Source organism: Prunus avium, chromosome 6 (genome assembly GCF_965620075.1).
Source record: "Prunus avium chromosome 6, drPruAviu1.hap1.1, whole genome shotgun sequence".
Taxonomy (NCBI): Eukaryota; Viridiplantae; Streptophyta; class Magnoliopsida; order Rosales; family Rosaceae; genus Prunus; species Prunus avium.
In genome coordinates, this window is record NC_142289.1 from 27,538,625 (window position 1) to 27,610,713 (window position 72,089).

General features: G+C 36.0%; 4 protein-coding genes, 1 long non-coding RNA gene and 1 pseudogene across 6 annotated transcripts; 5 read left to right on the forward strand and 1 right to left on the reverse strand.

Annotated features, from left to right (window-relative positions):
* Window positions 1–10,238: 10,238 nt before the first annotated feature.
* LOC110771942 (beta-glucosidase 12-like) lies at window positions 10,239–13,550 on the forward strand. The gene is made up of 13 exons (XM_088254160.1): window positions 10,239–10,516; window positions 10,626–10,695; window positions 10,796–10,854; window positions 10,977–11,052; window positions 11,350–11,427; window positions 11,559–11,646; window positions 11,738–11,993; window positions 12,110–12,225; window positions 12,330–12,547; window positions 12,630–12,661; window positions 12,769–12,871; window positions 12,985–13,093; window positions 13,204–13,550. The coding sequence occupies exons 1-13, from the start codon at window positions 10,343–10,345 to the stop codon at window positions 13,373–13,375; spliced, it is 1,551 nt and encodes a 516-aa protein (XP_088110286.1). The 5' UTR covers window positions 10,239–10,342; the 3' UTR covers window positions 13,376–13,550.
* A 9,179-nt stretch (window positions 13,551–22,729) lies between these two features.
* On the forward strand, window positions 22,730–26,026 carry LOC110771941 (beta-glucosidase 12-like). Its single transcript, XM_021976300.2, has 13 exons — window positions 22,730–22,944; window positions 23,089–23,158; window positions 23,300–23,358; window positions 23,528–23,603; window positions 23,875–23,952; window positions 24,056–24,143; window positions 24,236–24,491; window positions 24,607–24,722; window positions 24,828–25,042; window positions 25,125–25,156; window positions 25,267–25,369; window positions 25,476–25,584; window positions 25,708–26,026. The coding sequence occupies exons 1-13, from the start codon at window positions 22,771–22,773 to the stop codon at window positions 25,877–25,879; spliced, it is 1,548 nt and encodes a 515-aa protein (XP_021831992.1). The 5' UTR covers window positions 22,730–22,770; the 3' UTR covers window positions 25,880–26,026.
* Window positions 26,027–32,232: 6,206 nt separating this feature from the next.
* Window positions 32,233–32,769, forward strand: LOC148293966 (uncharacterized). Its single transcript, XM_088254668.1, has one exon. It carries the CDS (start codon window positions 32,233–32,235, stop codon window positions 32,767–32,769), a length of 537 nt encoding a protein of 178 aa, XP_088110794.1.
* An 8,059-nt stretch (window positions 32,770–40,828) lies between these two features.
* LOC110771939 (beta-glucosidase 12-like) lies at window positions 40,829–43,195 on the forward strand (annotated as a pseudogene).
* A 20,410-nt stretch (window positions 43,196–63,605) lies between these two features.
* Window positions 63,606–68,062, forward strand: LOC110771943 (beta-glucosidase 12-like). The gene is made up of 15 exons (XM_088255011.1): window positions 63,606–63,718; window positions 64,516–64,558; window positions 64,884–65,108; window positions 65,251–65,320; window positions 65,462–65,520; window positions 65,696–65,771; window positions 66,044–66,121; window positions 66,225–66,312; window positions 66,409–66,664; window positions 66,780–66,895; window positions 66,994–67,211; window positions 67,294–67,325; window positions 67,436–67,538; window positions 67,646–67,754; window positions 67,878–68,062. The coding sequence occupies exons 2-15, from the start codon at window positions 64,544–64,546 to the stop codon at window positions 68,047–68,049; spliced, it is 1,617 nt and encodes a 538-aa protein (XP_088111137.1). The 5' UTR covers window positions 63,606–63,718; window positions 64,516–64,543; the 3' UTR covers window positions 68,050–68,062.
* An 852-nt stretch (window positions 68,063–68,914) lies between these two features.
* LOC110771940 (uncharacterized) lies at window positions 68,915–71,305 on the reverse strand. 2 transcript variants are annotated; one of them, XR_002528958.2, is made up of 3 exons: window positions 70,982–71,305; window positions 70,539–70,810; window positions 68,915–70,325 (listed from the first exon to the last, which is right to left on the reverse strand). It is a non-coding gene; the product is annotated as an uncharacterized LOC110771940 (long non-coding RNA). The 2 variants fall into 2 exon arrangements; XR_002528959.2 differs by having other exon boundaries at window positions 71,020–71,304.
* Between the last annotated feature and the right edge of the window lie 784 nt (window positions 71,306–72,089).

Genomic DNA, 72,089 nt, shown 5'->3' on the forward strand with positions numbered 1-72,089 from the left:
GATAGTTTGGATCATTGAAAAAAAATTTATACAGGACCCTAAAGGGTGTCCCTCAAATAATTTATTTGAGGGATCCCTCAATAGAAGGGAATTGTATATATATATAAGCGAATAAATGTCTAATTAGACTTAATTTAATTTTGAAAGACAAAAACCCAAAATTCAGTAATAAAAAAATAAATTAAAAGAATTAAAATAACTTGCATGTCGCTGGATCCACAAGGTTTCATCACAAGTCAATTTTTACTATTCATATGAATACGTTTTTTTTGTTTTTTTTTTTGTTTAATAGTTTAAACACTTCCCGAAAATATGCCTCTTCCTTGCGCGAAATAGACACCGCAAAAACAACGACTTTTCTCACACGATTAGAGATAACATGTACTAAAGAATTTACAAATTAACATATAGTTTATATGAGTTAGCATCATAGGACAAACATTTCCACTCAAGATTTTACCAATTTTTAAATTTGTATACTTTCGTAGGTGTGTATCCTTTTCTCTCGAGCGGTGGCAATATGTATTGTCTTATTGGGTTTAATTCCAAGTTGGTAAAGTGTCCAGTTTCTTTTGTCCCCTTATATAAAGTTGAAAGGGGATTTTGGACAAATGGGTCTGATCAAATGGGTAAGTAGCCGCTAAGTCTGATCAAATGGGTCTGGATGGAAACCTTATATTCTGGGAAAAAAAATCGCATTAAAACTCGCTGAAAGAAAAGGTAAGCAAGATATTTATCTTATTTGAAACGATCTTGAGGTAAACAAAATGTCATTACTTCGACGATGAATATGAGGATAAATTAAATTACATTCGCTCTAAAGAGGATTGTTTTAGTTCGTTTGAGGAGCCTCTTCATGTTATCCCGAAGGCTTATTATCACAAAACATCCCTGACGTTTGCGAAATTATCACATTGCATCCCTAATGTTTTTTTGTATCATTAATGGTCCCTAACGTTAATACAGGTACTCTTAAATAGTCCCTCTGTCAAAAAAACCGTTAAATCCAAGGGTATAATCGTCAAATCAATCCAAAACTATAATTTTTTTTTCCTTCCCTTCTCTCTTTTTTTCTTTCTTCTTTCTTCTTTCTCTCCGCCTGGCCCCACTCACTCTTCTTCTTTCTTTCTTTTTTCCTTCCCTTCTCTCTCTCTCTCTCTCTCTCTCTCTCTCTCTGTCTCCTCTAGCCACCCAAACCACCAAAGCCACCACCGTGGGATCTTATATCCCTGCCCCTCTCTCTACTCTGTCTGCAACTCTCTCCCTGCCCCCTCCCACAGCCCACCAACCCATCCACTCTAGCCACCCAAACCACCACCTCGACCTCCATAACCACCACTGTGGGATCTTATACCCCTGCCCCTCTATGTACTTTCTCTGCAACTCTCTCCCTGCCCCATTCCACAGCCCACCAACCCAGCACTCTAGCCACCCAAATCACCACCCCGAGAGAAGGAAAGAGGAAGAAAAAAGAGAAAAAAGAAAAAAGAAAAAAAGAGAAAGAAGGAAAGAAGAAAAATGAGGAACAAAGAAGGAAAGAAGAAAAAAAAAAAGGGAGAGAAAGAAGAAACAGAGAAGGAAAAGAAGAAGAAAAGAGGAGGAAAGAGAGGAGAAAAAAAAAAGAAAAGAGAAACAGAGAGAGAGAGAGAAGGGAAGAAAAAAAAAATTATAATTTTGGATTGATTTGACGATTATACCCCTAGATTTAACGGTTTTTTTGACAGAAGGACTATTTAAGAGTACCTGTATTAACGTTAGGGACCATTAATGATACAAAAAAACGTTAGGGATGCAATGTGATAATTTCACAAACGTCAGGGATATTTTGTGATAATAAGCCTATCCAGAAAGCCCTGTTTTGTGATCCTGGTCCTGTAATTTTCCAGTTCACTAATAAAGTTTTCATCGTACTATACGTCGAGGTTTACTTAAAAGAAAAAAAAACCCTCTACTTTATTGCGTAGTAATGGAAACAACAAACGTTACTTTTTGTTTTTGTTTTTTTTGTTTTGGAGAGAAGGCGATAGTATTTTATTGGAAAATCAGCAATCGGGCTATGTCATCGGAGATTTGGCGAGTTTCTCTTCACCAATAAGCTCGGTCGTTGGTCCTTATATTTGGATTGGGAACGATCTTGAGGTCCTTATATTTTTCACGTGACAATTGCTGGTTCAATGTACAGAATTCTCAAAAAGAGAATGTACAGCAAATTATCTCTTGAAAACGTCAAAAGAGTAGCAAAACAAAAACGGCCATGAATGAAATACTACGCCTTTATGTAAAGATGAGTTTTCCACGTACGCTAGCTATATAGACTCGTTCAAGCACTGGCACCTGAAAATTATCATCAATCCTTCACGCTAGCTCTTCTTTCCTCCAAATTTCAAGAACTTACTTTTTGAATTCATTTTTTTTTTCTTGTTGTTATCTCCTGGAATTTTATATTGTTAGTTGCATAGTTTATTTGAACTGCTTATTGAAGAAGATAGTTCGGACAAAAAAAATAATATAAAAGGTTAGGTTAGGTTAGGTGTGCACGTCTCTACGCAGGCTTTTACCTACAAATTAACCATTCTAATTAAATACTCGTTCAACAAAGGTTAGGTTAGATGTGCTTCAAATTACGAGCTACGTAGATGACACATAAAAAGGGTCAACTACATATTAGTACTCAAATTTTAGGAGTCGTTAAGTGATGACTTTGCAGCCTCGACGTGGCTATTTTTTGCATTCGTGTTCGACTCATGCTGGGCTCTTTGGGTTTTTTTATTTATAAAAATGTCGTGGATAATTCTTTTTTTTTTTTGGTCAAAAAGTGGATAATTCTATTTTCCCCGCCCACTCTTGCAACATGTGTTGAAATATGGTGTACTCTGAACCATAGTATTAAATATCGATAATATCCCCGATATTATCCCGATAATATCTGATTTTTGGGGGTTCGATATTTTAACAACTAACTATAGTGTTATCGTCAATATATCGATATTATCCCGATATTATCGGGAAGATATTTTCAACATTTTTATGAATGATTTGGGCAATATATCGAGATATTATCGATAATATCCCGATAATATCCTGATAATATCCCGATAATATCCCGATACGAAACCCAATCATTCATAAAAATGTTGAAAATATCTTCCCGATAATATCGGGATAATATCGATATATTGACGATAACACTATAGTTAGTTGTTAAAATATCGAACCCCCAAAAATCAGATATTATCGGGATAATATCGGGGATATTATCGATATTTAATACTATGGTTCAGAGTACACCATATTTCAACACATGTTGCAAGAGTGGGCGGGGAAAATAGAATTATCCACTTTTTGACCAAAAAAAAAAAAGAATTATCCACGACATTTTTATAAATAAAAAAACCCAAAGAGCCCAGCATGAGTCGAACACGAATGCAAAAAATAGCCACGTCGAGGCTGCAAAGTCATCACTTAACGACTCCTAAAATTTGGTTTTGTTTTGAATTCTTTTTGCAAGAAACAAATTTTCACATGAGATGAGTAGTAACTATGGTTATACTCATAACCAACCATTTCCCTACCCTTCATATCCCATTCCTGTTGGGATGGAATCAAGCAACTCATGGAAAGAATCCGAGACTCAATCTTCAAATGATTTTGCTTATGGACAACGTCAACCAATCTCAGATCCATATGGGTGGCATGTTAAAAATTACATGCAAAATTATTTTGGGGATTTATCATTTGATGACTACTCTTCAAAATATACTTACTCTACACATAGAGATGATGAAGATAGTGAAAATTTTGAACCTCATAGGAACTGTATGTGGTACTAAGTCACTCATGTATCTTACCATGTAATGTATAAAGTGTAAAATATTGTAGTAATTCATTATATATAAATGATTATGGTGTGTTTAATCTTCTTTCATTAATTACTACATATTTTCTACACTTACGGTGTTTGCTAGCTCGCCATATAATCAACTTAAATCAGTTAAATCCATCATGCAATGCATTTCCTTCCAATTTTTTGTGATAAACTAATAGATAATTGACTAAATAAACATCTTGCAAAGTTTCAATAAAAATTTTCAAGTTTTTCTTATAATTTCCGTGGTTTTTATTCAATTTTTTCCGATACCGATAATATCCTGATATTTCCTGCGATATTTTCGTGTTCTTTGACTTCCGATATTTTCGATACCTCCGATATTTAAGACCTTGCTCTGAACACTAATGCCGAATGTTAAACAAATTCCTAATCATGACCAAACGTTATTCTCAGACCCCGATTTCTTTTCACACAGTCTTCGAAGCAAAACAATTTCGAACTGCCATTAAAACCAATGGAATTGGTTAAGGACTTTTACTCTTAGATATTAAAGATTTATGTGATAGAAATTCAAATACTGAAATTATTAATTGTCATAAATTTAAATGATGGAGATATAAATTTCATCATTTTAGAATTCTATGCAAGTATGTGTTTTGTATTTTAGAATCATATTTTTTAAATGTAATTTATTTTATCCAGTGGTATTTTGTTGTTCGTATTAAGTAATGACTTAACTATGAATATAAATTATTATTTCTTGAAATAGAGTGATATTGTGAAGAGGATCCACATGAATCCATAACTCAAATATAAGAAGGCTACACTATATATATCCGTAATTAATTTACTCAATTGCACTTTGAAGATAATAGAGGTGGCGATTGTAGTAGTCAATTTTATGGGTATCATTAAGGGCATCCACAAGTGATAATTTGGGATCTTTGAACCCATATCCACATCTTGATCGGTTCATAATTGTATATCATTTTGTACCCTTCTAGCTTATGATTTGGTTATGTTATTGAGTTAAACTTGTGCTTTTAATTCATTTTCTATTTTGATAAGTCCATAATTTCATACACTTGCATGCCTTCTTTACTTAGTGATTTTGCTTAGTTTCTCTTTATTTTGAGTCACTTACCTATGTTTGTGTGTTTTGTACGTTAAGATAGCAAGAGATAACATTTGATGCAATCCATGCATGTTAAGGGCTGATTGGCATATGAGGAACATGAGCTTAAAGACAAACACATTTTGGCTACAACCCCTTTCCAGCCCAATTTCGTAGGTCAACTTCTTGGCCTTGGATCAGCATGCTATGGGGCTCGAATGAGGTGAAGATCTTCATAAAACTTGTTCCAATGGGTGTCTACTACAACATATCCAAATTTCAGCCCAATTGGACATTTGTGGAGTGCTCAGCCCGTCCAACACCCAACCTTACTCAGCAAGATTTGCAGCTGCCAGCATTTAGTCATGTGCCTCCTTTTAGCCATGTGCCTCACCCCAGCTGCAACTGACTTTGTACCCAACATAATGAGTGAAGTTGGGAGGCTTTCCAGCTATGAATTTCTGAATGAGCAAGTTGGTACATGCTGGAGTTATTATAGAGAAAGCATGTGCATGCATGGGAAGCAAAGAGAAAGGAGAGAGAGAAGAATGAGGAATGATGAGAGGCATTTTGCTTCAGCCTTTGAACATGAGAATTGAATTGGCAGATCACTTTGGAGCTGGAAATCAGGTTTTAATTGAAAGAGGAAGCATGTGCATGCATGTGAATCAAAAAGGAAAGAAAAGATGAAATGAAGTCAATTCCAGTCTCTGTTCGGCTGCCAACTTGCAAGGCCTAAAACACACACTTCTACTGCTCCTATGGGAATACTTTCTTCATAGAAGTTGTTCCAATGGGTGTCTAGTATAACATATCCAAATTTGAGCCCCATTGGATACGTTTTGAAACCTCTGGCCTTCCTACACCAAGCCTGGTTCAGAAAACTCGTTTTTCAGCAACCAAAAGGCAACCACATGGGTTGGCAGCAAAGGCAGCCACATCTGATCACCTTTGAACCCATGTGAAGATGCTTGAGGTGCAGCAGCAAAAGATGAAGGATGGTGTGGGAATCCATCATGATGTTCCTCCCTCTTAGCCCTATAAATAGAGAAGCCTTCAAGCTTCAAAACACACCCCAAGGGGGGGAGCTCTCAAACACTTCTCTAGAGCTCCCTTCCCTTCTCTCCCTCAAATTCTCTTAGTTTCCTTTCAAGTTGTCAATTGTTGTAACAAAATGAGTTTACTAAATTTTCCTTCAAGTTTTCTTAGTTCTACTTTACTTTTATTTGTAATGTACATTCTTTCTTAAGTATTCAAGTTTAATTAGTTTCCAAGTTTCAATTATGGTTTTTGTTCTTATTCATTATGCTTATAAGTTAATATGTTAGTTTGAATGATTGATCACCATTTAGGCTTGCATGTTAGCTATCTTGGTTTGAATTAAGAGTAGACACCATGCTTTAATTCGAATTGAACTATGAATAGGAAGAGTATGTATGGACATTCGACAACAGGGATTAGATACATGCTTGGTTGTTTAAATTGTTCTTCTATGCTTAATGGGTTCCTAATGCTTAATTTTAGGTTAGACAACAAATGATCAAATTAGGGAATTAGGAACACAAGGTTTTGACCAAACACCATGGCTTAATCATACTTTAGCTAGAATCAATCCGTTAATCTAATTGAACTTGGGAACTTATCTACTTGAGTTATTTTCTTTTCTTTCTTTCTTGTTTTATTTATTTTCTTTCTTGTTATTCTGTTTTGTGTAGGAAAACTGAATTGGATTATTCAATCACCAATCCCTGTGGAATCGACCTCGCACTTACATATCTTATACTACCGAACGGCTCGTGCACTTGCGAGTATCACAAGTTGAAGATGCAGCTGAATCCATTTTGGTGCAGCTGAATCGACGCAACACACCTACAATAAAATCCATTGTTTTGCATCCAAAAAAAAAAAAAATTTAGACTTTGTAGCAGTAATGTGTGTTTTACAACAAATATATGTGAAACATTGATGATGCAATTATTCAATACTATAAATAATTACCATTCTCAATAACGTAAGTGAGTGGATCAATATACTTTTCCTTTGTGTAGAGTAAAAGATCTTGAATTCCTCTTGGATAAATATTTAGCCAGTCCGAAGCACCCTATACCCCATTTCAAGGTATTGATATTGTTAGGATTTAAATTTGTATTTCGAAAACAATTGATCATCCAAATTATAAGGGGTTAATCTAGTGATTTGATGTGTACCTTTGGAACAATGGGGACCCCATTACGCTCAGCTACCACAACACATATGAATATCGAAATCCAATTAGTTTATATGAAACTTAAATTTCTTGAATTAAGTTCTCAATTTGTACTCACATGAAAGATTAATGCCAACATCTGTTATGTAGCTTGCGTATACAGAGTTATTTTGAGGTGAATTGCTAGCATAGTAATTTAGTCCAAGAAAGTCAAATGAACCAATTAGGCCATCTCCAGCCATATGGCTAAATGTAGTCCAGGGTTAATTTTTTAAAGAATAGTGCAGGGCTAAATTTTTTCATCTCCAGTCATGCAGGGCTATATTTTAGGGTCCTTCATATTTTATTATTTTGAGAAAAACTATGGTACAACACTCATACATTCCACAACTATATATTGTTTAATTTAATTAAACTATATGTGATAGAATTTGTAAGAAGTGTGGAATGAAATGAGTGGGAGAGGTATTTATAGACAAATTTTAGGTTTTAATTTTTTTTTTTTTAAAAAAATAAAGCCAACAAAGGCAATTAAAAAAAAAAAATTGGAAGGGTTTCAAGGGTCTGAGACATCCAATAGTCATGACCCAAAATTTTTTATAATTTTTTTAAACAACACCAAACATTTAAAAATGTGAAGACATTTATAAAAAAAAAAAATGGGTTTCAATGTTTGAGCTCAAACGGTTATGAACAAGATTTTTTTATAATTTTTTTTAAACAACACTTGAAAATATTTGAAAAGCTGACCACATTTATTATTTTAAAAGAAAAAAGCAGATGTGCGTTAATGTGGTTGTTGAAAAGCAGATGTATGGGTCCCACTTCAAATTTGGCATATTTCTAAAGCTGGGCTACATGTGGCCCGATTGGAGGGCTAAAGGGCCAAATGTGGCCCTCCAAATTTAGCCAAAATTTTGTTTAGCCCATGACTGGAGATGGATTTTGCATTATTTTAGGGCTATATCCCAAATATAGCCCATGGCTGGAAATGGCCTTAGAGACCTAGATTGTTCTTTAGTGAATTTTCGTAATTTTCTTCAAACAAATGATCGCATGCTTTGCGGATAGTCGCCATCGGTCAATGGCTCTGCAAACCTTAAAAAACATGAAAATTTCAAGCATTAACTTGGTATTTTCTGACGTATTGCTTTCCAATAACTGGTAAATATTAAATTCATAAGTAATTTCTTAATATACTTACCATCCAAACATGAAATCCAAAGCTCGTGTCGCATCATTTTTATTTTGTGTTTCTTCCGAACGGGGCACGAACCAGTGTGGCACCAATGTTAACCTTATAACTCCTCTTTGAGATGCTTGCACAATAATATTAAGTTTAGTTGATTTAGAGCCACAAAAAGGTAAAATATTCCCCATGTGTAAAAAGGGAAAGTTACATATTTGAATGAATAGTCAAACATGGAACAGTAGCTGCTAATTCTGGTGGAGTCTCCTAATTAATCACGTGCGTCAAATTTTGAAAAGAATTTGACGGACCATTTTGTTTTGTTGACACTGTAGATTGTTCAAATGTTTGTGCATAATATGTGATTTCTTTTTTGTTTAACGAACTAGAATTTTCAGTTTAAACTACAAGGGTTGGGGATTTCTCATATATGCATTAAGGTGCCATACATTCGAATTTAAAACCACTGGTCTGCAAGCCAGAATCCTTTTTCATTGGGCTACACCCGTTGACTTAATTTTACTTGATGTCTACATCAGAATGCCATCTGCAATTGGTTGGGTTTTCAAAAATTTAAACACTCTTCATTGGGCTGCTTCTTTTGGTTGATTTATTGTTTCACTTCCGGGGTAACTATGCCCAAAAGAGGATATATCATACAAGAAATTAGTGACTTATTGGATAATTATTCAAAACGATTTGCCTTCATGTACAGTATTCTATAAAAGGACTGTACAGCTATTACGAGAAGAAAAAGTCTAGCAAAAGAAACATCTTCAAGGAAAGCTTATTGGATAATGACTCCGCTGTGAATATATAATTTATTTCTTGAAACAGAGTGACATTTTGAAGAGCAAAGAAGAACGTGGAGAATTAATGATAATTTTCATACGCTACTGCTTGAACAAGTCTCTCAAGATCAAATCACATGAGATAAATATGTAGTAATGACTTTTTGTTTACGCTTTTCTTTCTGTGCATTTTAATGTTATTTTTCTTCCCATCATAGGCTCCTTCGCGGGGTTTTTCTTTGGGAAATTCACTATTATACCCAATATAGGATCCCACATTTTAAAAAAAAACCTATATGAAATAGACTTTAGAAACACACCCAAAGCTCCTTTACAACATAACAAAGAGGCTTTTAACTTCTTGTAAATTACAAAATTGTCATCGATTTTTTAAAATAAGCCCAAAAGACTCAATAGGGTATCAAAGTAATTTAATAATCAAAATTAAATTCAATAGGGCCGGCTGCCATTTTTCGAGGGTTTTTTGGGTTTGTTTATAGAAATTAAATGGTATAAAGTTTATCTATATCATTAGTGCTAAGAATGGGTATATGACTAAATATCTCTTTTTCTTTTTCCTATCATTTTGACCTTTTAAATGAGATTATTGCTGGACATGAAGGACAATTTCATGTAATTATTTGGGTTGAAAATTTTGATTCTTGACAATGGTCAAACTTTTGAATATACTTTTCTAACTAGATTTATTTATTTATAAATATGCCACTAATTCCTTATTACGATATATCCTTTTTGTAGGTACAATTACGCTGAAGGAAGTGAAAGAATAAATCAACCCAAAGGAAGTGCCTGAACCTCAAGTACATACGGAGAGTTTTAATTTGAACAATTGTGTGTCAAATTTGTTTCCACAGTTTGACCCATTGGTTATAAGAGACTAAATCAGACTTAGCGGCTCTACTCACACATGCACCATTATGCATATTACGTGTTTGAATATAGCAGTTCAGTTTTGGGATTGGGGGGGGGGGGGGGGAGGAGAGACAAAAACTCATTCAAATATGACAGTTTTCATTTCCCTTTGCACCATGACATTCTACGTAGTTGCCCCCTCAAACCCATTCAATGCCCATCTGTGTTTTGTTCTCATTTGCAGCACGTACTTCCTCCTCTATATAAAGGCCGTGAAGCATGCCAGCCAGAGCCAACTTATACTTATCAAGATTATTACCAACAAAAAAAACCTCAAGTTATGGCAATGCAATTACGATCTTTTCTCTTAGGCGTGCTGCTACTAATTGGCTTTGCATTGACAAATAGCAAAGCAGATATTAGAGCTCCACCCACGCATTTTGACACTGCTTCTCTCAATAGGAGCAGTTTTCCAGAAGGGTTCATATTTGGCGTAGGTTCTGGATCTTACCAAGTAAGTCCTTCCTTCTTCTAGGCTTTAATTTAATTTGTGTTCTGATTGGTTAGCATCGATCCATGCAAGAAATTGACATCTTCTTCATTGTTTCTCTGGTGTATTTCAGTATGAAGGTGCTGCAAACGAAGGTGGTAGAGGACCAAGCATTTGGGATACCTTCACCCACAAATATCCAGGTCTGTCCAATCAAATCATGAATTAGTTAAAATAACAAAATGGTATTACTTTTACTCTTATGCTCTAATATTTAATTAAATTTTCAATGATTAATTGCAGAAAAGATTAACGATAGCAGTAATGGAGATATCGCTGTTGATCAATATCACCGCTATAAGGTTCATGACCCAATATGCACATATTAAATTTTGAAGCATGAAGAAAACTCAGGATATTGAAGATAAGCTCCCTATAATGTTTAGCTCTTTCTCACAAAATGTTTTATTGTTATGCACTGTAGGAAGATGTGGGGATTATGAAGAATATGGGGTGGGATGCTTATAGATTCTCTATCTCATGGTCAAGATTATTACCAAGTAAGTTCATCCACACCCTCACATTTGGTTGTGACCAATCGTCAATATTTATGCCTTCATGTTGATTTTAGCTTAAGTAATGTGTCCAAGTTGTCCACCGAATAATATAACAAAGATTTTTGTTTCAATTAAAATAATTAATTGAAATAACTGAAGCAAAATAATTTTTTCTTCAAAGATAAATTAAATAGAAGTCGAAGTTCAAGTTTTGACATATAGTCCAACTTTTTTAAAGTTCAGTTTCAATTGTATCGGTGCACTTATTTCTTTATTTTCTGGTTTTGTATTAATTATTAGATGGAAAGTTAAGTGGAGGAGTGAATGAGGAAGGAATCAAATATTACAACAATGTCATCAATGAGCTCTTACGCAATGGTGAGTCATCCCACCTCACATGATCAATAATTTATACAATAACAGTTTCATGCACTCATAAATAAATAAATAAATAAATAATTCGTTTTATCAAACTTATAACTCGCTTTTATTGATCATGCTATTTATAGGTCTAACGCCATTTGTGACACTCTTCCATTGGGATCTTCCCCAAACTTTAGAAGACGAATATGGTGGTTTCTTAAGCCCTCATATTGTGTAAGTGAAGAAATTAATCCTCTGAATCGTATTAATAATTTAATTAATAAATACAATTATGACATTTACATTCTGAAATGTGTATATACAGCAATCATTTTCAAGATTACGCAGAACTTTGTTATAAGGAATTTGGTGATCGAGTAAAGCATTGGAGCACACTGAATGAGCCATATACCTTTAGTAACTTTGGTTATGCAATCGGGTCTCATGCGCCGGGACGATGCTCCACTTGGCAGCAGCTAAACTGCACCGGGGGAGATTCATCTACTGAACCATATTTGGTAACACACCACCTGCTCCTTGCTCATGCAGCTGCCGTAAAATTGTACAAAAATAAATATCAGGTACAATTGATTAGTTTTTTTGTTTGTCATAATATTGGATTCTAAATTGCAACAAAAGAGCAACTACTTTATTTTTTTGTGACTCTAAAACAAACAAACTATATGTTCTTGTGCAGGCATCTCAAAATGGAGTGATAGGGATAACACTGGTGTCGCATTGGTTTGAGCCCCTATCAGAAGAAGAACAAAATAAAAATGCTGCATTACGAGCTTTGGATTTTATGTTCGGATGGCAAGTGTATTTTGAATTTACTTATGAATAATATTTACTACTTACTAGCGAGCAATATATAATATAATGTCAAGTTAATGCTTGAAATTTTTACATTCTTATAGGTTTGTTGAGCCATTGACAAGTGGTGACTATCCTCAAAGCATGAGATCTCTTGTTGGAAGCCGATTACCAAAATTCACGAAAGAACAATCCAAGTTGCTAATTGGTTCATTTGATTTTCTTGGACTAAATTACTATGCTGGTTACTATGCAAGCGATGCACCTCAAAATAACTCTGTATATGCAAGCTACACAACAGATGCTGGCATTAATCTTTCATGTGAGTAAAAATTCATAATTTAATTCATGCAATTTAAGTTTATAGACTAATTAGATTTTGATATTCATATGTGTTGTGGCAGCTGAGCGTAACGGGGTCTCCATCGGTTCAAAGGTACACATCAAATTACTAGATTATGCCTTTATGATTTTGACCATTAATCGTTTTGCACTTACAAATGTGACTCCTAAAAATCTAAATATCTTCAAATTTGGGTGCAGGGTGCTTCGGAATGGCTAAATGTTTATCCACAGGGAATTCAAGATCTTTTACTCTACACAAAGAAAAAGTATCACAATCCAGTCATTTACATTACTGAAAATGGTAATTATTTCTAGCCTTAAGTAATTGCATGATGAATGTGTTCACATATTTTTGGTGTAAAACACACACAAGTAGTACAAAGTCTCTAAATTTTAAAATGTATTATATTGTAGGTGTGGATGAGTTCAATGATCCGAAATTATCACTTGTCGAAGCCCTTAATGATACCCATAGAATTGACTACTACAATCGCCACCTTCATTATGTTCAAAGTTCTATTGAGTAAGTGTATTGACAAATTCGTTTAGAATATATATATATATATATGGTAGTTTTAGATTTTGAGTTATTGATTCATATTATTGACATAAATATATTTAATTTCTTTTTAGCAATGGTGTCAAAGTGAAGGGATTCTTTCCGTGGACGTTGCTAGACAACTTTGAATGGAGTTCGGGATACAGTGTTCGATTTGGTATTACCTATGTAGATTACAACGATAGGCTTAAAAGGTACCCAAAACTCTCGGCGCACTGGTTCAAAAGTTTCCTTGAGAAGTACTGAAAACTTCAGATCATATTCGTCATTCAATATTTGTATTTAATTCAATAATGTGAATAATTTATGTATGTACAATAATTCTAGAGATTCCAAATTTATGTACGTACAAAATTTAAATTCCAAATTTGTGTACATACGATAATTTCAATTTTAGTCCTTGTATAAGATTAAATTTCAATTAAACCCTCGTGTAAAATTAAACATTGATTTTTAGTCCTTTGATGATTGTCAACATGCTCATAATTATGAAACTAATTTGTTTGTAGTTCTTTGACTGATTGTTCCTAATTTTCATCAATTTGTTTAACTTCCATTGTACTTTGACCATTATACCACAGTGACAAATTTTTCTTTTGAAATTTAGTGGCCCATTGTTTAGAGGGTACAGTACGACTCATGATATATGGCTTGAGTCACGAGCGCATATGCGCAAATTGATAACTAATCGGACTTGAGGCTCAACCTTAATGACCCAAACTGTCTATTCGTTAGAATCTCATAAAACATAATCCTAACAAAAAAATAATCAATCACATTGGAAATTATCTAATTATTTAGTCATGGTCAAATTGTAAGCTTTACATAGAGAAGTTTCTATTCTCTGTGTTTTTTTCTTTACAAGATAAGCTTGCTTAGATGGGTTAATGATCATCATAAAGGTTGCCCTTTTTTTTGGTCAGTTTGATAATATCATTAAACCAAGGCAAGGAACACGCCATGTACAAAAGCACAAGTCTAAAAGACAAAGCAAAAGCCTAGACCAACAAAACTGAAATAAACTAGAGTGACGATGCGAAAGCAGGCAGAAGGCCACAATACTTCAGAGTATTGATCTTATAATTGACAAAGACGAAAAAATCTTAAGTGATTTGAGTCCACACAAATGGTTTTGTACACAATGGTAAGATGTGAAATTGAGATGGAATATAAGAAGAGGAAAATAGACAACAAAATGAGAAGAAGAATTTTCAGAAATCTTTTGCAGACAATAGAGAATTTGTGCTTTAAACAAAGAGAAACAAAGAAGCCGAACACATGGATTACTACAGAGGCTCACAACAATCTATCTTGCTTTAACATTTAAAATTTTCACAGTAACAAAATAAATTTATTCTACATATGCATGTCAAAATTAAGAATAGCCCTGATTCCATATAAAATTCTAGGAAATTAAAAAAAATATTAAAAAAATGATTTCGAAAGGTAAGTTTCAAATTTGGAGGAAAGAAAATGAAGAAGTGATATTAATTTTCAAATGTGCTTGCATACGTAGAAAAAGTCAAACAAAGTAGGGAAAATATTCAGTTATGCTCAGATATTTATTCTTCTCCAATATGGAGGTATTTATAAAGAAGTACAATCCTAAATAAAATAGAAAATAAATCCAAATTACAATAGAAAATAAATATAAATTACAATATGAAATAAATCTCAATTATAATAGGACTAGATAAATGGGTAAGTCACCAAAATCCTAACATAGTAAGGAACCAAAAACCTAACTAAGTAAGGGCTCGCCAACACTCCCCCCTCGAGTTGGGGTAAAGATATTTTGCATGCCCAAATGTGACAAGCGAGTCATAGAGCACTGTACTCGACATTGACCAATCGAACAACTATAGAGAAAGCCTTGTCATAAACCATGAGTTAAACAACTGGCAAACCCTAACAAATTGGGCACATAGAAGCACACATAAAAGTAGAACACAGAAACCCCTATGAGCACGTCAGTAGGTAAGGCAGAACACAGAAACCCTGTGAGCAAGGCAGTAGGTAAGGTAGAACACAGAAACCTTGTAAGCAGGGCAATAAGTAAGGCAGTAAGTAAGGCAGAACACATAAACCCTGTGAGCACGACAGTAGATAAGGCAGAACACAGAAACCTTGTGAGCACGGGAGTAGGTAAGGTAGAACACAGAAATCTTGTGAGCATAGCAGTAGGTAAGTATGAAACATATTCAACAAACTAGGTTCCATAGCGCACATCATCCAACTTTTCACGGTAGCATCATCAATTTTCCACTTTCCAAATTATGGATATTTTTAATCTGGGCATCAGAGTCACGAGTTAGGTAACCCAAATTTCCATGTGAAGTAGCATAAAGTTCGATCATCGAAGCCCAAATCACATAGTTGGATCCATTCAATTTGAATTCCAAGAGTAGGTTGGTGGACGATTCAGTATGAACCATCAAAATAGGGGTAGGAGAAGTAGTAGGTGAAGGGAATATTGTGGAATCGTGTTGTGTAGAGATTTCTAAAAACTATACAACCAAACTTTGAGAGTATAAATCACCTAGCAAGCCATATCTAATATGAAATCAAAGTAAGAGCGGAAGCATTAAATAAACTAGGGATTCATGCAAGTCTCATTTGGTCCCAATCTTTATAAGTCTATGAAAGTGTGCACCAAAGACTCTCTAAATCCTATTTGAGAGAAAGATAAGATGTTCATACCCTTGGAGCGAATTTTGAAACCAAGAATGGTATTCAAGTAGAGGGAGTGGTCCCTTTGTTGTTGGCTCTCCCTTTGATGTTGATTCTCCACCTTGTAGCTCTCCAAATAGATACAAAGATATGCACCTCCATAAAGCTCTTCACCAAGGATTGAATGGGATGAGAGAATGAGTAGACAACAAGTGAAGAGTGGTGCTAGCACCCTCACTTGATGTGATAGATTGAAGGGGTTAGGGAGAGAGAGCTTGATGTTTTCTCTCTTCCAATTTCACCAACGTGAAAACCCTAGGATGATAGGATTCCATAGCTACACACTTATAGGATCAAAAATGTCACAAGGGTGACAAAAATGCCCCTAAACCCTAGTGTAGCCACACCCCCCTTTTGTGTGTCAGCTTTTGCTATCTTGGTCCAACACATTAATCCTATAATGTGTCACATATGTGCCTAAGTCCATATGGTCAAATCCCTTTTGAATTTCCAAGTCATAAGGGACCTTTAATTAAAGTTTCATAACTTTAATTGAATAATTAAATTAATCTAATCAATTTAATTACTCTAGTGACTTGACTAATTCAGTCACTCACTTGTCTAACGAGTGTTGGTCCCGGTCATCCTTAGTTGACCGTGTCAAGTGTTAGGTCAACTGTTTGACCTTTATCATTTGACTTTTGACTTTGACCTTTGCACCGTGTCAAGTGTTAAGTCACTCACATTGACTTTGACCAAGTCACAAAATCATTCATTCTCTTCTTAATTTCCCAATCGATTTCTTTTCGGTGTGCGATCTTATATATTCTAATTAGTGAGGCAGTGGGTATGAATGATTCACTTTGAATCAAGTGTGAATTGTATCCCTCCATACAATTCTCCCTATTGGTGAAGGCTAATTATAATTAGTCCTTACAGGGCTTCCATAAGCCATGAGTGACACCAAGCAGTATGTCATGGCTACCCGAGCTAAAAAGAATTCATTTAGAGAACCTAGTCAGTTTGTGAGTACAATGCAATTTGATCATTCTCTAATTTAATACTCTACGTCATATTCTCGGGATATGGTAAACTTGTGTCAAAATCCCAAATATGACATCTCTAGATTATATGATTCAATTTGATGAAATTGCAAACGTTCTTCTTTCAATTTCCATCCAATACTTTGGCCAAAGATTCACGAATCATATCTTTAGAGTATTCTCTCTTCTTACTAAGAGCAAAGATTCCTTGTTGTACATTCACCTGTCTTTGCGTACACGCTGAGAATCCTGAGGAATACCTTTAAGTCACATCATTTTGATACGACTATATAGTGCTCTCAAAGTGAAACAACATATACATAAGACAACTGTGATGTCTCAGGTCTAAGGATTAATTTGCATTATTACAACTTAGAATTATTTGTTTGACACTTGTGAGTAAGACTTGCATACAAGAATTCTAGAGTTGATCGCGTTTAGTGAACTCCATCTTCTATAGAGAATCTACACATCTGTCTCAGTGTCTCTACACGAATGACTTGAGACTAGTCATCCTCCCAATTGAGCAGACATAATGTGTACTAGTCTTTGCGGGTCACCATTGTCCAATTATATGTATGGAAAGGTCTCGTGCATCTAACTTCTTTAGACCACTTTCCATTTATATCTTAATCCATGGACTTGTTACTTTGTGTACGTCATGTATCTAAAGCAACGTTCTTGCCCATTTGATTATTATATTATATTTCCTTAGAATTATCCATTTTATATTGGCTTCTAGGGCATATATCTAACAGTAGGTGAAGCAGAACCATAAGGAAGTGAAGAAATAAAGGCATCAACATTCGGCATGGTGATGAATGGCAGGATGGCGCCAAAGGCAGCTGTAATAAGGTAGACGACGGCGGCGGAAAATAGGTAGTGTTTAGGGTTAGGGTTTTTTTATATTGAAGAGACGAATCAAAACACAATAACAACATCGGCAATGACAAAGGAATGACAAAAGAGAATCCCTCCTAATTTAGTGGAAACTTCTCTTCATTCCCCCTTTCCCTACTGAAGAGAAGGGGTTGTCAGAGCCAAGAAATAGCCAATATCTTCATGAAAAATAGAAACATATCATTTTCACTCCCCTCCCCCCCTTGAAGAGGAGAGGAGGAAAGCACTTAATTTGCAAGGAGAATGCAAGCACAGGTCACTTAATTTCCATTAAATTCACACTTAATTTTGATGGTTGTTCCTATGTTGCTCCTTCTTCGCAATAATCCCAAAGCTTTGTATACTCGAAAGCCACATTACCCTAGCTAATCTTTTGGCTCTATGTGCTTTCATGTGTGAAGCCGCCCCTACGCACTCCTTTAAAGCAGCATCCTTGATGTGGAGGAATTGAAGGATTAGATTGGACTCTGTCCATGAATGTTTAGTGAGCTAATGTACAGTTGCTAGGTTGTTATCCCATACTCATACACGTGTATGGTTAGGATTGTAGATCTTAACAATCAATGTTTTATCATCAGATGACTTGCTCGAGGCATATATGTTCCAAGGGCAATGCTTGGTTCTACAAAGTGCCTTTAGCTTGAACCTTGCATTTCTTTTATACCACATTTTGTGTCCATACTTCAGTGAGTAAGTTCTGAGTGCCTCTCTAAACACATGGAAATCTACAAACATCATTCTTAGTTTAAAAATTAGATTATTGCTGTCAGTTTCAAGATTGTATTCTTGGAACCTTCTTCCATTATCTTCACCATCTGATGCACCCCTTAAAGTAACAATGTCGAAATCCACCAACTAACTGGAATCCACCATATAATTGAGTAAAACTCATAGGTATTCGATTGATAATAAACTGAATTTTCAGGATGCCCCGAACCCATTCCTTTTTATACAAGAGAAAACCCTGGACTTGCATGTAAAGTTAATTAGAAAATAAAAAGAAAATAACAAAAGTTTCCCAAAATATTCCTAAGTAAAATCATATTAGGAAAATAATATCATGATAGATAACTTATTCTAAAAATATAAAATAAAGCATTAAAGTAAATATAAATCTTGACTTAATCCATAATTGCTTCAAACTTTCTCAATCAATCAGAAAATCCCAAAGATACGTCTTCCTTCTTTTCCTAGGGCCATAATTGATGCTCAAACATGATTTTTCATATTTGAACCCCAATTTTCTGATTTTGAATTATGTTCCTTTTCTAAATTTCCTTTGTAGGAACAAGCCTATAATTTTTCCTACATCAAGCCCCTTCACTTGTAAAGAACTCGACCTCCAGTACTTGATGTGTATATATGCTCTTCAATTTGTGGCATCTGAACTTGCTCATACTTGGATGGAATAATCATATAATTAATTCCATAAACAAGATTAGAATATGTGAGTTGAGAATCAAACTCCTTGTATGAATTATTTTCCTCTCCAACTTCATATTTATCCATACCTTTAATTTCAAAGGAATCCAATTGTTGTTCTTCATCTTTTTGGAATCCAATTGTTGTTCTTCATCTTTTGGGAAATCTTCAACAACAACAGGAGTTTCAATTGGCGTAATCTATTGTTTTTCTTTAATCTCTTCCTCCATCTTGTGGGTTACTATATCATCAATTAATTCAACATCCATCAAAGTTTCTTTTTGTTTGACATCTTCCTCCATCTTTTCTTGACTCACCGTGATATTGGGTTGAACAATCCTGTAACCATTCCTTAATAAATATATATCAAATTCAAAATGAAAGATTTTTTTCACCAAAAGTCTCTTCATCCAACGCCAAGAACTTATAGGATTACCTTATTTTTTCCCAAATTTTTGCATCTGATCCCACCAAGAAGCGACATTGTCTTCTAAACGGGACGCAACAATTTTCACCATTTACTCTTCTGCGATCATTATTGAATCAAATATTTCCTCTATGTCTGCAACCCATTGGAGAAAGCCTTCAATGCAGTCAATCCCCACGAAGTATGGAACAACTGCAACATCAAATTTGTTGAGAGTGATTGGTTCCTCGTCACCATAGGTCCAATCTTCTTTGTTTGGATGAGCCATTGAAGGCACCTCAAGCTAGGGAAAACGTGGCTCTGATACCAACTGATGCATCAAGATATAAAAGGATAGGGAGATTGACCGATAACCCTAAAGTAACAATGTCGAAATCCACTAACAAATTGGAATCTACCAGAAAATTGAGTAAAACTCAAAGGTATTTGATTGATAATAAACTAAATTTTTTAGGATGCCCCAACGCCTTCCTTTTATAAAGAGGAAAGTTAATTAGAAAACAAAAAGGAAATAACAAAAGTTTCCCAAAATATTCTTAAGTAAAATCATATCAAGAAAATAATATCCTGATAGATAAATTATTCTAAAAATATAAAATTAAACATTAAATTAAACATAAATCTTGATAGAATCCATAATTGCTTCAAACTTCCTCAATCAATCAGAAAATCACAGCAATACGCCTTCCTTCTTTTCCTAGTACCATTGATGCTCAAGCATGATTTTCTGTATTTGAACCCCAATTTTCTGATTTTGAATTTTGTTCCTTTTCTAAATTTCCTTCATAGGAACAAGCCTATAATTTGTCCTACATGAATGCCTAACCTAACTTTCTACATTGACTACTTTACCAACCAAGCAAAGTGTCCTTCATTATAAAAAGAAACCCCAAACCCTAAGGCCCCGTTTGGTTCATAGGAAAGGAGACTTGGGGATGGAAAATCCAGGCATGGGAAATCATTGCCTGGCCCATGGGAAAGTAGGGGGGAAAGTGAAGCCATCCTCCCAACTTGGGTTTTGTTTTCCCTCCTCATGGGAAATGTTGGGAAAATGAGCCAATATTAAATAAACATTTTTCATGACCATTTTGTGCCCATTAACAATTTAGAATTACAATATATCATTAAATGCATTCTTTTTTTATTTGATTTAATATGGGTATAATTGAAAATTTATACGAACTTTATTTTCCATTCCTACTCAAAACAAACATGGGAACTGAAATAAAGTGATATCTCCCGGTTACTTTCTTAGCATTACCAAATGTGGGAAAAGAATCTTCTATTTCCCATCTCTTGGGAAATGATTTCCCGTCAAATTCGTTCCGTGAACCAAACGGGGCCTAAAAGGTAATAGTTGAAACCCTATTTTTGAAAAGGTAATAGCCGAAACACACACAAAAGGAAACCCATAAAAAAAACACTAACGTTCGAAACCAAACCCATAAAAAAAACACTAAAGTACGGAACCCACACCCACATGCTTAAGTAGTTTGAAACTTACCATATTCTGGCGCGATATTTCCTCGAAGCCGACATGATAACCCTAAATTCAGTAAGATTCACTTACTCCTACAATCGACATAATTCGAAGGCTTTTGGCAGTTCGAAATTGTTTTGCTTCGAAGGCTGTGTGAAAAGAAATCGGGGTTTGAGAATAACGTTTGGGAATTAGGGATTTGTTTAACATTCGACATTAGGGTTCAGAGTACACCATATTTCAACACCTATCGCAAGAGTGGGCGGGGAAAATAGAATTATCCACGACATTTTTATGAAAAAAAAACAAAGAGCCCAGCATGAGTCGAACACGACAGCAAAAAATAGCCACGTCGAAGCTGCAAAGTCATCACTTAACGACTCCTAAAATTTGAGTACTAATATGTAGTAGACCCTTTCTTTTCTAAATTTTTTTCTTTTTTTATGTATCATCTGTCGTAGTAGCTCGTAATTTGAAGCACATCTAACAACATAGCAGGTACTTGTGACCTAGCCTTTTATATTATTTTTTGTAAGTTGAACGAGCGAAGGTTATTAATTAGAATGGTTAATTTGTAGGTAGAAGCCTGCATAGAGACGTGCACACCTAGCCTTTTATATTATTTTTTTGTCCGAACTATCTTCTTCAATAAGCAGTTCAAATAAACAATAAAAAATTCCAGGAGATAACAACAAGAAAAAAAAAAAGAATTCAAAAGTAAGTTATTGAAATTTGGAGGAAAGAAGAGCTAGCGTGAAGAATTGATGATAATTTTCAGATGCCAGTGCTTGAACGAGTCTATATAGCTAGCGTACATGGAAAACTCATCTTTACATAAAGGAGTAGCATTTCATTCATGGCCTTTTTTGTTTTGCTACTCTTTTGACGTTTTCAAGAGATAATTTGCTGTACATTCTTTTTTGAGAATTCTGTACACTGAATCAGCAATTATCACGTGAAAAATATAAGGACCTCAACATCGTTCCCAATCCAAATATAAGGACCGACTACCGAGCCCATTGGTGTAGAGAAACTCGCTAAATCTCCGACAACATTGCCCGATTACTGATTTTCCAATAAAATACTATATCGCCTTCTCTCCAAACCCAAAAAACAAAACAAAACAAAAAGTAATGTTTGTTGTTTCCATTACAAGGCAATAGAGTAAAGGGCTTTTTTTTTTTCTTTTAAGGAACCTCGATGTACGGTACGAGGAAAACTTTATTAGTGAATTGGAAAATTACATAACCAATTCATAGAATCACAAAATAGGGCTTCCGGAATAACATGAAAAGGCTCCTCGAACGAACTAATAAAATAATCCTCTTTAGAGCGAATGTAATTTAATTTATCCTCATATTCATCGTCAAAGTTATGCCTTCCACATACAATTCTCATAGCAATTTTCTTTTCTTTCAAAATTCCTCAAGATCGTTTCAAATAAGATAAATATCTTGCTTACCTTTTCTTTCAGTGAGTTTTAATGCGATTTTTCTTCCCAGAATATAAGGTTTCCATCAAGGCGTTTTTTTCCTTTTTCCTTTCTTTTCGCTGGTCTTTTGACGTTTTTTGCTTCTTTCTCTTTTCCTTTTTTTACTATCCGTTACATGATAAAGATCTGGACCATGATATAAAGGCCATGCAACCTCGCAGCCAGAGCAACCTTGTACTTATCAAGATTACCAACAAAAAAAGTATTATGGCATTGCAATTAGGATCTTTGGTCTTAGGTGTGGTTCTTCTAATTGGCTTTGCATTGACAAATAGCAAAGCTGATATCGGAGCTACACCCACTAATTATGACACTGCTTCTCTCAATAGGAGCAGTTTTCCAGAGGGGTTCATATTTGGTATAGGTTCTGCAGCTTACCAAGTAAGTCCTTCTGGCCCTTAATTTACCCTTCAATGCATAATTTTTGTGTTTTGATTGGTTAGGGTTTTCTTTCAAATTCAGACCATGGATCAATGCAAGAATACTGACATCTTCATTGTGTTCTCTTGTGTGTGTATATTTCAGTATGAAGGTGCTGCAAAAGAATATGGTCGAGGACCAAGCATATGGGATCTCTACACCCACAAATATCCAGGTTTGTCCATTCAAATCATCAATTAGATCAAATAAGAAAATCGAGCCACTTTTCTTTTTTCACGAAGAAATTAGTTTACATTCTATGATTTCAGTGAACTTTATGCTCTAAATAATTGACATTTTTTGTGATTAATTGCAGAAAGGATTACTAATAGGAGCAATGGAGATATCGCTGTGGATCAATATCACCGTTATAAGGTACACCAGTCACATAATTTTATCCTCAAGACCCTTTTTTTTTGGAAGAGCCCAATGTGGAGATATGAAATTTTGAAGCATGAAAAAAACACAACATTGAATACGGCATCCTTAAGTTTTAGCTTTTTTTTTCTTTCCTGATGACATGTTTTATTGTTACATATTGTAGGAAGATGTGGGGATTATGAAGAATATGGGGTGGGATGCGTATAGGTTCTCTATTTCATGGTCCAGATTGTTACCAAGTAAGTTCATCTACATCCTCACATTTGATTTGTGACCAATCGTCAATATTTCTGCCTTCATTGTTTTAACTTAAATAATGTGTTCATGTTGTCTATTGTACAATATAAACCAAAATTTTGTTTTCAATTAAAAGATTGAATTGAAATAATTGAAACAACTATATTATATAGAGGTCGAAGTTCAAGGCCCATAACATATATTCCAACTTTTTTAAACCTGTATAACGATTCGCTTATTTTTTGTATTTTCTGATTTTGTTTTAATTCTTAGATGGAAAGTTAAGTGGAGGCGTGAATAAGGAAGGAATCAAATATTACAACAATCTCATCAATGAGCTCCTACACAATGGTGAGTCATCCCACCTTCCATGATCAATCATCAATACGATAACAATTACATGCACTCATAAACAAATCATTTAATCGAAACATTTTAATTCACCATATTATAGGTCTGACGCCATTTGTGACACTCTTTCATTGGGATCTTCCCCAAACTTTAGAAGAAGAATACGGTGGTTTTTTAAGCCCTCGTATTATGTAAGTGAATAAATTTTATCCTCTGAATAATATTGATAATTTATTAAATAAATAGAATTATAACATATACATTTTCAATTGTGTATACACAGCCATCATTTTCAAGACTATGCAGAACTTTGTTACAAGGAATTCGGTGATAGAGTAAAGCATTGGACCACGTTGAATGAACCATATACCTTTAGTAACTATGGTTATGGAATTGGGTCATTTGCACCTGGACGTTGCTCTGCTTGGCAGCAACAAAACTGCACTGGCGGAGATTCATCTATTGAACCATACTTGGTAACACACCACCTACTCCTTGCGCATGCAACTGCGGTAAAATTGTACAAGAATAAATATCAGGTGCAATTAATTAGTTATTGTTTTGTCAGAATATTGGATTCCAATCGGTAACATGAGAGCGACTACTTTAAATTTTTGTGACTCTAAATCAATCAAACTTAATGTTCTTGTGTAGGCATCTCAAAAAGGAGTGATAGGGATAACACTAGTGTCACATTGGTTTGTACCCCTATCGGAAGAAACGAAAGATAAAAATGCTGCATTACGAGCTTTGGATTTTATGTTTGGATGGCAAGTGCATATTAATTTACTTATGAATATAATATTTACTACTTACTAGCCAGTAGTACATTAGGAACTATCAAGTTAATATTTGAAATTTTCACGTTCTTGTAGGTTTGCGGAGCCATTGACAAGTGGTGACTATCCACAAAGCATGTCTTTTGTTGGAAGTCGATTACCAAAATTCACAGAACAACAATCAAAGTTGTTGATTGGGTCATTTGATTTTCTTGGACTAAATTATTATGCTGGTTACTATGCAAGTGATGCACCTCAGAATAACTCTGTATATGCAAGCTACATAACAGATGCTCGTGTTAATCTTTCATGTGAGTAGAAATTAAGAACTTACCTCAAGCAATTAAATTTCACATACTAAATAGATTTTAACATTCATATGTGTTGTGGCAGCTGAACGTGACGGGGTCCCTATTGGTCCAAAGGTACACATCAAAGCACTAAATTAATTGCTTATAATTTGGACGATTATTTGTTTTCCACATACAAATGTAAATCCTAACAATCTCAACAATATCTTCAAATGAGAGTGCAGGGTGCTTCGAACTGGCTAAATGTTTATCCAAGAGGAATTCAAGATCTTTTACTCTACACAAAGAAGAAGTATCATGATCCACTCATTTACGTTACTGAGAATGGTAATTATTTCTAGCCTTAATAATTGCATAATCATGTTTCACATATATTTGGTGTAAAACATGCGTAAGTGCTACAAAGACTACATAATAAAAAATTACATTGTAGGTGTGGATGAGTCCAATGATCCCAAATTATCACTTGCGGAAGCCCTTAATGATACCCATAGAGTTGACTACTACAATCGTCATCTCTATTATGTTCAAAGTGCAATTCAGTAAGTGCTCATTAACTAATTAATTAAGTATATATATAGTCTAGCCTCCTTATATTTGAATTATTGATTCATTTGATTAACATCAATACATTTAACTTTTTCATGTTTCTTATTTCTTTTTAGAAATGGTGTCAAAGTGAAGGGATATTTTCCGTGGTCATTGCTAGACAACTTTGAATGGAGTTCTGGATACAATGTTCGATTTGGTATCACCTATGTAGATTACAATGACAAGTTGAAAAGGCACCCAAAACTCTCGGCACAATGGTTCAAAAGCTTCCTTAAGAAGTATTGAAAAATTCAAATCATATCCCTATTTCAATATTTTTATTTTTATGTATGTATAATAATGCTATATAGACGCCAAATATTTGTAAAAAAATTCCAAATGATAGAATGAAAGTAGGAGGTAATTAAATTTCCATCCTTACAGAAGATTGAATTTCATATGTATGTCTTACCGGAGTTTCATGTTCCAAAAAACTCTTGTAGTTAATATGATTTGATTTTAGATTAACTTATGGTTGGCTTAATCTTATTGTACCTAAACATGGAATACAGAAAAAGAAGAAATTCAGTGACGTATTCAAAAACAAATATGAGGATGAAAATGTAACAATCAGTTTTGAACACTACTATAAAAAAATGAAATAGACAACTGTGATTCACCATCGTTGTGATGCTTTGAAAACAGTCATTAAATCAACCGCCATCTTTTGGAGTATCAAACTATGATGGCTTTTCACCGTCGTTGTTTATCTGCAAAGACAATAGTTTTTAGTAAAACCGTTGATGTTCTAATGTAAATATGACAGTTTTTTTTGTTGATAACCGTCATTATTTATGGGAAAAGACGAAGGTTTATAAAACTGTCATCATTTATAGGTAAAGACGGCGGTTGTTTAAAAAGAACTGTCGCTTATTAGTTGTTTGTGAAAAAACTGTCGTGTATCATATGTAAAACTAACGTAGTGATTTTAGATTTTAGTTTTTTTTTTCTTTCCCCAATGGTTCTATAGAACGATTTTAACTAGAAAAACAACCACAATATTTTCTAAGCAATAAATTCAGGTCCAAATCTGCTATTATCCACACCATTATATATACTAAAAAATTGTTTCTTTCATATAAAACTTGAATATTCAATAGTAATTACATAGTTACCAATCTTGATTCCTACTATATCCATACAAAATATACCATATCCATAGCATTAACCTATACTTATAAATAAAGGAACTACATGTGGTTATAAATATTTCCCATTCGTTGCGAACTTCTGCTGGACCTTCAATGTCTACACCATGGGTGCCATTATAGTACAGCTCTACCAATCCTACAATTCACCATTTACATGACAATAAACAATTAATTCAGGAAAAAAATTATAAAAAATAATAACTAGAGCAAAAGCGTTGGAGTTTTTTTTTTATGTAACTAAAGCACTCAAAGCATAATAAAGAAGGAGAAAGCTTAAGGGAAAAAAAAAAAATTGGAGCCATTTCTTGAACTCTCTGTTTTGTTCCTTCTCTCAATATAGGAGGAGACTATTATTCTCCTTAACTTCTCTTCCAACATAGTAATGCACTTAAGACCTCTATAGTCTTGTTTAGGGGTGGGCATAAAAACCGATGAACCGATCAAACCGAACGAACCGAACCAAACCGAACCGAAAAAGGGTATTTTTTGACTGAACCGAAAAAGTCAAACTTGGACCTGAACCGAACCGAAAGTCCACGGTTCGGCTCTCGGGTCTAATTTTTTCAGAACCGGAGGACCTGAACCGAACCGGTACATAATTAAATAAATAAATAAATCTATATATATTACACATGGCGTCGTGTGATTGGTCAAAAATATATTCATGTGAGACTGCTTGCAGCAGATCCCTCACCTTTTTTTTTTTCCAGTAACCCTCCTCACTTCTCTTTCACTCAGTCTTCTCTTCTCTCTTCTGTTTTAATTTTTCGTTTTGTTTTTGACCTAAGACTAAGAGGCTGCGGCGCGCCTCTCTCTCTCTCGACCCACCTCAGATCTCCGATCCTCTCACTCTCAGTCGATCAGCCACCGCGCCGCCTCCATCACTGCACGCAGGTCAGCTTCTCTCTCTCTCTCTCTCTCTCTCTCTCTCTCTCTCTCTCTCTTATCTGTTCTATTTTTTTTGTGAAACTTTGGGGTTAAAGTGATGGTGATGATTTCCTGTTTGGGGTGGTCTCAGAGAGAGAGGCAAGATTGATGTCTTTCCAAACCTCTTCCATGGTTCTTGACTGTACTGTATATGTGAATGACTCAAAAAACTCCCGTATGCCTCATGGAAGTGCAAAGAGCCAAACCTGAGAAATAGACATTCTAAATCTAAACCAGTAGTTAGCATTTTTCTCTCACTAAAACAAAGTACAATATAATATTGCATTGAAAACTGCTTTCTTTCTTCTCTATCTTCCCTGCAGAGATAAGGTTTGGTCTGTTGTACTTTCTTGGTGGTTCTTATTTGATTTCCATTACTTGGTATTTCACTTGTAAGTGTTCCTAAAATTCTGCAGAGTTTTGTTCTTGGTCAACAGCTGGGTGTAAAAAAATTCATTACCAGTGCTTCAAATTTTGAAAATCAGCTTGTTAATATTGGATATAGTTCTAAACTATTAATTTGTCTAGTGCTATGTTTATGGTGCATAAATTAATAATTGGCTTTGGGCTTTCGGTGGTTTGGTCAAAAGGCTTGTACTTTGGGATTGAATTCAATATTGGGTAACTGAAACCTTTTTCATAAGACTGCTTTGTGTGAGTATTGATTCTGAACAATTTTGGGTAGAAGTACTGCCTTTTTGACAACCTTCTTTTGATATTTCTTTGATCTCTGTTTATATTTTGTTCATAACCTAACCCTATTTTTGTTTTCATTCACAGTTGTTTAGCATCTCTGCTGCTGATTTGTTTATGGTGAAACTTTGTGTTAATTCTTTTAAGTGTTATGTAGGTTGCTTTGTTAAGGCTTTTGGAAGAATGGATGCAGCTGATTTTTTGCAAGGATATTATCTTTAGACTTTATGTGTATTTTTGTGATGGGTTGTAATATTTCATAAGTTTCATTTAAATTGCTTGTTTTATTTGTAAGTTATTTTTTGTAATGATTGTAAGACGTTATATTTTCTTTCCTTACTTAGTTGATGATTGTGTAAATGTGGGATTCATTTAGTTGTTTAGAAACTTAGATTGGAATGATGGATTTTTATAGGTTTAATTTGCATAATTTTAGGATTTGAAAGAGAAGTAAAAATGTGATTTGGGCTTGTTAATAAGAATTTATTAGGTTTTGTCAATTTGACAACAAAAAAAGGGTTTTGGCTGAAAGAGAATTCGATTTGGGCTTTTTTTGGCTGAAATTTAATTTAATTTGGGCTTTTGAAAATGTAAAATTGGGCTCAAGCCCAAACCGATCACAAGGCTGAACCGACCCGAGAACCGAATTCATTTCCGGTTCGGCCCATTTTCGGGTTTTCATTTAGACCCGACCCGATCCGAGAACCGAAGCCTTCATCGGTTCGGCCCACGGGTCGCCCAAATTTTGAACCGACCCGAACCGTACCCAGGCCTAGTCTTGTTCTCTTACAAACTGAAGATCGTGTCCTTGCCATGGTCTTTCTTACAACTTCAATAAAGCAGCAGACAAGGAGTGACTAAAGCTTCACTTTACCCAAAGCCACAAACTTTGCCTTCCTGCATACAACCCAAAAATGCTCAAAGCATATAATATTACAATTAAGTATTAACATTTTAAAAAAAGCTTATAAACCAAGCACTGCAGATGCCCATCAAAAACGAAAAAACAAATTAAACCATATAAGTTTAGAGAGAAACTGAAGTAAAAATTAAAAACGTATAACAAACAAAGCCTAGAATAATTACCTGGGTAGTGGAAAAACTGCACTAAACAAGAAGATCAATGAATAAAGAAAGGCCCTTCTCTGATAAATAAAAGGAAAATTAAAAGATGAACATCAAAAATCACTTTGACAAAGAGAAAGCTATAGCTAGCTCCTGAATCGATGGTTGCTGCCAAAAACTTGATTGGAAACTTGAAATAGAGCTTTTGCTAAGTGATTAAGCATCATAAATTAGCTACATATGTCAAAAGACAAACGAGAGAAAGCAAGTCAACAAATATCCACCTGTTATTCAGTACTGTAAAAACTAGATGCTACTAGGCTAAATGATTATTCACCTGTTATTTTATATTGTAGCTAAGTACCAATCGAGCATTGCAAATCTACAATATTTTATCTAATTTTTTTGGACAGAATAATAATGACATAAATAATGGTTAGAAGGTATCAATTCATCACCAATAATCCCTACCAATAATCCTTTCATGGGAGGTGTCCGCTTGGAAGACGTGGACTGCATTCTTGACGGCGATCTAACTGTAGCCTGCACCTTTCTTGATCCCGACATCTTTCATCTCCTTTCTCATAAGAGTGGCCTCTTCCCACCTGCAATGCCTCTATGGCTCCTACATCATAGCTTCAAAACCATAGCTTCTAGCCTCTTAGGATTCTGGGGATAAATTGCTTATGCAACATACAGATGCTAATGGAATTGAAAATGATGAATCTACCATCAAAGTTATACATTGGGTAAGCATTTTTCGCACCTGCCAGCATTTGCAAACATATTAGAAAGTACCACGTGGTTGCCAGAGTCTTTAGGATCAAATTCAAATAACTTATCAGCTGCAACCCTCATCAATTCTGTCTTCCTATACATTTTGCAAGCCCCTAGAAGTTCCCCCCAAATGGAAAATGTTGGACGAATTGGCATCTTTGTAATAAACTCATAAGCACGCTCTACCATTCCTGTTATTGACCAGCTGATCAACAAACTTTGTTTACACCATAATCAACCGAGCATATCCAGCATAAAAATGACTTGCACTAAGGCAGACACGTCTTCTCCCCCAAAGGGACATACAGACAAATCCCTAGAAAATGACTGACGTCATCACCTTCAGACATGCTGAAGGAAAACACTCTTCCGAAGCGGTAGTCACCTGTCGAAGCTTCTGACTGCCGAACCTAATCTCCAAGGACACGTGTCATCACCACGGCAACTTGCACAAGTCCCACATCAAAACTTTGTGCAAGACTCTCATTTTCACCTCCTTATAAATAGGGAACAATACCCGAGTAAAAAGGGTAACTAATTTCTCACATTTACTGTTACTCTGTCAAAATTACCACATATATCTGACTTCAACATCGGAGAGACTTCGGCAGGCACCACACCGGTGTCCGAAGCTTAACAACTGCTTCTTCCCCTTACCTTCTGCTGGTTCCTTAGTTACCGAAGGCCTGCACCTTCTTCCCTGCTGAAGACCCAAGACTTTCCTTCCTACTCGGGGTATAACCAGATCTTCATGCACCCTGACGATCAGTCCCACACATCATTCATTACCGACTATGGCCTCTATTGCTACAAGGTAATGCCCTTCGGCCTCAAAAACGCCAAAGCTACTTATCAGCGCCTTGTAAACAACCTCTTCGCCCCACTGATTGGCAACACTATGAAAGTTTATGTCGATGACATGCTAGTCAAAAGTTGCACCGCTGACCAACACATTCCTAACCTATCTGCCATGTTCGCAATCCTAAAGCAGTACAACATGAGACTCAACCCCACGAAGTGTGCCTTCGGCGTCGGTTTGGGAAAATTCCTTGGCTTCATGATCAACCAGCGGGGTATTGAAGCTAATCCAGAAAAAATTCAAGCCATCCTGGACATGAATGCACTAAAGACAGTCAAGGATATTCATAGCCTTACCGGACGCGTCGCGGCCCTCACCAGGTTCATCTCCAAGACTACTGATTGCTGCGCCCCCTCTTCAAAGCCATCAAAGGCACAAAGCGTAACATCACCTGGACCCAAGAGTGTGACAAAGCTTTCAACGAGCTCAAAGCATATATGAGCAAGGCGCCTCTACTATCCACCCCCGAGCCTGGTGACATCCTCACGATTTACCTCTCCGTCTCGGCCACAGCTGTTAGCTTAGTGCTCATTCGACCACATGAGGGTGCCGAACATCCAGTGCACTACGTTAGCAAAGCCTTGCAGGATGTCGAGGTTCGGTACCCATATATCGAGAAGCTGGCCTTTGCCTTGGTAGTTTTCGCCAGACGCCTCCGACCTTATTTCTAGGCGCATACCATTCATGCCCTAACCAACCAACCGCTCAGACAAGTATTGCAGAAGCCAGAAACCTCTGGCAGACTGGTCAAGTGGGCCATCGAGCTTGGCGAATTTGACATCCATTATAAGCCCTGCTCGGCTACCAAGGGACAAGTTGTCGCAGACTTCATCTCCGAATTCACAACCCCAAGTTTTGGCCGCCCCTCAGATCATACCCGAGCCTACTTTTCCCTCGACCTAGGTTCACATCACCAGCAACGGCACCCTCAATCTAACCCAACCCTTGTGGACATTGTATGTCGATGACTCCTCCAATGCCCAAGGTTGTGGGGGGGGGGGGGGGGCCTCGTCCTTACCTCCCCTAATAAGGTCGTCCTCGAGTAACCCCTCCGCTACAAATTCCATGCCTCCAACAATGTTGCCGAGTATGAAGCACTCTTAGCTGGCCTTCGACTTGCCAAAGAGATGGGCGCTAAACAAATCCAGATATTTAGCGACTCACAACTCGTTGTTCACCAAGTCAACCAGGACTTCAACGCCAAAGACACCTCCATGACAACATACCTCCAGCATACCCATCATCTGCTGTCAACTTTTGATCCTTATCGCATAAGCCAGATCCTACGCGCTGAAAACAACCATGCTGATGCTTTGGCCAGGTTAGCTTCGGCCTTAGAACAAGGCATTGCCCGCAACATCCACATGGAGTTCCTGGAAAAACCTAGCCCTCAAACACCAACCATTTGCACCATCGACAACAGCCCCACTTGGATGGACCCCATCCTTCAGTTCTTACAAAACCAAACACTGCTTGCCGACCCTGTCGAAGCACGGCATGTTCGCTATCGCTCTGCCCGATGCCACTCTATACAAATGCGGCTTCAGCCTCCCCTACCTTCGGTTCTAACCCCAGAAGAAGGCAACTATGTCATTCGGGAGATCCATGAAGGCATCTGCAGCAACCATTCCGGCGCACGAGCTTTAGCACACAAGGCCATTTGACAAAGCTACTTTTGGCCTTCACTTCACATCGATGCCCATGCTTTCACCTAGAAGTGCGATAAATGCCAGCGGTTTGCCAACATCCCATAGCTCTTGGCCGAACCATTGACTGCCATGATCAATCTGTGGCCATTCGCCCAATGGGGACTGGACCTCATCGGACCTATGCCTGAGGGCAAAGGCAAGGTGAAGTACGCAGTTGTCGCTGTGGACTATTTCACCAAGTGGGATGAAGTCGAAGCCTTAGCTACTATCACTGCAGCTCGCATCGAGACATTCGTCTGGCAAAACATCGTATGTCGCTTCAGCATCCCATAGACAATTGTCACAGACAACGGAAGGCAATTCGACAATACAAACTTCAAGCAATTCTGCTCCAACCTCAAGATCTGCCTCTGTTTTGCATCCCTAGCCCACCCCCAATCCAATGGCTAAGTTGAAGCTGTGAACAAAATTATCAACAAGACCCTGAAGACCAAACTTGACAAGGCCAAGGGTTGCTGGCCAGAATTACTCCCAGAGGTTCTTTAGTCCTATCGCACCACCTTCCGTACCTCCACAGGAGAGACGCCTTTCCCCTCCACCTATGACGCCGAAGCCAACAACGGGCAGTTGGCCTTGAACCTCGACCTTATCGAGGAGCTTCGTGACTAGGCAGGCACGTGTATCTTAGGCCTCAGGCTAACACACTATGTACTTTTTGCCTTTCGGCATCTATCTAATGAAACGCCTTTCGGCATCTTACTTCGGCTCGTCCCTATCAATCGCATATACTTACTTTGCAAACACAATGGGTATTATGAGCAAATATGTCTAATATCATAGAAATAAAGGCACCCTTGCCCCATAGCAAGGCCAAATGTTTATACAAAATCAAAGATAAACATCACTGTTCCAAAAATAGCCAAAATACAATAAAACAGAATAAGCCTTCAAGCTTCGGCAGGCGGCGCATCCGCGGCAGCAGGCTCAAGAGCGGTGATGGGAGTACCCTCTGTGATACCCTCCACCAGTGAGGCAACTGCAATAGCCTCGGCAGCAGGACTAACGGAAGGAGGCTCACCACTTGTATTGAAGTTAATCTCAAGTGAAGGGTTGAACTTCGCCAGGGTCTCTTCCCAGTGAATCTGCTCATCCACTAACCGGTCCAGGATATAACTATTCAGCTCCTCTGAAGTTTGGTACGACTCGACCGCTTCGGCTAGAGCAACAGCTATCTCTTCGGCCTTCTTCTGCTCCGCCTCAGCAAACGCATGCTCGGAGGACGCCAGCTTCTCCTTCAGCTCATCCAACTCTCCAGTGTTTGTGCCTAATAAATCACGGCCATAAATTGGCCCAAAGGACCTTCCTCGGCCTTAGCACCTATTTCATGAACTAAAACGTGGCGTTTCATCAGATGTTTGGCCTTCCTAAAAAACAAAGGAAAAGCTGCGAAGGCATAATCATCTCGGCCTTGACCGCGGCATTATGGGTCGTGGTCGAAGGATGAAAGAGTCACGACCGAAGGGATTAGAGTCAAATCGCCACGTGGCAGTCGGGTCCCACGCTTCATTTAATGAAGTAACGCCTCTGACTAGCAAACCCACTAGCCGCAAAAAAGGGCATTTAATGCACGAGGGAAGAAGGGAAGTGACTAAAGTCAGGATTTGGTGACAGAAATCAGAGTGGTTAGGCGCAAACATACTTACAAATATTTTTACAAATTGAGGTTAGATCACCAACCACCAAACAAGGGCATTAAATGCGTCCCCATGGCCAGAAGCGCAGAACCCACGATCAGGGCAACGGTCGAGATTTACCAGGATTTATGGGGTCACACCACCATGCTTCACAACCCCAAATGTCGATTGGACTACCCACTTGTTCTAATCATGCTCCACCATGCAGGTTTTCAGCCTCGATTACTCCTCCAAGAGCTCTTCCTATAAATATCAAACTCGAGCCACATTCAAAGGGTTCAAACACCAAACCAAAAGTCTCCCAAGGAGCAAATTATATTTTCCTGTAATGCACTTTCAATATCTTTACTTGCTTTCCTAGGAGTAGTGTTTGGTTGTAAGGAAAATCCATTCATCAATATATCATATGACCCTTGATTTTCAAGGCGCCGGAGCACCATCTCTGTTACTCTTTCATTCATCCCATATATCATACGACCGTCGCTCTTTGAGCAGCGCGTCGGAGCAACGCCCAAAATCCACCATCAACACCACCATTAAACGGCCTTGTAGCTCAGGCCGTGATTCTAACGGCCGAGATCAGTTTCTCTCTTAGCCACAGTCGTTTGATTAGGAGTTGAACTCAAACAGGCGCACCACTTAACCATTTCACCCATATCACCATCTCAACGAGGAGAGGGAGGTTTGAAACAACATTGTCGAACGGCAAGGCCCGTGCTGAAGCAAGGGAAGGCTCACTCAACAGTTCTCCATGGCTCCTACCGAATGGTAGGGCTCAAGCCTAAGGCCCGGTGCTTTGCAAAAACCCTAGATTGCCGAAGGTTCGTATACCCAGGCCCCCTTGTCGAACGGCAAGTGTTGACCCAAAGAAGAACAAGGGTTCGCAAAAAAAGAAAAAAAAAAGTGCCTTGCCGAACGGCAAGGCCTGTGCAGAATGTCAAAGGAGACTCACGAAAACGGCTTCCAATCAGAAGTCAACCCTTCCTATCACCCCTGCTGAATGGCACTTATCGCACTAAGGATTGAAAAAATTTGATGTACCCAAGGGTGACCTTGCCGAAGCATCAGAGGCCCAGCTCCAAGCTCTTTCCGACACTCTAGAACCCCACACGTGGTCCTTCTACCCAAATTGGGCCCTTGCCGAATGGCAAGGCCTCAACATTATTATCTCTGCCAATAGCCCAACACTCTGGTCTCCCTGCTAAAACCTAGTTCTGGCCATGCCTAAATCCAAGAGGCCCAACCCCCACAATCTTATCCAAAAACAAAAAAGACAAAAAAAACAAAACGACAAGAAAAACAAAAACCAGCCTTGCCGAACGGCAAGGCCTGATCTAAAGACTGGAGAGGCGTACCTTCTTTCGAGAGAATCCTCACATTCCTGTTGAAGCTACATTCCTCAAGTCCTTGCCGAACGAAAGGAAGTGATCTGAAGCCCTGGGTCACGCTTCTCTCCCTTCACAGCACCCTGCCGACACCACTGAGGCCTAGCCCCGCTTCCCTTTCAATTCAAAACAGCCCTGCCAATTTCCACATGAAGACATTTTGCCTTCATATCTCTCCATAGCCCATGCCGAACTGCACTTATCCAAAATCCTTTGTTCAAAACTAAAACCCTATGCCAAACTAGAAGCCAAACTCCAGGCCATGAGGACACTTTCAATCCAATATCCTCATTGCCGAAGCCCATTGCCCAGCCCCCTTGAAAAAAGTAATGGAAACACCCAAATCCCTAGCCCCCTTGACTAGCCCAGCTCCAGCCCCTTGCTGCATGGTTCGTGCGTAGGCCTAGCCAGCTCACAAATCCTTTCTTGCAGAAGCTCGAAGCCCAGCCCTGGCCTCCTCGCCGAATGGCATGACACGTGCCAAAAGCCCAGATTAACAACAATTTTTGTCAAGGCTCGAGATAGGTCTTTCTCCATCTCCTTGCCGAACGATAAGGATCATGCCAAAGGCCCCAAGGGCTCACAACAACAAATGTCCCATACTGAAGATCCAGCATCCCACGCGCGACTTTGCGCACCCTAGGCCCATGTTGAACGGCAGGGACCGCATGAAGGTTTAGAGGCTCCCTCCAATACCCCTTGCCGCAGGTTCAAGCCACGCCTTAGACTCCATTCATGCACGACCCAGGTTCCTTGCCAAAGGTCAAGCCAAGCTCAAGCCCTGCCCGAAATCCTTGCGGGCTCACATTGCCTCTACCATACCTTCGAAAGGTTGGCGCAACTTCTAGCTTGTCAACTTGGGGGAGTAGGGAATGCCCTACGGCTCCCACTAAATCAGAAATGCTCGGTCATGATTATACAAAAATCTCACAAGTTCCCAACCTAGAAGTTACTTCTTGACCGCGAACTTAGGGGACTACTATTTACACCATATCAACTGAGCATATCCAGCATCAAAATGCCTAGCACCAAGGCAGACACACCTTCTCCCCCAAAGGGACACACAGACAAATCCCTAAAAGGTAACTGACGTCATCACCTTCCGACATGCCGAAGGAAAACACTATTCTGAAGCGGCAGTTACCTGCCGAAGCTCCCGACTGCTGAACCTAATCTCCAAGGACACGTGTCATGTGAGAGTCCATTTTTCTTAAATAATGATTAAACAAAAATAATTGTTATATATATATATATATATATATATATATATATATATATCTTATTCTATATGTATTACTTTCATTAGTTAAATGATTCTTGAATAGGTAGTTAGGTGTCACTCATGCATGCTAGTAGCAAAGCTATGTTTACTAGCCTTGTCTACTCATCATTCTAACATGAAAACTGTTAGGATATGAATGGTGGAATTGGAGTCACCACAACGTGTCTTCATAGTAGTTCATTTCTTATCTGTTGTTGACTTCGAGTGCAAGGCCATATTGATATGCATTACTTGGAGATTAAGTTCTTACATAAATGTTGATATTATCATACCGTCTTCACTACACTATAAATAGACCATTCCATTCCTTCGTTTTTCATTCTCATTTCAACCAAGTTGTGAAGCATTTGTAAGTTTGCATGAGAAATGAGAGAAAAAGTAAGAGAGAAAGAAGGAGAGAGTGGTGATGAAACTCTTGAAGCTTGGTTTGAGTGGTAGTATATGAAGATAGGTAGATGAGTTGTCTTGCCAATTTATTTAAAGGGTTCTCATTAGCGAGGTGAGTGGTTTATGTAATGTGTTCTAAAAGTTCTTATTTTGTGATAAAATATGAAAACCATGAATTATCATGGATTTATTCTATTTACAAATATCTCTCTATTTCAAGTCAAGCATGTCTAATTTGGTGCAATCTTTCACAATATATATATATATATTATGAAGTATGTATTATTCATGGAACATGAGAACTTCAATGTTGGAGTATCCGAGGTATAGATGTACCACATGGGGACATAGGGCAGTGAGGCCAATAGGGGTCACGTGGTTGGTTACATGCTATGAAGGATAACCGAGATATGAAGGGATGATGTGATATGAGCTAGATTGGTGTATCTTTTCATGATATTTTCTAGAGTGTGTAAAATGGCATTGCTTGACTGGCATATTACATAATCTACTCACTGAGCAGTGGCCCTCACCCTGTTTAATTTTTCAAATGAATTAGTGGGCAAGACAAGGACTAAACCGGTTGAAGTTGAATTAGATGAGAGTGATGGAGCTTTATTTATTAATTGTAAAGTTGTAATATTTTGAAACTATTTTTATAAGAAAATTTTATTTTATGTTTCGGCTTCTTTTTATTTTATTTTACTTTTTATTTTCTCACGCACTGGGCATGGGGTTTCCGCCTACCCCCGAGTCCGGGGCATGACATGTCATCACCACGGCAACTTGCACAAAGTCCCACATCGAAACTTTGTGCAAGACTCCCATTTTCACCTCCCTATAAATAAGGAACAGTACCCGAGTAAAAAGGGTAACTAATTTCTCACCTTTACTGTTACTATGTCAAAATTACCACATATATCTGACTTAAGCATCGGAGAACCTTCGGCAGGCACCACACCAGTGTCCGAAGCTTGACGACTACTTCTTCCCATTGCCTTCTGCAGGTTCCTTAGTTACCGAAGGCCTACACCTTCTTCCCTACTGAAGACCCAAGACTTTCATTCCTAAGTTGACCCTCCCAAAAAGAGCATCAACAAACTTAAGCAAACTATTGGGTGGCAATATTTTCCCTTTTGAATAATATCAAATATAAACTTCTTAGTCAATTCTACACATTCTTTGATATAAATGGTAGACTAGGTAAAAAAATTAAGAAACTGAAGAAAGAGAGAGAGAGAGAGAGAGAGAAAATACCCCCTATTGAGGCCCAAAAAATCCACAGTTGGGCCCGAATAAATTCTCAGCCCAATACAACACCTTATTAAGAAAAGACTCAGTTTGGAGCACGCAAGAGTTCGTCATACACGGCCATGCCAAATAAATAATCTATCACGCTAAGAATTGAGATGAGCCTATAAAATGCACTAGCTCTACGAGGCCATGCTAATTATCCTATCGAGCCTCATGTCCTTTTTTAAAGGGGATAAAATTCGAGCACGACAATCGACATGCCATGCCAAGCGGAAGATCATTATTTTACACCTAGCCACGCACAAGCTTAAGTGGGCCCAAGCCACGCAAATACCTGGGGCTTGCTGAGTGGGTTGTGGTATGGATGGTAACGAGCTTTCATGAGGCCCATTGATGAGCCGAGAAATGGAAGTTTTGGGTTTCTTGGGAGCCCAAAACTCAAGCCCATTTCTTGAGCCCAAATATGTGGGTAAGCATAAAAGAGAGAGAAAAAGGAAGCCCAATACTCTAGAAAAACTAGCCCATCACCTTAATAAAATAGCCCATCACTTGAAAAGATTGGCCCATTCCCTTAGTAGGCTTACCTATCCCCTTAAGAAAGCCCAAGCAAACCAAGAAAATATCTACAAGCCTCCAACACATGGCTGGAGACAAAAACAACGACAAAACCCAAACCTATCCATATGTGTGGGCTGCTGGGAGGCTCCAGCACATGGCCAAAGACAAATCCCAACACAAGCCACCCAAAAAACCAAAGGATACTTGAGCAAAACACCCTTCACACCAGCATACATACTTATTTATTTCCCCCATCAAATCTAGCCATAGAAGAGGGGAGAAAAGAAGGAAGAAAGATAGCTGAAAGTGGGCATTCCCCACTGGGACAGCTGCAGGAAAATCCTAGAGCTCCCCAAATCCTGTTTTTGTGCAATTGGGCAGAGAGAATTTCACCAAATAGGATGAGTCAAAGGAAGAGAAGAGAAAGGGAGGGAAAGATTTGGCCAAATTGGATAGAAACCATTAGGGTTTCTTGGAAAAAGGGGGCTTCCACCGGCTATAAAAGGGGCCATCTTCTACCCATCAAAGGCAATCCACATATGGAGAGCAAGCTTCCTCTCTCACTTGCAAAACCCAGCAAATTCGTGCTCTATTAACCCTTCTCCCTCATTTTCCCTCTTCTGGCAAGCTATTCCAGATCTTGACAGACTTTTCGTCAAACTGCTGGAAATTACTTAAACCACCCATCATTCCTCCTCATCTCTCTCCCCCATTAGCCAACCTTCTTAGAATCACTTCCCTTTCCTTAGAACCCCTGTTTCTCATAGAAATTCACAGCCCTCTCTCTGTTTATGCTAAACTCATGATGGTTTTACTCCCATGCCACAAGCTTCTCATGCCAAGTTAAAAATCTATCTGTAAGCAACTGTTAGTTTTGCTAGTGAAGGTAACCAAGGTGCTTCCTTAGGTTTAGCTACCCTTTCGAAGCATTCTCGGGGCCTAATTCTTGAACTCAGACACAAGGGGCAATTTCACACATCTGTTCATCCTTTACAGCAGCCCAAGCCCATTCGTCTGGCTGCTGGAAGAAAAAGACCCCTACACCCCCAAAATTGAAAACGTAGAAACTCCATCTCCCACAACTCTTTAACATTCCGTCTTTACCAGCGTAAAATCCTCCCCCTTCTTGCGTTGACTCACTTGACCGTGCACAATCTCAGGTCTCTTAGTCTCAATCTTCTCATTGGCCAATTCAAGCTTCAGCAACACCGAGAGCGGAACCGCCTGATGATTCTCATTCTTGTTGGACATTGTTCATCCACACCCAAACACCTCAACACAGTCTCAATATCCTCCTCCTACATCCACTAATCTTCCATCTCCGATTCTCAAACCAAATCCTGAAAAACAAAGCCACCAAAAATACACACAAGTAAATCAAACTGTGTTTCGTGCATTCTCCAATCTAATCATCGATCTCATTAATCTAATACGAAATCTAATCTTCCCTATAATGTTTAGCTCTTTCTCATCAAATGTTTTATTGTTATGCACTGTAGGAAAATGTGGGGATTATGAAGAATATGGGGTGGGATGCTTATAGATTCTCTATCTCATGTTCAAGATTATTACCAAGTAAGTTCATCCACATCCTCACATTTGGTTGTGACCAATCGTCAATATTTCTGCCTTCATGTTGATTTTAGCTTAAGTAATGTGTCCAAGTTGTCTACCTAATAATATAACAAAGATTTTTGTTTCAATTAAAATAATTAATTGAAATAACTGAAGCAAAAATAATTGTTTTTTCAAAGATAAATTAAATAGAAGTCGAAGTTCAAGTTTCAACATATAATCCAACTTTTTTAAAGTTAAGTTTAAATTGTATCGGTGCACTTATTTCTTTATTTTCTGGTTTTGTATTAATTATTAGATGGAAAGTTAAGTGGAGGAGTGAACAAGGAAAGAATCAAATATTACAACAATCTCATCAATGAGCTCTTACGCAATGGTGAGTCATCCCACCTCACATGATCAATAATTTATATAATAACAGTTTCATGCACTCATTAAAAAAAAAACTCGTTTTATCAAACTTATAACTCGCTTTTATTGATCATGCTATTTATAGGTCTAATGCCATTTGTGACACTCTTCCATTGGGATCTTCCCCAAACTTTAGAAGACGAATATGGTGGTTTCTTAAGCCCTCATATTGTGTAAGTGAAGAAATTAGTCCTCTGAATCGTATTAATAATTTAATTAATAAATAAAATTATGATATTTACATTCTGAAATGTGTATATACAACAATCATTTTCAAGATTACGCAGAACTTTGTTATAAGGAATTTGGTGATCGAGTAAAGCATTGGAGCACACTGAATGAGCCATATACCTTTAGTAACTTTGGTTATGCAATCGGGTCTCATGCGCCGGGACGATGCTCCACTTGGCAGCAGCTAAACTGCAGCGGGGGAAATTCATCTACTGAACCATATTTAGTAACACACCACCTGCTCCTTGCTCATGCAGCTGCAGTAAAATTGTACAAAAATAAATATCAGGTACAATTGATTAGTTTTTTTGTTTGTCATAATATTGGATTCTAAATTGCAACAAAAGAGCAACTACTTTATTTTTTTGTGACTCTAAAACAAACAAACTATATGTTCTTGTGCAGGCATCTCAAAATGGAGTGATAGGGATAACACTGGTGTCGCATTGGTTTGAGCCCCTATCAAAAGAAAAAGAAAATAAAAATGTGCATTACGAGCTTTGGATTTTATGTTCGGATGGCAAGTGTATTTTGAATTTACTTATGAATAATATTGACTACTTACTAGCGAGCAATATATAATATAATGTCAAGTTAATGCTTGAAAATTTTACATTCTTATAGGTTTGTTGAGCCATTGACAAGTGGTGACTATCCTCAAAGCATGAGATCTCTTGTTGGAAGCCGATTACCAAAATTCACGAAAGAACAATCCAAGTTGCTAATTGTTTCATTTGATTTCCTTGGACTAAATTACCATGCTGGTTACTATGCAAGCGATGCACCTCAAAATAACTCTGTATATGCAAGCTACACAACAGATGCTGGCATTAATCTTTCATGTGAGTAAAAATTCAGAATTTAATTCATGCAATTTAAGTTTATAGACTAATTAGATTCTGATATTCATATGTGTTGTGGCAGCTGAGCGTAACGGGGTCTCCATCGGTTCAAAGGTACACATCAAATTACTAGATTATGCCTTTATGATTTTGACCATTAATCGTTTTGCACTTACAAATGTGACTCCTAAAAATCTAAATATCTTCAAATTTGGGTGCAGGGTGCTTCGGAATGGCTAAATGTTTATCCACAAGGAATTCAAGATCTTTTACTCTACACAAAGAAAAAGTATCACAATCCAGTCATTTACATTACTGAAAATGGTAATTATTTCTAGCCTTAAGTAATTGCATGATGAATGTTTCACATTTTTTGGTGTAAAACACACACAAGTAGTACAAAGTGTCTAAATTTTAAAATGTATTATATTGTAGGTGTGGATGAGTTCAATGATCCGAAATTATCACTTGCCGAAGCTCTTAATGATACCCATAGAATTGACTACTACAATCGCCACCTTCATTATGTTCAAAGTTCTATTGAGTAAGTGTATTAACAAATTCGTTTAGAATATATATATATGGTCTAGCTTTAGATTTTGAGTTATTGATTCATATTATTGACATAAATATATTTAATTTCTTTTTAGCAATGGTGTCAAAGTGAAGGGATCCTTTCCGTGGACGTTGCTAGACAACTTTGAAAGGAGTTCGGGATATAGTGTTCGATTTAGTATTACCTATGTAGATTACAACGATAGGCTTAAAAGGTACCCAAAACTCTCGGCGCACTGGTTCAAAAGTTTCCTTGAGAAGTACTGAAAACTTCAAATCATATTCGTCATTCAATATTTGTATTTAATTCAATAATGTGAATAATTTATGTATGTACAATAATTCTAGAGATTCCAAATTTATGTACATACAAAATTTGAATTCCAAATTTGTGTACATACAATAATTTCAGTTTTAGTCCTTGTATCAGATTAAATTTCCATTAAACCCTTGTGTAAAATTAAACATTGATTTTTAGTCCTTTCATGATTGTCAACATGCTCATAATTATGAAACTAATTTGTTTGTAGTTCTTTGACTGATTGTTCCTAATTTTCATCAATTTGTTTAAATTCCATTGTACTATGACCATAATACCACAGTGACAAATTTTTTTCTGAAATTTAGAGGCTACAGTACGGCTCAGGATATATGGCTTGAGTCACAAGCGCGTATGCGCAAACTGATCACTAATTGGACTTGAGGCTCAACCTTAATGACCCAAATTGTCTATTTTAGAATCTCATAAAACATAATCCTAACAAAAAAATAATCAATCACATTGGAAATTATCTAATTATTTAGTCATGGTCAAATTGTAAGCTTTACATAGAGAAGTTTCTATTCTCTGTGTCTTTTTCTTTATGGGATAAGCATGCTTAGATGGGTTAATGATCATCATAAAGGTTGCCCTTTTTTTTAGTCAATTTGGTAATATCATTAACTAGAGTGACAATGCGAAAGCAGGCAGAAGGCCACAATACTTCAGAGTATTGATCTTATAATTGACAAAGACGAAAATATCTTAAGTGATTCGAGTCCACACAAATGTTTTAGTACACAATGGTAAGATGTGAAATTGAGATGGAATATGAGAAGAGGAAAATAGACAACAATATGAGAAGAAGAATTTTTAGAAATCTTTTGCAGACAATAGAGAATTTGTGCTTTAAACAAAGAGAAACAAAGAAGCCGAACATGTGGATTACTGCAGAGGCTCACAACAATCTATCTTGCTTTAACATTTAAAATTTTCACAGTAACAAAATAAATTTATTCTACATATGCATGTCAAAATTAATAATAGCCATGATTCCATATAAAATTTTAAGAAATTAAAAAAAATATTAAAAAAATGATTTCGAAAGGTTAGTTACAAATTTGGAGGAAAGAAAATGAAAAAGTGATATTAATTTTCAGATGTGCTTGCATACGTAGAAAAAGTCAAACAAAGTAGGGCAAATATTCAGTTATGCTCAGATATTTATTCTTCTCCAATATGGAGGTATTTATAAAGAAGTACAATCCTGAATAAAATAGAAAATAAATCCAAATTACAATAGAAAATAAATATAAATTACAATAGGAAATAAATCTCAATTATAATAGGACTAGATAAATGGGTAAGTCACCAAAATCCTAACATAGTAAGGAACCAAAAACCTAACTAAGTAAGGGCTCGCCAACACTCCCGCCTTGAGTTGGGGCAAAGATATTTCGCATGCCCAAACGTGACAAGCGAGTCATAGAGCACTGTACCCGACATTGACCAATCGAACAACTATAGAGAAGGCCTTGTCATAAACCATGAGTGAAACAACTGACAAACCCTAACAAATAGGGCACATAGAAGAACACATAAAAGCATAACACAGAAACCCCTATGAGCACGTCAGTAGGTAAGGCAAAACACAAAAACCCTGTGAGCAAGGCATTAGGTAAGGCATAACACAGAAACCCTGTGAGCAGGACAGTAAGTAAGGCAAAACACATAAACCTTGTGAGCACAATAGTAGATAAGGCAGAACACAGAAACCTTGTGAGCACGGGAGTAGGTAAGGTAGAAAACAGAAATCTTGTAAGCACAGCAGTAGGTAAGTATGAAACAAATTCAACAAACTAGGTTTCATAGCGCACATCATCCAACTTTTCATGGTAGCATCATCAATTTTCCACTTTCCAAATTATGGATATTTGGAATCTGGGCATCAGAGTCACGAGTTAGGTAACCCAATTTTCCGTGTGAAGTAGCATAAAGTTCGATCATCAAAGCCCAAATCACATAGTTGGATCCATTCAATTTGAATTCCAAGAGTAGGTTGGTGGACGATTCAGTATGAACCATCAAAATATGGGTAGGAGAAGCAGTAGGTCAAGGGAATATTGTGGAATGGTGTTGTGTAGAGATTTCTAAAAACTCTACAACCAAACTTTGAGAGTATAAATCACCTAGTAAGCCATATCTATTATGCAATCAAAGTAAGAGCGGAAGCATTAAATAAACTAGGGATTCATGCAAGTCTCATTTGGTCCCAATCTTTATAAGTCTATGAAAGTGTGCACCAAAGACTCTCAAAATCCTATTTGAGAGAAAGGTAAGATGTTCATAGCCTTGGAGCGAATCTTGAAACCAATAATGGTGTTCAAGTAGAGGGAGTGGTCCCTTTGTTGTTGGCTCTCCCTTTGATGTTGATTATCCACCTTGTAGCTCTCCAAATAGATACAAAGATATGCACCTCCCCAAAGCTCTTCACCAAGGATTGAATGGGATGAGAGAATGAGTAGACAACAAGTGAAGAGTGGTGCTAGCACCCTCACTTGATGTGATAGATTGAAGGGGTTAGGGAGAGAGAGCTTGATGTTTCCTCTCTTCCAATTTCACCAACATGAAAACCCTAGGATGATAGGATTCCATAGCTACACACTTATAGGATCAAAAATGTCACAAGGGTGACAAAAATGCCCCCAAACCCTAGTGTAGCCACACCCCCCTTTTGTGTGTCAGCTTTGGCTATCTTGGTCCAACACATTAATCCTATAATGTGTCACATATGTGCCTAAGTCCATATGGTCAAATCTCTTTTGAATTTCCAAGTCATATGAGACCTTTAATTAAAGTTTCATAACTTTAATTGAATAATTAAATTAATCTAATCAATTTAATTACTGTAGTGACTTGACTAATTCAATCACTACTTGTCTAACGAGTGTTGGTCCCGGTCATCCTTAGTTGACCGTGTCAAGTGTCGGGTCAACTATTTGACCTTTATCATTTGACTTTTGACTTTGACCTTTGACTTTCACATTGACTTTGACCAAGTTACAAAATCATTCTTTCTCTTCTTCATTTCCCAATCGATTTCTTTTCGGAGTGCGATCTTATATGTTCTAATTAGCGAGGCAGTGGGTATGAATGATTCACTCTGACACTAGTAAAAAAAAACCCCTTGCGTGACCAAACTTTGCGCGAGCAAACACAATTCGTCGCTCAAAGTGCCTTTGCGCGACGAAAATAAAACTTCGTCGCTCAAACTCTTACGCGACTAAATTTTGCACAATGAAACACAAATCGATGCACAAAGTCACTTTGCGCGACGACAAAGCATCGTCGCGAAAAGTAACTTTGCGCAACGAAACACTAAAATTCGGTGCACAAAGTCTTGCGCGACGAAGTATGGTTTGTCTCGTAAAGTCTTTCAAAAATAACTTAAACAAAAAATTATTTTTAAAATTATTTTGATGACTTTGTGCGACGAAATACAAAAATTCGGTGCACAAAGTCTTGCGCGACGAAGTGTTGTTCGTCTCGCAAAGTCTTTACAAAAATAAATAAAATAAAAAAATTTTGGATGACTTTGCGCGACGAAATAATAATCTTCGTCTCGCAAAGTCTTTACAAAAATAAATAAATAAAAAAATTATTTTAAAAATTTTTGGATGACTTTGCGCGACGAAATAATAATCTTCGTCTCACAAAGTCTTTACAAAAATAAATAAATAAAAAAAAATATTTTTTTAGAAAAATATATTATTGTAGTTCGGATTGGGTTTTTGTTAGAAAATATATATTTTAAATTGACGATCGAATTGGTTTATTGTATTCATATAGGGTCAAGGAGTGTAGCTGTAAAAAATCATCAAAATCGAAATTGAAATAACCGTTAAATCGTGATTTTTCGTTTATAACCGTCGAAAAGTTTTGTCCGATTACTTGATCTCTGAATATTTATTTTTTCCGATTTTTGGCGTATATGATCTCGAAGTATAAACAAACAAGTTTGACGGTTGGATCGTTGAAACTAGTTTCGTAGAATGCGTATGCCATCAAAACAATATATTCACTAACAATTAAGAGTTTATTTAAGGGAGTTTCACTAAAACACCCAAAATGGGGGTTGAAATTATAAAAAAACCCAACACCCAAAACACTTTATAAACACACCCAAAACCCATCATTACACACACACAAGACCCATTTATAAACACACCCAAAAAATATATAATTGTTGATTTTGGGGTTGCTTTTGGGTGTGTTTCTATGTTTAAATAGTGCGTGGGTTTTTTTATAAATACATGTCTAGGATTGGGTTTATTTATAATAATCTATTTATTTAATTATACTTTCATTTAATACAACATAAGATTTTGTGGTATCCACTAGTGTAAATATTTTAAATTGAAGATCAAATTGAGTCATTGTATTCATATAGGGTCAAGGAGTGTAGCTGTAAAAAATCATCAAAATCGGAGTTAAAATAACCGTTAAATCATGATTTTTGTTTATAACCATCGAAAAGTTTTGTCCCATTACGTGATCTCTGAATGTTTATTTTTTCCGATTTTTAGGGTATATGATCTCAAAGTATAAACAAACAAGTTTGACGGTTGGATCGTTGAAACTAGTTTCATAGAATACATATGCCATCAAAATAATATATTCACTAACAATTAAGAGTTTATTTATGCTTTTGTTAAATATAACATAAGATTTTGTGGTATCCACTAGTGTAAATATTTTAAATTGACGATCGAATTGGTTCATTGTATTCATATAGGGTCAAGGAGTGTAGCTGTAAAAAATCATCAAAATCAGAGTTGAAATAACCGTTAAATTGTGATTTTTCGTTTATAACCGTCAAAAAGTTTTGTCCTATTACTTAATCTCTGAATGTTTATTTTTTCCGATTTTTGGCGTATATGATCTCGAAGTGTAAACAAACAAGTTTGACGGTTGGATCGTTGAAACTAGTTTCGTAGAATCCGTATGTCATCAAAACAATATATACACTAACAATTAAGAGTTTATTTATACTTTTATTAAATATTTTAAATATTTATACTTTAAATATTAAATATTTTAAATTGTTATACTTTTATCCACTAGTGTAAATATTTTAAATTGACGATCGAATGCAATCATTGTATTCATATAGGGTCAAGGAGTGTAGCTGTAAAAAATCATCAAAATTAGAGTTGAAATAACCGTTAAATCTTGATTTTTCATTTATAACCGTCGAAATGTTTTGTCCCGTTACTTGATCTTTGATTTTTTTTTTTTTCCGATTTTTGGCGTATATGATCTCGATGTGTAAACAAACAATTTTGACGGTTGGATCATTGAAACTAGTTTCGTAGAATGTGTATGCCATCAAAACAATATATTCACTAACAATTAAGAGTTTATTTATACTTTCATTAAATATAACATAAGATTTTGTGGTATCCACTAGTGTAAATATTTTAAATTGACGATCAAATGTAGTCATTGTATTCATATAGGGTCAAGGAGTGTAGTTGTAAAAAATCATCAAAATTAGAGTTGAAATAACCGTTAAATCTTGATTTTTCTTTTATAACCGTCGAAATGTTTTGCCCCATTACTTGATCACTTAATGTTTATTTTTTCCAAATTTTGGCGTATATGATCTCGAAGTATAAACAAACAAGTTTGACGGTTGGATTGTTGAGTAGCTTTAAATTTGTTTATTTTGTATGTATAACACTTAAGAAATTGAATAATATATATATTTATTAGTAGCTTTAAATTTTTTTTAAGACTTTGCGCGACCAATATAATAATTCGTCGCGCAAAGTAAACTCTAAAAATATGGCGGGTACCAAAAATGGGAATTTTAAATAATAAAAAATTCCGACTTTGCGGGACCAATATACAGTCATTCGTCGCGCAAAGTATCCCCTAAAAATTGGGGGGGTACCAAAAATGCGAATTTTTTTTACAACTTTGCTCGATCAATATATAGGAGTTCATCTCGCAAAGTGTACTCTCAAAATTTGGCGGGTACCAAAAATGGGAATTTTTAAAAAAAAAATTTACGACTTTGCGGGACCAATATATAGTCGTTCGTCGCGCAAAGTATACCCTAAAAATTTGGGCGGGTACCAAAAATGCGACATTTTTTTAAAAAAAAATTTGCGACTTTGCGCGACCAATATATAGTAGTTTGTCACGCAAAAGTATCTAAAAATTTGGCAGGTACCAAAAATGGGAATTTTTGAAAAAAAAATTTACGACTTTGCGGGACCAATATATAGTCGTTCGTCACGCAAAGTATACTTTAAAAATTTGGGCAAGTACAAAAATGGACGTGGGAATATTTTGGTCACGCAAGACTTTGAGCGACCAAAAATTCGTCGCGCAAACCCTAAAAATTTGGGCGCGCAACAAAAATGGGAAATTTTTTTAAAATTTTTTTTCGAGACTTTGCGCGACCAATATATTATTTCGTCGCGCAAAGTGATACGGCTTTTAAAACCAAAATAACTCCTCCACCATTTTCTCAATGTCTTCTACTCTTACCTCTCCTCTCTCTTTCCCTCTCCCCAAATCCTACCCTTTCTCTCACACTCACTCCTCTCACTTAATCTCTCATCTCTCTCTTCACTATCTCTCACTCTCTTATCTCTCTTTTCATCATCTCTCACTCCTCTCACTTAATCTCTCATCTCTCTCTTCACTATCTCTCACTCTCTTATCTCTCTTTTCATCATCTCTCACTCTCACTATCTTCTCTAATTCTCTCACACTCACTTCTCCCTCTCATTCTCACTCACTCAAAATCTTGCCAAATGGTATATTCTCTCCAAACTTTAAATATTTTTTCATTAATATGTGTTTTTGGAGTTAGTTTTCAGTTTATGCCAATTTTTTGTTATTTTTTTGTTATTTGACAATATTTGTTTTTTTTTTTTTTTTGTAAGGAATCGTCGAGACTTTGACGGCTAAAGTTGAGGATTTGGACGCTATCGAAACATATCCTCCGCCACTACCACCACAATAGGCTTGTAGATTTTATTATTGTACTTTGTTAATTTATGTGTACATTTTGAATATTATATAGGGTTAATTACAATTTAGTACCCTGTACTTACACCCTTAAGGCATGTTAGTCCCCGTCTTTTCAATTTTAACAATCACATACCCTTAGTTTGTAAATTTTTTGCAATGTGGTTCCGCCGTTAGGGTTTCTGTTAAAACTCTCTGTTAATTGCCTACGTGGCATTGTGGGTCCCACATTTTTTAATTTTTTAATTTTAATTGATTAAAATATTAATAAAATATTAAAAACTTAAAAATAAAATAAAAAATATCTCTCTCCCCTCTACGCTCTCCTCTACCCCCGTCGATTTCTTCTTCACCCCAGCCTGCAACCCAGGCCCCCTCCCCTTCCTTCCTCCCGATTTCTCCCCCTCCCCCTGATTTCTTTTTCCCCAAACCCTAACCCCGCCACCAGACCCAACCCCCATCCATCTCACTCTTCACCTCTGACGAAACCCAATTCCAGCCGCACCCCCACTCATCTTCCCAACCTCAGCCACAAAACCCTCCTGCAAAACAACCCAGCAATACCGTCTCCCAAAGAATGAAGATCGATATGTTCCTGTTCTTTTTCTTTTTTTCTTTTTTTTTCATTTTTGCTAATCACATATATATATATATATATATATATATGTTTAATTATGCAGAGTTATTTTTAGATTGATGGATAAATCTGATTCGATTTGGTTCCTTTGTGTGAGAATGGGGGCAGCGGGAGATCGAGGAGAGTTGAGGAAATAGATTTGCTGGGCTTTGAGGAAATAGATTTGCTGGGCTTTGAGGAAATGAATATGTCGGGAAAGGGAGGATTCGGGGTTGATAGGTGCGGACTGGAGTTTGGGGTCAAGAAATCCGAGGGGGTGGGGGATGGGTCTGTGGGTGAAAAATTAGAAGGGGAGGAGGGATGGGTTTCGGGGTGGAGGGTGGCTTGGCGGGTGGTGGTCATAGGGCAAGGATCAAAATTAAAAGTGTGTTTTGGGGTTTGATTGGATTGGAATTGGAATTCGAAGTGTGCCTTTGTTTTTCTGGTTTTTTGGGTGAGGGAATAATGGTGGGCTCGAAATTGTGGGTGCTGGAGAGAGAGAGGGAGAGAGTTGGGTTTGTGGAAGTCGGGTTTGTGGGTGATGGGAGAGGTGGCTTAGTGGAAGTCGGGTTTGTGGGGAGGGTGGAGGCTGGAGGTTGGAGGCTGTGAGGGAGAGGTGGTGCAGGTGGTGGTAATGGGGGAGAAAGAAACCTGGGAGAGGAAGGAGGCGCTGGTTTGAGTCAGAGAGAGAACGCAGAGAGAGAGAGAGAGATAGAGAGAGAGAGAGAGAAATTTTTTGTTTTTTTTATTTTTAATATTTTATTAATATTTTAATCAATTTAAAATTAAAAAAATTAAAAAATATGGGACCCACAATGCCACGTAGGCAATTAACAAAGAGATCTAACAGAAACCCTAACGGCGGAACCACATTGCAAAAAATTTACAAACTAAGGGTATGCGATTGTAAAAATTGAAAAAACGGGGACTAACATGCCTTAAGGGTGTAAGTACAGGGTACTAAATTGTAATTAACCCTATTATATATATTCGATAATTTGACCACTATTTTTCATATGTAATTTTATTTTGAATATGTCAATTTAAATTAAAGTAATTAAAAAAAATAAAATCATACAATTAAATTAAATTTAAAAAGTAAAAATTTGAAAAAATTAATATAATGAAATTGATATAAGAGAAATAATAAAACAAAATGTCAAAAACCTTGCGCTACAAAATATTTCATCGCGCAAACTATTAAACTAGTTTATTTTAATTTAAAAAATTAAAAAAACAAAAATTAAAAAAAATTGAATATTTCTTCACGCAAAGTAGTTAGAATTCGTCGCGCAAATTTTTGCGTGACATTAAGATTCGTCGCGCAAAGTAAGTAATATTCGTCACACACAAGTAATTAATTTCGTCGCGCAAAGTAATTAATATTCGTCACGCAAAGTTGTTAGTAATCGTCGCGCAAAGTAGTTAGAATTCGTCGCGCAAAGTGGTTAATTTTCGTTGCTCAAAGTAGCTTTGAGCGATGTTAGTATTCGTCGCGCAAAACCTTTATTTACAATCTTTGCGCAACCAAAATTTCGTCGCGCAAAGTGTTTTTTGTAGTAGTGTGAATCAAGTGTGAATTGTATCCCTCCATACAATTCTCCCTATTGGTGAAGGCTAATTATAATTATTCCTTACAAAACTTCCACAAGGCATGAGTGACACCAAGCAGTATGTCATGGCTACCCAAGCTAAAAAGAATTCATTTAGAGAACCTAGTCAATTTGTGAGTACAATGCAATTTGATCCTTCTCTAATTTAACACTCAATGTCATATTCTCGGGATACAGTAAACTTGTGTCAAAATCCCAAATATGACATCTCTAGATTATATGATTCAATTTGATGAAATTGCAAACGTTCTTGTTTCAATTTCCATCCAATACTTTGGCCAAAGATTCATGAATCATATTTTTAGAGTATTCTCTCTTCTTACTAAGAGCAAAGATTCCTTGTTGTACATTCACCTGTCTCTGAGTACACGCTGAGAATCCTGAGGAACACCTTTAAGTCACATCATTTTGATACGACCGTATAATGCTCTCAAAGTGAAACAACATATACACAAGACAACTGTGATGTCTCAGGTCTAAGGATTAATTTGCATTATTACAACTTAGAATTCTTTGTTTGACACTTGTGAGTAAGACTTGCATGCAAGAATTCTAGAGTTGATCGTGTTCAGTGGACTCCATCTTCTATAGAGAATCTACACATCTGTCTCAGTGTCTCTACATGAATGACTTGAGACTAGTCATCTTCCCAATTGAGCAGACATAATGTGTACTAGTCTTTGCGGGTCACCATTGTCCAATTAGTGATCCTATGACCAGGAACATTTTAGGATACAATATTTATATTTAAGAAAAGGTCTCGTGCATCTAACTTCTTTAGACCACTTTCCATTTATATCTTAATCCATGGACTTGTTGCTTTGTGTACGTTATGGATCTAAAGCAACGTTCTTGCCCATTTGATTATTATATATTATTTTCTTAGAATTATCCATTTTATATTGGCTTGTAGGGCATATATCTAACAGTAGGTGAAGCAAAACCAGAAGCAAGTGAAGAAATAAAGGCATCAACATTCGGCATGGTGATGAATGGCGGAATGGCACCAAAGGCAGCTGTAATAAGGTAGACGACGGCGGCGGAAAATAGGTAGTGTTTAGGGTTAGGGGTTTTTTTACGTTGTAAAGACGAATCGAAATACAATAACAACATCGGCAATGACAAGGGAATGACAAAAGAGAATCCCTCCTAATTTAGCGGAAACTTCTCTTCATTCCCCCTTTCCCTCCTGAAGAGACGGGGTCGTCAGAGCCAAGAAATAGCCAATATCTTCATGAAAAATAGAAACATATCATTTTCACTCCCCCCCCACTCCCTTGAAGAGGAGATGAGGAAAGCACTTAATTTGTAAGGAGAACGCAAGCACAGGTCACTTAATTTCCATTAAATTCACACTTAATTTTGATGGTTGTTCCTATGTTGCTCCTTCTTCGCAATAATCCCAAAGCTTTGTATACTCGTAAGCCACATTACCCTAGCTAATCTTTTGGCTCTATGTGCTTTCATGTGTGAAGCCTACCCACTCCTTTGAAGTAGCATCCTTGATGTGGAGGAATTGAAGGATTAGATTGGACTCTGTCCATGAATGTTTAGTGAGCTAATGTACAGTTGCTAGGTTGTTATCCCACACTCGTACACGTGTATGGTTAGGATTGTAGATCTTAACAATCAATGTTTTATCCTCAGATGACTTGCTCAAGGCATATATGTTCCAAGGGCAATGCTTGGTTCTACAAAGTGCCTTTAGCTTGAACCTTGCATTTCTTTTATACCACATTTTGTGTCCATACTTCAGTGAGTAAGTTTTGAGTGCCTCTCTAAACACATGGAAATCTACAAACACCATTCTTAGTGTAAAAATTAGATTATTGCTGTCAGTTTCAGGATTGTATTCTTGGAACCTTCTCCCATTATCTTCATCATCTGATGCACCCCTTAAAGCAATAATGTCGGAATCCACCAACTAACTGGAATCCGCCATATAATTGAGTAAAACTCATAGGTATTCGATTGATAATAAACTGAATTTTTCAGGATGCCCCAACCCATTCCTTTTTATATAAGAGAAAACCCTAGACTTGCATGGAAAGTTAATTAGAAAATAAAAAGAAAATAACAAAAGTTTCCCAAAAAATTCCTAAGTAAAATCATATTAGGAAAATAATATCATGATAGATAACTTATTCTAAAAATATAAAATAAAGCATTAAAGTAAATATAAATCTTGACTTAATCCATAATTGCTTCAAACTTTCTCAATCAATTAGAAAATCCCAAAGATACGTCTTCCTTCTTTTCCTAGGGTCGTAATTGATGCTCAAACATGATTTTTCATATTTGAACCCCAATTTTCTGATTTTGAATTCTATTCCTTTTCTAAATTTCCTTCGTAGGAACAAGCCTATAATTTTTCCTACATCAAGCCCCTTCACTTGTAAAGAACAAGACCTCTAGTTCTCCTTAAAAAGAACCTAAGTAGACATAGAACTTGATGTGTATATATGCTCTTCAATTTGTGGCATTTGAACTTGCTCATACTTGGATGGAATAATCATATAATTAATTCCATAAACAAGATTAGAATATGCGAGTGGAGAATCAAACTCCTTGTATGAATTATTTTCCTCTCCAACTTTATATTTATCCATACCTTTAATTTCAATGGAATCCAATTGTTGTTCTTCATCTTTTGGGAAATCTTCAACGACGACAACAGGAGTTTCAATTGGCGTAATCTATTCTTTTTCTTTATTATCTTCCTCCATCTTGTGGGTTACTATATCATCAATTAATTCAACATCCATCAAAGTTTCTTCTTGTTTGACATCTTCCTCCATCTTTTCTTGACTCAACATGATATTGGGTTGAACAATCCTGTAACCATTCCTTAATAAATATATATCAAATTCAAAATGAAAGATTTTTTTTCACCAAAAGTCTCTTCATCCAACGCCAAGAACTTATAGGATTACCTTATTTTTTTTTCCCAAATTTTTGCATCTGATCCCACCAAGAAGCGACATTGTCTTCTAAACGGGAACCAAAAATTTTCACCATCTACTCTTCTGCGATCATTATTGAATCAAATATTTCCTCTATGTCTGCAACCCATTGGAGAAAGCCTTCAATGCAGTCAATCCCCATGAAGTATGGAACAACTGCAACATCAAATTCGTTGATTGTGATTGGTTCCTTGTCACCATAGGTCCAATCTTCTTTGTTTGGATGAGCCATTGAAGGCACCTCAAGCTAGGCAAAACCTGGCTCTGATACAAACTGACGCATCAAGATATAAATGGATAGGGAGATGGACCGATAACCCTAAAGTAACAATGTCGAAATCCACTAACAAACTGGAATCCCCCAGAAATTAAGTAAAACTCAAAGGTATTTGATTGATCATAAACTAAATTTTTTAGGATGCCCCAACGCATTCCTTTTATACAAGAGGAAAGTTAATTAGAAAACAAAAAGGAAATAACAAAAGTTTCCCAAAAATATTCAAAAGTAAAATCATATCAAGAAAATAATATCCTGATAGATAAATTATTCTAAAAATATAAAATAAAACATTAAATTAAACATAAATCTTGATAGAATCCATAATTGCTTCAAACTTCCTCAATCAATAAGAAAATCCCAACAATACGCCTTCCTTCTTTTCCTAGCACCATTGATGCTCAAGCATGATTTTTTGTATTTGAACCCCAATTTTCTGATTTTGAATTTTGTTCCTTTTCTAAATTTCCTTCGTAGGAACAAGCCTATAATTTGTCCTACATGAATGCCTAACCTAACACTACTACAAAAATCGAAATAGACGACGGTAATCCACCGTCGTGTATTCGGTTTTTCAACCGTCGTAAAATCGAGCGACGTCTTTTCATGCATAAAACCACGACGGTAAATCCCCGTCGTCTATTATTTTTAAAGACGACGGTTTTTTAATAAAAAGGGTAATCTATTATTAAGTAAAGACGACGGTTTTTTATAAAAAGGGTCGTCTATAATATATAACGACGACGGTTTTTTTATAAAAGGGGTCGTCTATTATATGTAAAGACGACGGTTTTTTTTATAAAAAGGGTCGTCTATTATATGTAAAGACGACAGTTTTTTTATAAAAGGGGTCGTCTATTATATGTAAAGACAACGGTTTTTTTTATAAAAAGGGTCGTCTATTATATGTAAAGACGACGGTTTTTTTTATAAAATGGGTCATCTATTATATGTAAAGACGACGGTTTTTTTATAAAAAGGGTCGTCTATTATATGTAAAGACGACCCTTTTTATATAAAAATGGTCGTATATTATGAATTAAAGACGACCCTTTTCATATAAAAAGGGTCGTCTATTATATGTAAAGACGACAGTTTTTTATAAAAAGGGTCGTCTATTATTAAGTAAAGAACTATGTTTTATTATATCCAAAGACGTCGGTTTTGTTAAAAAGCCATCATCTATTAAATGTGAAGACGACGATTTCTTGAAATATTGTCGTCTATTAACTCTAAAACAACGATTTTTTAGTAAAACCGTCGTTGATTGTATATAAAAAGACGTTATGGTGTTAAAAGAGGTCATTGATAATATATACAGATGACGGTTTTTCCAATAAAACCATCGTTTTATTATCTTTAGTTTTTTGAAGAGTCAATAGTTATTACATAGTCAACCAATCTTTATTCTATTACATACATACTTCCTACCTACAATTAGAAATAACGGAGCTCACAAATTCTACTAATTTGATTTTAACTTCATCAATTTGTTCTTGGGTTGACTTAGCTCTGCCTTCTTGCACATTTTCCAAGTTGTTGGTGTCGAAAAAGGAAAGACCTGCACGAAAGAGACCCCAATACTCTTAAACATAAACTTGTTTAGCAGTAACCTAACCTTAGCAAAAAGATCTATGCAGCTCTAGAATGACAGCAGAACACAATTGGCATAATTGGCAAAGTACCTGTTCTTGTGGTGGCACCATAACCTGTTCTTGTGGTGGCACCATAACAAATGAAAAATCAGAGATTCTGAAAATTAACAATGAAATTCCAAAATAATTAAAGTAAACAACAAAAACAAAAAGTATTTTGGACCTGATGATGTTGTCGGTCCAAAAACAAACGGATCTAGTGAGGGATGGGTATGTTTTGCCTCATCTTCTTCGTCAGCTTCTTCTTGATTACGAAGGCCTTGTGGGACGGCTGTGCATATTTATAAAAAACCCAAATGAGAAACTCACTTAAATCCCACGAAATTAGCACAATACATGAACAAACATATATATATATATATACCGATTTCCATAAGTCTTTCTAGATCTAGTCGCTGAGTTTGATGAGCGAGTTGAGTGCCTGAGAGCGAGATCTTCTTTGAAGAAAGTGAAGGTCGAGATCTTTCAAATCAAACCTTTCAACCAGCTTTGATTCTCAAATACAGAACCTCCCTCTACATCTTATGGATCTGCGAAGACCTCAATCTCTCAACTCCTTCATTGATATCGATTTTTTGATGATTTTGTAGAGAGTTTCATGAGGGTGTTTTAGAGAGTGCAGGAGGGTTTCAAGGAGGGAGAGATAAGGTTTTCAGAGACGGAGGAAATTCTGAAAATTTGTCGAGCGCGAATTCACTTAAGTAGCCTTTTTTTAGCGTGTTTTAAAAGACGACGCTTGTTAATGAGAGATAAGGTTTTCAAAGACGGGTGAAAATTTGAAAATTTGTCGAGTGCGAATTCACTTAAGCGGCCATTTTTTCACGTGTTTTAAAAGACGACCCTTTTTATCAAAAACCGTCGTCTTTACTTAATAATAGACGACCCTTTTTATAAAAAAAAACCGTCGTCTTTATATATAATAGATGACCCTTTTATAAAAAACCGTCGTCTTTACATATAATAGACGACCCTTTTATAAAAAAACCGTCGTCTTTACATATAATAGACGACCCTTTCATAAAAAAAACTGTCGTCTTTACATATAATAGACGACCCTTCCATAAAAAAACCGTCGTCTTTACATATAATAGACGACCCTTTTATAAAAAAACCATCGTCTTTACATATAATAGACGACCCTTTTTATAAAAAAAAAACCGTCGTCTTTACATATAATAGACGACCCTTTTTATTTATACTTTCATTAAATACAACATAAGATTTTGTGGTATCCACTAGTGTAAATATTTTAAATTGAAGATCAAATTGAGTCATTGTATTCATATAGGGTCAAGGAGTGTAGCTGTAAAAAATCATCAAAATCGGAGTTAAAATAACCGTTAAATCTTAATTTTTCGTTTATAACCGTCGAAATGTTTTGTCCCGTTACTTGATCTCTGATTTATTTTTTTTCCCGATTTTTGGCGTATATGATCACGATGTGTAAACAAACAAGTTTGACTGTTGGATCGTTGAAACTAGTTTCGTAGAATGCGTATGCCATCAAAACAATATATTCACTAACAATTAAGAGTTTATTTATACTTTCATTAAATATAACATAAGATTTTGTGGTATCCACTAGTGTAAATATTTAAATTGATGATCGAATGTAGTCATTGTATTCATATAGGGGCAAGGAGTGTAGCTGTAAAAAATCATCAAAATCGGAGTTAAAATAACCGTTAAATCTTGATTTTTCGTTTATAACCGTCGAAATGTTTTGTCCCATTACTTGATCTCTGATTTATTTTTTTTCCCGATTTTTGGCGTATATGATCACGATGTGTAAACAAACAAGTTTGACGGTTGGATCGTTGAAACTAGTTTCGTAGAATGCGTATGCCATCAAAACAATATATTCACTAACAATTAAGAGTTTATTTATACTTTCATTAAATATAACATAAGATTTTGTGGTATCCACTAGTGTAAATATTTAAATTGATGATCGAATGTAGTCATTGTATTCATATAGGGGCAAGGAGTGTAGCTGTAAAAAATCATCAAAATCGGAGTTAAAATAACCGTTAAATCTTGATTTTTCGTTTATAACCGTCGAAATGTTTTGTCCCATTACTTGATCTCTGATTTATTTTTTTTCCCGATTTTTGGCGTATATGATCACGATGTGTAAACAAACAAGTTTGACGGTTGGATCGTTGAAACTAGTTTCGTAGAATGCGTATGCCATCAAAACAATATATTCACTAATAATTAAGAGTTTATTTATACTTTCATTAAATATAACATAAGATTTTGTGGTATCCACTAGTGTAAATATTTTAAATTGATGATCGAATGCAGTCATTGTATTCATATAGGGTCAAGGAGTGTAGCTGTAAAAAATTATCAAAATCAGAATTGAAATAACCGTTAAATCTTGATTTTTTGTTTATAACCGTTGAAATGTTTTGTCCCGTTACTTGATCTTTGATTTTTTTTTTTCCCGATTTTTAGCGTATATGATCACGATGTGTAAACAAACAAGTTTGACGGTTGGATCGTTGAAACTAGTTTCGTAGAATGCGTATGCCATCAAAACAATATATTCACTAACAATTAAGAGTTTATTTATACTTTCATTAAACATAACATAAGATTTTGTGGTATCCACTAGTGTAAATATTTTAAATTGACGATCGAATGTAGTCATTGTATTCATATAGGGTCAAGGAGTGTAGCTGTAAAAAATCATCAAAATCAGAGTTGAAATAACCGTTAAATCTTGTTTTTAAAAAACCGTTATCTTTACTTCACAATAGATGACCCTTTTTAAAAACAAACCGTCATCTTTACATATAATAGACGACCCTTTTTTAAAAAACCATCATCTTTACTTCATAATAGACGACCCTTTTCATATAAAAAGGGTCGTCTTTACTTAATAATAGACGATCCTTTTTATAAAAAACCGTCGTCTTTACATATAATAGACGACCCTTTTATATGAAAAGTGTCGTCTTTACTTCATAATAGACGACCTTTTTCATATAAAAAGTGTCGTCTTTACATAATAGACAACCCTTTTTATGTGAAAAGGATCGTCTTTAATTCATAATAGACGACCATTTTCATATAACAAGGGTCGTCTTTACTTAATAATAGACGACCCTTTTTATAAAAAAAAACCGTCGTCTTTATATATAATAGACGACCTCTTTATAAAAAAACCGTCGTCTTTACATATAATAGACGACCCTTTTTATAAAAAAATCGTCGTCTTTACATATAATAGACGACCTCTTTATAAAAAAACCGTCGTCTTTACTTAATAATAGACGACCCTTTTTATAAAAAAAAACCGTCGTCTTTACATATAATAGACGACCCTTTTTATAAAAAAAACCGTCGTCTTTACTTAATAATAGACGACCCTTTTTATAAAAAAACCGTCGTCTTTACATATAATAGACGACCCTTTTATAAAAAAAACCGTCGTCTTTACATACAATAGACGACCCTTTTCATAAAAAGGGTCGTCTTTACATATAATAGACGACCTTTTTTATAAAAAAACCATCGTCTTTACATATAATAGACGGCAGTTCTTTCAAAACAACCATGTCTTTACCAAAAAAAGGACACTTGATTTTTAAAAGACGACGCTTGTCATACCTGCTGTCGTTGTTTTTTGGTCCGATTTTAACTATGAAGAAAAGCTTTTTAATAAGACGACGCTTTTTTATTTGTGTGCGTCGTTATAAAAAAATTCTCAACAGTATCTCCATTTTTTAGTTGTTTAAGTCACTTATCCACGACGGTTTTTTGTTACCGTCGTCTTTTTAAAAACAACGACGGTTTTTTGTTCTTCCGTCGTCTTTTTCTGGTCGTCTTTTGCCCTTTTTGTAGTAGTGTAACTTTCTACATTGACTACTTTACCAACCAAGCAAAGTGTCCTTCATTATAAAAAGAAACCCCAAACCCTAAGGTCCTGTTTGGTTCATAGGAAATGAGACTTGGGGATGGGAAATTAATTGCTTTCCCATGTTTGGTAAGTCCAGACATGGGAAATCATTGCCTGGTCCATGGGAAAGTAGGGGGGAAAGTGAAGCCATCCTCCCAACTTGGGTTTTGTTTTCCCTCCTCATGGGAAAGTTTGGGAAAATGAGCCAATATTAAATAAATATTTTTCATGACCATTTTGTGCCCATTAACAATTTAGAATTACAATATATCATTAAATGCATTCTTTTTTTATTTGATTTAATATGGGTATAATTGAAAATTTATACAAACTTTATTTTCCATTCCTACTCAAAACATACATGGGAAATGAAAATAAAGTGATATCTCCCGGTTACCTTCTTAGCATTACCAAACGTGGGAAAAGAATCTTCTATTTCCCATCCATTGGGAAATGATTTCCCGTCTAATTCGTTCCTTTAACCAAACGAGGCCTAAAAGGTAATAGTTGAAACCCTATTTTTGAAAAGGTAACAGCCGAAACACACACAAAAGGAAACCCATAAAAAAACACTAACGTTCGAAACCAAACCCATAAAAAAAAACACTAAAGTACAAAACCCACACCCACATGTTTCAGAAGTTTGAAACTTACCATATTCTGGAGCGATATTTCCTCGAAGCCGACACGATAACCCTAAATTCAGCAAGATTCATTTACTCTCTGCAATCGACATAATTCGAAGGCTTTGGGCAGTTCGAAATTGTTTTGCTTCGAAGGCTGTGTGAAAAGAATCGAGGTTTGAGAATAACGTTTGGGGATTAGGGATTTGTTTAACATTCGACATTAGGGTTCAGAGTACACCATATTTCAACACCTGTCGCAAGAGTGGGCGGGGAAAATTGAATTATCCACGACATTTTAAAAAAAAACAAAGAGCCCAGCATGAGTCGGACACGACAGCCAAAAATAGCCACGTCGAAGCTGCAAAGTCATCACTTAACGACTCCTAAAATTTGAGTACTAATATGTAGTAGACCCTTTCTTTTCTATTTTTTTTTCTTTTTTTATGTATCATCTATCGTAGTAGCTCGTAATTTGAAGCACATCTAACAACATAGCAGGTAACTTGTGACCTTTGTTGAACGAGCAAAGGTTATTAATTAGAATGGTTAATTTGTAGGTAGAAGCCTGCATAGAGACGTGCACACATAGCCTTTTATATTATTTTTTTGTCCAAACTATCTTCTTCAATAAGCAGTTCAAATAAACAATATAAAATTCCAGGAGATAACAACAAGAAAAAAAAAAAAAAAAAAAAAAAAAAAAGTAAGTTCTTGAAATTTGGAGGAAAGAAGAGCTAGCGTGAAGAATTGATGATAATTTTGAGATGCCAGTGCTTGAACGAGTCTACATAGCTAGCGTACATGGAAAACTCATCTTTACATAAAGGAGTAGCATTTCATTCGTGGCCTTTTTTGTTTTGCTACTCTTTTGACGTTTTCAAGAGATAATTTGCTGTACATTCTTTTTTGAGAATTCTGTACACTGAATCAGCAATTATCACGTGAAAAATATAAGGACCTCACGATCATTCCCAATCAAATATAAGGACCAACAACCGAGCCCATTGGTGTAGAGAAACTCGCTAAATCTCCAACGACATAGCCTGATTACTGATTTTCCAATAAAATACTATGTCGCCTTTTTTCCAAACCAAAAAAAAAAAAAAAAACAGAAAGTAATGTTTGTTGTTTCCATTACAAGGCAATATAGTAAAGGGTTTTTTTCTCTTTTAAGGGAACATCCACGTACGGTACAAGGAAAACTTTATTAGTGAACTGAAAAATTATAGGACCAATTCATAGAATCACAAAATAGGGCTTCATGAATAACATGAAGAGGCTCCCCGAACGAACTAATAAAACAATCCTCTTTAGAGCGAAGGTAATTTAATTTATCCTCATATTCATCGCCAAAATTATAATTATGCCTTCCACATACAATTCTCATTGCAATTTTCTCTTCTTTCAAAATTACCTCAAGATCGTTTCAAATAAGATAAACATTTGCAGTAATGACGTTTTTTTATACCTCAAGATCATTTCAAATAAGATAAATATCTTGCTTACCTTTTCTTTCAGTGAGTTTTAATGCGATTTTTCTTCCCAGAATATAAGGTTTCCATCAAGGCGTTTTTTTGTCTTTTTCCTTTTTTTCCGCTGGTCTTTTGACGTTTTTTTTTTCTTTGTCTTTTCCCTTTTTTACTATCCGTTACATGATAAAGATCCTCTCCTTAAATATATGGGAAAGAAAATTTGAAAATTAATCTTTGAGAAACATAGGTGTTTGAACTTTCTTTTTGAAAACTACTTTTATGCTGGACACGAATTACTTGAAGGCCAACGACTTCCTCCAAGAAGCTGAAGGTTGTAAGATCGATCAAAGACTCCTAGGTTTGTATATGATCAATCCTGTAATGTTTGTTTAGATGAGTCTCTCAAAATAAGCTTATTTGAGGGAGATTCTTGTAGATCTCACTCTGCATTGTATTCAACTGTCAAATTTTCATGTCTTAATTCATCCCCGAATGAAAAATATCGAACTATTTGATTATTAGAAGATAGTCACTCTACTGTTTGTTTGAAAAAACTGTGTTCGTCTATTGATTTCCTCATAATTAGACGTTTTAATATAATAGTTTACGATTTGCCTTCGTGTACGCAAGCAGGGGATCCTTCCAGGGAAGGTTACTTCGTGTACGCATATATACGACTTGGGCTCCTATTAGAGCTCTTCATTTATATTTATTTTTGTTTTCTCCTTATCTATAGAAAATTTCTGTTGGGCCTGGGCACCTATTTCTTCTTGTTTTTTTCTTTAATTTTATCATTATCTAAATAATTTTTTTTTAAAACATCATTTATATTTTAATATTGACTATTGTTTTACTTATTTTTCCCTTCTGAATTTTTTTTTTAATAAGAATAATTTTGTGTTATTTGAAAATTTAACAACCAGGGGATTTTGCTTCAGAACACTGCTTCCAGGGAAGGAGACAAGTATTTTCCTTTACTTTATATATACAGATAACTGTTTTTTTAGTAAATTTTTTACCGAATGGAATTTTTGCCTGTATTAACATGCCTGCAGTGGTGTGTTAACAAACCCTTTGTCGTAGTTGGTTAATATCATACCTTTTTTTTCACTGTCACTAATTTGTTGTTATGGTGTATATATATCCGTTTTTCAGGTACAATTGAGCTAGAGGAAGTGAAACAATGAATCAACCCAAAGTAAGTGCCTAAAGCTTCAGTACATAGTGTTCCAATGTTTGAAAACCCCAACAATTCTAGATGGCATTCGGAGGTAGAAATCAAATAAGAATCACAAAATTTAACAATCTATAAATTAACAATGTCAACGAATCAAGTGTCTGTCAAATTCTTTTCACAATTTGACCCATTTGGTCAGGAGACTTGATCAAACTTAGTGGCTACTTGCACCATTGCGTGTTTCATACTTCGTGAAATATGAAACTTCTCTTTGCAATATCTTAATCCCACGTGTGTTTACAAAAAAATAATTTAATTACTTACTATTTCTCATGCGCCCTCGCAGCCAGAACAACCTTGTACTTATCAAGATTACCAACAAAAAAAGTCCCGAATTATGGCAAAGCAATTAGGATCTTTGGTCTTAGGCGTGGTTCTTCTAATTGGCTTTGCATTGACAAATAGCAAAGCTGATATCGGAGCTACACCCACTAATTATGACACTGCTTCCTTCAATAGGAGCAGTTTTCCAGAAGGGTTCATATTTGGTGTAGGTTCTGCAGCTTACCAAGTAAGTCCTTCTGGTCCTTAATTTACCCTTCAATGCATAACTTGTGTTTTGATTGGTTAGGGTTTTCTTTCAAATTCAGACCATGGATCAATGCAAGAATATTGACATCTTCATTGTGTTCTCTGGTGTGTGTATATTTCAGTATGAAGGTGCTACAAAAGAATATGGTAGAGGACCAAGCATATGGGATATCTACACCCACAAATATCCAGGTTTGTCCAATCAAATCATCAATTAGATCAAATATGAAAATCGAGCTACTTTTCTCTTTTCGAAAAGAAATTAGTTTACATTCTATGATTTCAGTGAACTTTATGCTCTAAATAATTGAGATTTTTTGTGATTAATTGCAGAAAGGATTACTAATAGGAGCAATGGAGATGTCGCTGTGGATCAATATCACCGTTATAAGGTACACCAATCACATAATTTAATCCTCAAGACCTTTTTTTTTTTTTTGGAAGAGCCCAATGTGGAGATATGAAATTTTGAAGCATGAAAAAAACACAACATTGAATACGAAATCCTTAATTTTTAGGTTTTTTTTTTTCTTTCCTGAAGACATGTTTTATTGTTACATAATGTAGGAAGATGTGGGGATTATGAAGAATATGGGGTGGGATGCGTATAGGTTCTCTATTTCATGGTCCAGATTGTTACCAAGTAAGTTCATCTACATCCTCACATTTTATTTGTGACCAATCGTCAATATTTCTGCCTTCATTGTTTTAACTTAAATAATGTGTTCATGTTGTCTACTGTACAATATAAACAAAAATTTTGTTTTCAATTAAAAGATTTAATTGAAATAATTGAAACAAATATATTATATAGAGGTCGAATTTGAAGGCCCATAACATATATTCCAGCTTTTTTTTAACTTGTATAACGATTCACTTATTTTTTGTATTTTCTGATTTTATTTTAATTATTAGATGGAAAGTTAAGTGGAGGCGTGAATAAGGAAGGAATCAAATACTACAACAATCTCATCAATGAGCTCCTACGCAATGGTGAGTCATCCCACCTTCCATGATCAATCATCAATACGATAACAATTACATGCACTCATAAACAAATCATTTAATCGAAACATTTTAATTCGCCGTATTATAGGTGTGACGCCATTTGTGACACTCTTCCATTGGGATCTTCCCCAAACTTTAGAAGAAGAATACGGTGGTTTTTTAAGCCCTCGTATTATGTAAGTGAATAAATTTTATCCTCTGAATAATATTGATAATTTATTAAATAAATAGAATTATAACATATACATTTTCAATTGTGTATGTATATACAGCCATCATTTTCAAGACTATGCAGAACTTTGTTACAAGGAATTTGGTGATAGAGTAAAGCATTGGACCACGTTGAATGAACCATATACCTTTAGTAACTATGGTTATGGAATTGGGTCATTTGCACCTGGACGTTGCTCCGCTTGGCAGCAGCTAAACTGCACTGGCGGAGATTCATCTACTGAACCATACTTGGTAACACACCACCTACTCCTTGCTCATGCAACTGCGGTAAAATTGTACAAGAATAAATATCAGGTGCAATTAATTAGTTATTTTTTTGTCAGAATATTGGATTCTAATTGGTAACATGAGAGCGACTACTTTAAATGTTTGTGACTCTAAATCAACCAAACTTAATGTTCTTGTGTAGGCATCTCAAAAAGGAGTGATAGGGATAACACTAGTGTCACATTGGTTTGTACCCCTGTCGGAAGAAACGAAAGATAAAAATGCTGCATTACGAGCTTTGGATTTTATGTTTGGATGGCAAGTAATTTACTTATGAATATAATATTTACTACTCACTAGCCAGTAGTACATAAGAAACTATCAAGTTAATATTTGAAAATTTCACGTTCTTGTAGGTTTGCGGAGCCATTGACAAGTGGTGACTATCCACAAAACATGCGATCTTTTGTTGGAAGTCGATTACCAAAATTCACAGAACAACAATCCAAGTTGTTGATTGGGTCATTTGATTTTCTTGGACTAAATTATTATGCTGGTTACTATGCAAGCGATGCACCGCAGAATAACTCTGTATATGCAAGCTACATAACAGATGCTCGTGTTAATCTTTCATGTGAGTACAAATTAAGAACTTACTTCAAGCAATTAAATTTCACATACTAATTAGATTTTGAAATTCATATGTGTTGTGGCAGCTGAGCGTAACGGGGTCCCTATTGGTCCAAAGGTACACATCAAAACACTAAATTAATTGCTTATAATTTGGACGATTAATTGTTTTCGACATACAAATGTAAATCCTAACAATCTCATCAATATCTTCAAATGGGGGTGCAGGGTGCTTCGGACTGGCTAAATGTTTATCCAAGAGGAATTCAAGATCTTTTACTCTACACAAAGAAAAAGTATCATGATCCACTCATTTACGTTACTGAGAATGGTAATTATTTCTAGCCTTAAATAATTGCATAATCATGTTTCACATATATTTGGTGTAAAACATGCGTAAGTGCTACAAAGACTACATAATAATACATTACATTGTAGGTGTGGATGAGTCCAATGATCCCAAATTATCACTTGCGGAAGCCCTTAATGATACTCATAGAGTTGACTACTACAATCATCATCTCTATTATGTTCAAAGTGCAATTGAGTAAGTGCTCATTAACAAATTAATTAAGTATATATATAGTCTAGCCTTCTTATATTTGAATTATTGATTCATTTGATTAACATCAATACATTTAACTTCTTCTTGTTTCTTATTTCTTTTTAGAAATGGTGTCAAAGTGAAGGGATATTTTCCGTGGTCATTGCTAGACAACTTTGAATGGAGTTCTGGATACAATGTTCGATTTGGTATCACCTATGTAGATTACAATGACAAGTTGAAAAGGCACCCAAAACTCTCGGCACAATGGTTCAAAAGTTTCCTTAAGAAGTATTGAAAAATTCAAATCATATCCCTATTTCAATATTTTTAATTTTTTTTTTTTCAGTAATGTGATTTTTATGTATGTATAATAATGCTATATAGACGCCAAATATTTGTAAAAAATTCCAAATGATAGAATGAAAGTAGGAGGTAATTAAATAGGTTCAGACCAAAAAGTAGGAGGTAATTAAATTTCCATCCTTACAGAAGATTGAATTTCATATGTATGTCTTACCGGAGTTTCATGTTCCAAAAAACTCTTGTAGTTAATATGATTTGATTTTAGATTAACTTATGGTTGGCTTAATCTTATTGTACCTAAACATGGAATACAGAAAAAGAAGAAATTCAGTGACGTATTCAAAAACAAATATGAGGATGAAAATGTAACAATCAGTTTTGAACGCTACTATAAAAAAATGAAATGGACGACTGCGATTCACCATCGTTGTGATGCTTTGAAAACCGTCATTAAATCGACCGCCATCTTTTGGAGTATCAAACTATGACGGCTTTTCACCGTCGTTGTTTATCTGCAAAGACGACGGTTTTTAGTAAAACCGTTGATGTTCTGATGTAAAGATGACAGTTTTTTGTTAATTACCGTCATTATTTATGGGTAAAGACGAAGGTTTATAAAACCGTCGTCATTTATGGGTAAAGATGGCGGTTGTTTAAAAAGAACAGTCGCCTATTAGTTGTTTGTGAAAAAACTGTCGTGTATCATATGTAAAACTAACGTAGTGATTTTAGATTTTTTTTTTTTTTTTTTTCCCAAATGGTTCTATAGAACGATTTTAACTAGAAAAACAACCACAATACTTTCTAAGCAATAAATTCAAGTCCAAATATGCTATTACCCACACCAAACATATATGTACTCAAAAATTGTTTCTTTCATAAAACTTGAATATTCAATAGTAATTACATAGTTTACCAATCTTGATTCCTACTATATCCATACAAAATACCATATCTATAGCATTAACCTATACTTATAAATAAAGGAACTACATGTGGTTGCTCATAAATATTTCCCATTCGATGCGAACTTCTACTGGACCTTCAATGTCCACACCATGGCTGCCATTATAGTACAGCTCTACCAATCCTACAGTTCACCATTTACATGACAATAAACAATTAATTCAGGAACAAATATAAAAAACAATAACCAGAGCAAAAGTGTTGGAGTTTTTTTATGTAACTAAAGCACTCAAAGCATGATAAAGAAGGAGAAAGCTTAAGGGAAAAAAAACCACTGGAGCCATTTCTTGAACTCTCTGTTTTGTTCCTTTTCTCAATATAGGAGGAGACTATCATTCTCCTTAACTTCTCTTCCCACATAGTAGTGCACTTAAGACCTCTATAGTCTTGTTCTCTTACAAACTGAAGATCGTGTCCTTGCCATGGTCTTTCTTACAACTTCAATAAAGCAGCAGACAAGGAGTGACTAAAGCTTCACTTTACCCAAAGCCACAAACGTTGCCTTCCTGCGTGCAACCCAAAAATGCTCAAAGCATATAATATTACAATTAAGTATTAACATTTTAAAAAAAAGCTTATAAACCAAGCACTGCAGATGCCCATCAAAAACGAAAAAACAAATTGAACCATATAAATTTAGAGAGAAACTGAAGAAAAAATTAAAAACGTATAACAAACAAAGCCTAGAATAATTACCTGGGTAGTGGAAGAACTGCACTAAACAAGAAGATCAATGAATAAAGAAAGACCCTTCTCTGATAAATAAAAGGAAAATTAAAAGATGAACATCAAAAATCACTTTGACAAAGAGAAAGCTATAGCTAGCTCCTGAATCGATGGTTGCTGCCAAAAACTTGATTGGAAACTTGAAATAGAGCTTTTGCTAAGTGATAAAGCATCATAAATTAGCTACATATGTCAAAAGACAAACGAGAGAAAGCAAGTCAACAAAAATCCACCTGTTATTCAATACTGTAAAAACTAGATGCTACTAGACTAAATGATTATTCACCTGTTATTTTATATTGTAGCTAAGTACCAATCGAGCATTGAAAATCCACAATATTTTGTGTATCTAATTTTCTTGGAAAGAATAATAATGACATAAATAATGGTTAGAAGGTATCAATTCATCACCAATAATCCTTTCATGGGAGGTGTCCGCTTGGAAGACGTGGACTGCATTCTTGACGGCGATCTAACTGTAGCCTGCACCCTTCTTGATCCCGACATCTTTCATCTCCTTTCTCACAAGAGTGGCCTCTTCCCACCTGCAATGCCTCTATGGCTCCTACATCATAGCTTCAAAACCATAGCTTCTAGCCTCTTAGGATTCTGGGTATAAATTGCTTATGCAACATACAGATGCTAATGGAATTGAAAATGATGAATCTACCATCAAAGTTATAAATTGCTTATGCAACATATAAACTATTGGGTGGCAATATTTTCCCTTTTGATTAATATCAAATAAAATTAAGAAACTAAAGAAACAGAGAGAGAGAGAGAAAATACCCAAAAATTGAAAACGTAGAAACTCCATCTCCCACAACTCTTTAACATTCCGTCTTTACCAGCGTAAAATCCTCCCCCTTCTTGCTCTGACTCACCTGACCGTGCACAATCTCAGGTCTCTCAGTCTCAATCTTCTCATTGGCCAATTCAAGCTTCAGCAGCACCGAGAGCGGAACCGCCTGATGATTCTCATTCTTGTTGGACATTGTTCATCCACACCTAAACACCTCAACACAGTCTCAATCTTCCATCTCCGATTCTCAAACCAAATCCTGCAAAACAAAGCCACAAAAAATACACGCATGTAAATCAAACTGCGTTTCGTGCATTCTCCAATCTAATCATCGATCTCGTTAATCTAATACGAAATCGTCTGCATCAGTGGCTAAAACGGCCATGACGACAACGAAATCAGCAAGATCTTCAAACGAAACGGCACTCACAAAAACGAATCAAGCGATTTTCATCATCTCAAATTTACCGGAGAACGGGTCGACGAAGAGAAGGCGAAGCCTGGAAAAGAAGAGACCAGTGGGCTCGAGAGAGGTGATACTTTTGGCGACCTCAGTAACCTGGGCTCTAGGGATATGACGACCTCAGTGAATTGGATGCCAAGATCTATGACCTGGATGGCGAGCAATCTGGACGGAGCGATGGAGGGTGTTTCAGCGATGATAAAGGGAGTTGAGAGAGAGAGGGTTTCTAAAGGTCCGAGAGAGTGGTGAGAGCTGCCTTTAGCGAAAACTTAAAGTGAATTTTTTGTCCAGCGCTTTTTAAAGCACAGCAGTTTTTATAAGGAAACGGTCGTAATTTCTTTTAAAAACCTTCTTGGTTTTTCGTGGTTTTTAAACACACGACGCTTTTTAATTTTACTGTCATTAAATAGGCATCGTAGTTTTCCATTTTTGTAGTAGTGGAATTTTTTGTACTATGATCGTTATTATCTTATGACAAAAATTTGAAATGTAGTAGTACACGTGTTTAGAGGCTAGTGGCAGAATTTTTCTTTGGCCCATGACGTAGAGCTTGAGTTCATGAGCGCTCTAGCGCAAACGAATTAAATATTTACCCAAACTTAGGGATGGCAATTTTTCTCGCGGGTAAGGGTCTTCGCGGGGATTCGACCTTAATGGGTAGGGTATGAAGGATAAAAAATAGGTATGGAGTTGAGTACGGGGAATTTTTTGGGTATGGTGTTTGGAGAGGGGCGGGGATGGTATTTTAATCCCCGACCCAAACACTCCTCGTTTAGAATATATATTATAGTCAGTGGCGGACCTGTGCAGGCGCAAGGAGGTGCACCTGCACCTCCGGTCGCCGGAAAAGTCCATAACAGCTGCTGGAGTTGCAACTCTGCTCAGATTAGAGATGCACAGAACCTGTTCGATGAAATGCGCAAGAGAGCTGGGTGTTGCGCTGCTGTCTGTTGCGCGTTGCGTGCGCGCTTCTCTTTTTTTTAATGAAGCCTGGCCAAAACGACGTGGTTTTGGACCAGGGTTTAAGGAAAAAAAAAAACTGAAATAGCTGGGCCATTTCGTGGGCTTCTATAGG

Coding starts and splice junctions, on each gene's coding strand:
- LOC110771942 (XM_088254160.1), top strand. CDS start 10,343: ATGGCAATGCAATTACGATCTTTTCTCTTAGGCGTGCTGCTACTAATT. Junction 12,662..12,768: donor GGGTCTCCATCGGTTCAAAG/GTACACATCAAA, acceptor ATTTGGGTGCAG/GGTGCTTCGGAATGGCTAAA. Junction 12,872..12,984: donor CATTTACATTACTGAAAATG/GTAATTATTTCT, acceptor ATTATATTGTAG/GTGTGGATGAGTTCAATGAT.
- LOC110771941 (XM_021976300.2), top strand. CDS start 22,771: ATGGCATTGCAATTAGGATCTTTGGTCTTAGGTGTGGTTCTTCTAATT. Junction 23,159..23,299: donor CTACACCCACAAATATCCAG/GTTTGTCCATTC, acceptor GATTAATTGCAG/AAAGGATTACTAATAGGAGC. Junction 25,370..25,475: donor CATTTACGTTACTGAGAATG/GTAATTATTTCT, acceptor ATTACATTGTAG/GTGTGGATGAGTCCAATGAT.
- LOC148293966 (XM_088254668.1), top strand. CDS start 32,233: ATGGGCGCTAAACAAATCCAGATATTTAGCGACTCACAACTCGTTGTT.
- LOC110771943 (XM_088255011.1), top strand. Junction 65,521..65,695: donor ATCAATATCACCGTTATAAG/GTACACCAATCA, acceptor TACATAATGTAG/GAAGATGTGGGGATTATGAA. Junction 65,772..66,043: donor ATGGTCCAGATTGTTACCAA/GTAAGTTCATCT, acceptor TTTAATTATTAG/ATGGAAAGTTAAGTGGAGGC.